This window comes from Athene cunicularia, assembly GCF_003259725.1.
Source record: "Athene cunicularia isolate RWA chromosome 1 unlocalized genomic scaffold, athCun1 chr1_part1, whole genome shotgun sequence".
NCBI lineage: Eukaryota > Metazoa > Chordata > Aves > Strigiformes > Strigidae > Athene > Athene cunicularia.
The window spans coordinates 62,457,317-62,517,380 of NW_020799091.1; the positions used below are offsets into that span (position 1 = coordinate 62,457,317).

At 36.8% G+C, this 60,064-nt stretch overlaps 1 protein-coding gene across 2 annotated transcripts; it reads right to left on the reverse strand.

Annotated features, from left to right (window-relative positions):
• Positions 1-3,704: 3,704 nt before the first annotated feature.
• Positions 3,705-35,260, reverse strand: ANKRD10 (ankyrin repeat domain 10). 2 transcript variants are annotated; one of them, XM_026848853.1, is made up of 6 exons: positions 35,106-35,212; positions 32,189-32,649; positions 26,724-26,815; positions 12,007-12,242; positions 8,260-8,355; positions 3,705-5,385 (listed from the first exon to the last, which is right to left on the reverse strand). In XM_026848853.1, the coding sequence occupies exons 3-6, from the start codon at positions 26,765-26,767 to the stop codon at positions 4,901-4,903; spliced, it is 861 nt and encodes a 286-aa protein (XP_026704654.1). In that variant the 5' UTR covers positions 26,768-26,815; positions 32,189-32,649; positions 35,106-35,212; the 3' UTR covers positions 3,705-4,900. The 2 variants fall into 2 exon arrangements, with proteins under 2 accessions (XP_026704654.1, XP_026704645.1); XM_026848844.1 differs by lacking the exon at positions 32,189-32,649 and having other exon boundaries at positions 35,106-35,260.
• Between the last annotated feature and the right edge of the window lie 24,804 nt (positions 35,261-60,064).

The following is a 60,064-nucleotide window of genomic DNA, read 5'->3' on the forward strand; positions in this document are numbered from 1 at the left end:
CCCCCCTTCTTGGTTTGTCTGAGTCTCAAAGATTTCCTGCCCTGTGGATCTGCATCCTCCAGACCAGTGACAGCAGCAAAGTGGGATGCTCCCAGGCTGCCATCTGCCCCATGACTCTCCTGCTGCAGCAAGATTGCTGCAGCTCTCAGCACTGCCCAGCGTGGGAAGCTTCCCCTGCCCTTCCTCTTTTTATCCCTGTAGGAAATCTGCAACACTGCTCCAGCCCTGGCTCACCTGTGCCCGAACCAAGGCATCCAGGGCTTCCTCCCTGGAGCATCAAGAAATTCATTAGCTTTAGCTTTACATGAAGCTGTACTTCAGACACAGAGAACAAGAAAATTAACTTCTTGGAATGCCAGAGGAGGTGACTCTTTTTGTCACAAAGACCCCTAGAAAGCACAATTGAGAAGAATTTCACCAGGGTAGTAACCACCCTGAAGAAAAAGTCTCAGGATTTGAAGGTGCCAGTGGAAAGGTGCAGTGTGTGTCACATGTAGTGGCACCAAGGGAGGAGCGTTCCAGCTGCCTTCCTCTCTGCTGCTAATGCCCCACACGCCCAGACAATCAAGGGGCGTACAGGACATGCTGCACTGGCCATGCCAGCATGGGTTGTCAAGGTGGGCAGTACTCTGCTGGTGAAAGAGTGCTTTTGTTTGGGTTTTTCTGTTGTGCTTTTCCCCCTCCCCAAAGTGTGTAGTCTTTCACTGACTGGAAGAAACTGGTTGGACACAAAATAAGAGGAGATGTGTGCAAGCTCATACTTCAGAACATGTGTGTTACTGGTGAAAGCTTGTACCATGGGTTGGCTCTAGCATATGGGACAGCAAGGGTTCCTTTTTCATCCTAGGTTTGTTTTGTCCTCAGGACTTACTTTGATGTTTTGTGAGGCAGCTCTTTTGGCTGCATTACATTTGTAATTGGCATGGCAAAAGCTCCTTAGTGATTTATAACTTGGCTATAAATATTAAGCTGGAGTTCAATTTCAGACTGTAGAAGGATGATAGTTTGTTAAAGAAGTTTTATTAAAACAGACTTACAGAGAGTCTTTTGCAAGATTATGGAATGTGAGTCTGAACAAGGATCAGGATTTGATCACAGTCAGGTGCAAGACCAATGTTCAGAAGAGTTCACTGGGTCTGAAAGCATTTGCAAGGGGTCTTGGAGCCGAGCAGCATCTCATCTTAATCTAATACCTCAAATGATAGTCTTCTTTCACAACTGTTAGAAGTTAAGACTAATATTTTTTCTGGAATCGGGGGATCAATTGTTAAAAATATGAAAGAAGTATGTATAAAGTTGTGTAACATTTCCCTTTTTTCCTCTTACAACATTGCCAAACTTCAATTACTTGGTCAGAAATATTTTGTATCAAAATACTGTCTGAATCTGTAATTATTTGTATTTCTGCCAAAACTTTGCAGATGGTTTTGAAAAACAAAATAGGAAGGAACCTACATTTGGGGGAATTTGGGCTAAGATATCTACATAAGCCAGCAAGAAATCAACTGAAATTTCACACAAAATTGAGTCTCAACCAAAGAGATAACCAGGAGGAAGATGAGAGTAACTGGTCAGTGCATTGCATATGAAATTAATGGTGGTGCTATTGAGTTAAATCTAGGCAGATGGAAATCGAACATTAGTTTGGGAGAACCATTTCCAGAACCAAGATAACGATAAAACAAAGTATCACCTAAAATACCATTCAGTTGATAAAAGCCTAGAAAATTCCAGACTTGGACAAAAGGCCAGAGTACGAACAGTCCTACAATACTACTGCCCTTGCTAAACAAAGAACCTGTGAGAATTTAACTCCAGGCAATTAAAACCCAACAATCTTTTCAGGAATTGCAGAGCACAGCATAATTAAAATGGCTCAGCACTGCTGCCTGTTAGCAGATTTGTCACTCAGGCCTGAAGAGGGTTTGTGAGCCTTACCAGGTTTCTTAAACTACGTCAGCTGGTCTAACACAGCAAAACCAGAAAGTCCTTTGTATTTTAACAGCAAGATATTTAAAAACAAGGCCTCTTTGTAGTTACATATGAAAAGACATGGCTATACCTGGTAGAACTCATTCCACACTTGACAATGTAAGTTCTTCACCTACTAACTCAACACCTTCCCTACCAGAGGTGCAGTTGGATCTCTTAAGTTAATTACTTTTATAGTTTTGTTGCTCACATGTATCTGAAATTACAAGCTGAAAAATGGGAAATTCCAAGTAAACATAAGAAAACTTTTTTTCTTGTGAGAGTGGTATGGGTTCATACCAGCACCATACACTTGGGTGTGTATCCACCAACTCAGCCATGCTGTGATTCTCTGACTGTTTCATGTTCTATAGAAATTAATGGAATAATTTGAAAACAAGACTTTAGATGGCTTTTGTTGTAAGTACATTTGTTGCCTCAAAAAGCTTCTGCAGAAAGGAGTCTCAGAATTCTTATAAAATAATTATTTGATACCTTAACTTCTATCTGTTGCAACAGTAGCTGTAAAGGAAACTACCCAGCAAATCCACATGGCCTGTCTACCTCATATGGCCTTCACTGGTCTTCTACATAGAATTAGAATTTAATAATTAGCTTTCATGGGGCCTGACAACGGATACAGACCTTGAAATCTGTCTCTCTGTTAACATGTGGCTGAACACACACACGTGGAAGTGCTTTTTAAAATAAAGCAGCAAGTTCTCTCTTTGTATTTGAAATAGTGTCTTTCAAGGTAATTTTAGGGGAAAAGATGTGAAAAGTAAGTGAATGAAAACCAGAGGCACACAATTTTTTTAAAAAAAATTATGAACACGGTATAAAGCTTGTCATGCTAAATTTATGCACCTAAAATTTTACCATCAGAACAGACACATGCAAATTTAGGCATTACCTGAAGAAAATGCTCTAGGAATCAGTTTATAGCCACATATGTAAGATGGCAGTGCTTATTATAACTATTGAGTTGCTTTGATTTATTTGAAGAAGCACAAGAAAGTGTATGCAGCAAGCTCGGCAGATACTAAAGATCCTCAAGCGAAATGCTACAACAAATTGAAGTTAATATCTCACGTTAGTATGACGGCAACAGCACATGTGCCTCTGGGCTATGCATCAGCAAATGAAATCATCTAAGAACAGGGCCCGGCTGCAGCTGTTCAAGCACAAGCAAGTGGTTACATGCGTGCCAGGAACAGCTTGTCTCAGGTGAGATTCAGCTTTCATTGGTGGTCTTGTTTGTCTCCAGAAGGCACGGAAGACTTTTGCCAGTCTGGCCAACTATTTGCAAAAGGACGGGTCAATTTTCCTATCAGTGCTACTCTCAGTTTGAATACACTGTGACAATCTTATATGTAGATAGTGAACATGCAGAGTGTAAAGTCTATTTGAAACACTGACTTCTGTGTAGTTCACCGCGTTTTGTTTAAAAATGTTCAAAGGACACTATAGTTTTTCATGAAAATCAGCCAGCCAGTACTTTAACCCATTTTTGGAGTTCAAGGCTGATACAACCTTCATACACATAATATTTCAGTACGTGCTTCTGTAACTCAATCAAGAACAACTTATTGCGCTGTTCCCATTTGCTTCCACGTACAGACAAACCCAAGAAATTCGTAGTTGTACTGAGAAAGATTATGGAGACATGTGATTTAAAAACTATTAAAGACTTGCACAAATTGCCAATAAAATAATAATGTCTAAACAAAATATTCAGATACAATGTAATATGTTTATTTTTTTAAAATCCAATTTGTAAAGGTCCCTTTTTAAACAAAACAAGAACCAAAAAATCAACACAATTCAGGTTTATCCCAGTTACCATATTCCTCCCCACTCTTCACTTATCGCAACACAAAGCAGCAACTTATATTATTAGTGCTCATATAGTGCACTTATATGAATTTTGATTTGTGTATTAAGCTTTAAATACAATGTATTTTCTGTGAGCATAGCCCAAAGAGTACACAACATTACATTTTCAAAGCATATGTTAAAAAAAAGGACAATAAATGTATATTCAAGACAGTCAAACTCAAATATTTTGACTTGGCAAATTCTATAACAAGTAACAGCAATTTTAAACCGCGTACAAAGCAGAACAGTGCCAACATGCCTCTGGTCTGTGAGCTATGGTAAAATATCAAGCGTACATATAAAGGAGAGAAGCCAAAGAAAACCGCCACAAATTCAGAGCTAACCTGAGGCACACCCAACTGCAACTGAACAAAGGCAGCCCACTTTCCCACTCTATAATGCAAAGAGCCCAGCAACAATGAAAAGCACTTCTATGCTACAGAAAGTGAAACAGTAACTTCTTCCAATTTTGTCTCTGCATTTTTAAACAACTTGTTCAAAAAATTTAAAGATGAACATCTAATTATACCAAAGAAATGTACAAACTAGAAAGTCAGAGAAGCTCCAGAAGATTGCCACTTTCAACCTTGCATAGTGATAGCTGGCATTGATATTGCTACCATAGCTTCAGCAGAAGATATGGAAAAGAAAAATCTTTACTTCTAAGTGATGCACATACGTTAACATTTTCTTCACAAAATTCATTTAAACATTGTTTTAATAAAAGGGAAAACAGCTCTAAAAAGGGAAAGATAGTGTTCACAAGCTTAGAAATAAAAAAATACAAAACCAGAACATTCCATAATAAAAAAAAGAAAATAATAAACATTCCATCATAACAGCACCTATTTTATCACTAAATAAGCCCCATACATGCAACAAACTACAACTATTGTATAAGGCTGTCAAATTAAAGGTTTACTTTTCATATAAACAAAGTGTAAAAATAGCAATAAGTCGCAATCTTCAAATTTAATGCTATGTGAGGATTTTGTCCCCCAGTTTCATTTGGTAGCAATTTCAATATGCGTTTGATATAAAGATCATTCATCTAGGAACCATGATACAAATACATTGTGCCTAGGACAGTATTGTCATATCTCTGTTCAACCTTGACAGAGTTGGAATGCTCAACAACACTACTAAGTTCGGGGATGCTTTCAGCAGTATCCCCAAAACCATGATAGTGTCCATAGTGCAAAGTATCCCCTGGGTCTTCCACCCATGAGGGCCGGTTAGAAACACAGCTACTTGGGCTTCCGTTCAGATGCAGAGATCCACACATATCAGTGGAATTATTCATGGCTTTTTCAGGTTCCTCGGCGCTGTTACTGGTATGAATTCGATGCCTACTGGGAGAAGTTATTCCAGGAATTATTCCATTAGGTGTTAATGTTAAACACTCCTCATGCCTGGTATCCATCCCACTGAGCTGTTGTGCGGCGGTGAAATCCAAATGTCCATTGATGGCACATCCATTTGTCAGTGCATTCAATATGGAGCTACTGCTATTCATATCTGCATTAAGAAATACACCTGTCACCAACAATTAAGAGTAAATCGAAATACATCAAAATGTCTCCACTATACTTCACTTATTTAAAAAATGCTTCCACACACAGCTTTGAAAATAAATCTACCCCTTCTTTATTTATAACAATATAGGTAGTTCAAAGTAATGAGAGCTGACTAGTAAGCTTGTAGCTTGGATTCTTATATTGAAAAGGCAACTGTCTATCTACATTCAATGTGTAAATATGCCCATATTAATCTTTGCAAGGACAATGTGTACATCTCAGAATTTTTTTTCATTTAACTGTAGGAAATAAGTGTGGCAGACAACATTCTGGGCAGTGTTTTGAAAGGTGGAATAAAAGGCATATTTCCACCTTAACTGCAAGTCCCTCTTGGGACAAAAGATTACATACATAAAAGAACTGAGTATCTGTGAGAGGGTGAAGGTTGTTTTTTTATTTTTCAGCTGTAATTTTTTTTTTTTTTTTTTTTTTTTGTCTTTTTAGTAAGACCTCTCACAGTACAGTATACACTGAAATAGGTCAAATAAAGAAATGTTATGTTGGGATGTTAATAGAAAATGTTTCAAAGTTCCTTTATTCAGAAAGTATTTCAATTTATCAGCTTGCTAGATAACATACTAGGCAGGTTTGTATTTAATGATATGTTTATAATAACATCTGTACAATCCACATGCAAAATGCCATACAATAGCAACAGCAGAGTGCACAGAAGACTAAAAAAATTAGTAGGAAACAAAACCTAAAAATGTGCATGCAAAACCCACTGACAACTGTTTTAAAGCAATTTCTCCTTTGAATTTAGTAATTAGTACAATAGTTTTTATTTCCATAAACAGATTTCATCAGTATGTCTGAAATGTATGTTTTTGCAGTGGTACTCAAAGTACTAGCACAAAAAATGGGTAATATATTCTACTTTAAAAATGCCTATCAATAAAGGACATCTAAAATGTACATCTATATTGGTAAAGATGAGCAAGGCAAACGCAGAAACTACAGACCTATATGGTGACATTTAGTTTTACATTCTGTTATTATCCTTGGATACATGCACATATGTTTACGTATACATGAATGCATAAACCTACGTGCAAAACAGGATTGTATTTACTGTGTATTACCAATTCGAAGTCAGTAAGTCTGTTGGTAACATCCCACATTTGTAAAACATGGGGTTCCTGTTGAAGTGATGCATAATGAGTACCACTGTTTGACAAGGAAGTATCTGAAGTTTTGGTTCTCTATTAGTCTTTCACATGAATATTATTTGAAATACGGTTGACGATACTGATACCTCACATACAGCAATACATAATGCCAAGAAACGAGTTCCATTTGTTACTCACTGGATGTACTAACTGGAGTTTCCTGTTTAGTCCCTACATAATCACACCAGCTGAGTTCACTACCCACAAATTCTTATGGAAACCCGAATAAAAAAAAACCCAAACCCATCAAGACATCAAAGCTAATACTTGAGTGATGAAAACGCACAGAAGGAATTTCATATAGTGTTTATTAACTGAAAAGTGCAAAATTTTAACTGTTTAAAAATAAATCCTTATAGGCTGACTTTGCCAAATCAAATTTAATATAAATGGCACTACTGTTAGTTAAATGAAAAAGTAGGTAATGAATAGTTCTAGTGATAATTATAGAATGTTTTTATTTGTTAAAAATTAGCACCTATAGTAATAGAGTATATTTATGAAAGACAATAATTTTTTCCTAAATAAGAACACTTGGTAATTATCACTGGAAAATATCAGTCTACTTTTAAAGTACTGATTATATATGTATTTATTCCTAATATATTAAATTATCTATTAATTATCATTCCCTTTGGTGAATCTGATCTGTGGTACAAAGCATAAATATATTTATCACAGAAGAAATGAAAGTAAGAAATTAATTTCTGAACGTCATAATGCACTATCATAGTAATTCCATGCCTGTACCTATGAACTGCATGGAAAAATCTGACTCAAGATTGAAACTCTATACACATCTTGGGGTCACCAAAAGCATCTTGATTAAGCAGCCCTTAAAAAACTTGAGCATTAATATTCATGAATACTAGTAACTTTTTGAGTGTTTTGTGAAGATCAGCACAAAACACAAAAAACTGTCTCCCAATGTATGTTAGCTCCAAATACTAGTTCAAGCTCTGAGATGTCCAGCCTTTCATTTACATAAAGAAAACCCCATAGCAGTATCCTGCACTTATACCACTGTGTCTGAACAACTTCTGAACACATGGTATGTGTCTAGACTATTCTTTATAGTATTTGTTGAACTATTTTGAATATAGTTTAATTGTAACGTATATTAATTTTCAAAGCTATATAAGCACTACAATATGTTTCCCTATCAGGTCTTCTTATTAGCAATTAAATCTATTTAATGGAAATGAAATTAATAATTTATTTCTGAATTTCCTTTACCTGAAATTATAGCAACTAAAAGCAAGGCACAGCGTAATACAAGCCTCAGGTTAAAAGTGAAACAGCCATTATGGATTTCTGTTTATCTGAAATAATAATAAACTACTAATAAATCTTCTCTTTCACCATTACAATATATTGCATGAAACAGCTAATTTTAGATACCTACTAAACCCCCAATATAATGGGTGTTACAGCAATACAATAGCTTTCAAGACTCTAGACAACAATGTGCAAAAATAAGGACTAAGTTTTATACTTAAATTAAAAATAAAATGCATATTGATTCTTGCAACGACAAGGAGTTTGCATTGCAGAAACAGTGTATATTTCAATTTCTTTTGGTCCAACAGAAGTACTCTCCTGTTGTTTGGTGTCTTCAACCATTTGAATGTTGTTGTAGTTAACAGGAAACTGTCCACTCCCACCTGATACAACAGCAAACTCTCTATCAACGTGCATATTGTCAGCATCGTCCTCAACTCCTCCATTCATCATTGGTATTAAGCCATCAAAGCTGTAAGCTGATAAAAAAAGAGTCACATTTAGTTACTGGTGCACGCTTGAAAACTCAGCCAACAAACAGGAGTACTTTGATTATTAAAGCAAAAGCTTTTTACAGTGAAATGTAATTTTTTCACATCTGCTTCTGACATGTTTGAGATTCCAAATGCAGAATAAGCTAATGCTAAGTACTTGCACATTCATTTTAATCCCTCAAAATGAAGAATTACCAGTGTATCTATCAGACTTTGCACCTACGTATCAAACTACTATTAGTCTGATGTACTAACAGATTGAATAAAGAGCAATTTAAGTTACTCATATTTAGGCTTTACAGCTAGTGTGCCCAACAGATAAAAAGACGGTCTCTACCTCACATTTGTCTACTGTCAGTCTGGACTGCTCCCTCTTTCACTCCCAAGGGCCAGTTTCCAGCAACCCACTCCCTATTCATACCACGCTGCTCGAGGGATCCGTTTAAGAGCTGAACAAATAGATCTGTCTTCTGAGAAAAGATGGCAAGTGGTTAGACTGCTGTGGGAAATGCTTTAGTAAGCAAGATGGGCTTGACTTCACTACCTCTTATACCTACCACCTCCTGCTCCAGTGTGTGCTGCTCCAATACTATCCCAGCAAACCCTGCACTGTTCTCACTAACACACCTTCCTCATATACATTGCTCACGCTTTTAATAATATAAAAGGCCACTTTAGTAGACTGCAAGTCAGCTCTCGTTACCTTGGGCACAACCAAAATTTTTGTAAACTACTTGTTTTTTAAAGAACTTTAAGCAATAGCTAAAGTGTTTCAGGGCCAAAAGAGATCATAGAGGGCTTAAAGGAGACCAGGGTCCTTGGATCAGCAGGTTTCAAACTATCCTAAACCAGGAAGGGAAAGGCATTTTTTCCAGTTACCTAGAGGAATATGGAAGTGCACTTTCATGCTGGCCAATTCGAGCGTACACCTGGCAACACCCTCCATTCCCACCTCACAATGAACATCTAAGAGCAGCTGTCCTGAGGCTTGTGATACTGATATAATCACCCACCAGTTGTATACAGCAAGGCAATACCATGTGTAGCCTGTACGGCACCGTGCAAAAGCCAAGCTGCCAAGGACCATGAACCAGAAGGGCTAGTATTCTGGCTGCTGCAAACCAACCCATGTGTCCAGTTGACGTGGTGTGCATCATCATCATTATATTTGACCCTGTGCACCACCCTCTACCAACCAACCTGGGAAGCAGGGTGAAATTTCTGGAATGGATTTCGAAAAATGGACATAAAGTTCAGCTCATGTTGCTAAGTCAAAAACTATTTGGTTTATATTCTGAAAGTGGCTGCTGATTTACTTTTGTTAAGTTCAGGTTAAGCCTTTGGAACACATTTTTGCATTGCATTTGAGGGCAATTAGTTTGTATCACAGTGTATGATATATCAGTTTTCCTTAATTTTGAGGCTGAAGGTTTAATACTATGCACCCCAAACCAGATACACATATGTGCATATAAACAAAATTAACTGTAACCCCCACCTACTGTCCTGTTTAATTATTCCAGGACAAAGGGCGAAGCATAGCTTAAGTATTTCTCTTCTTTCACTTCTACTGCTTACAGGTTCTTATAAGGGGCATATACTGTGCCTGATCACAAGAAGCAGGTTTTTTTAAAAGCAGTGATTGCTCTAATTTGAGGTATGGCCATCAAAACCTAACTCATCCCTGCAAATACAGGTTGCTGGCAGTCCCTGACATCTAGAATCTCCTGTACAAGCAGTCTTTAAAGGACAACAGACCAGTGTGGTTTTGGTAAGGGCAAAATTACCACAAAGTTGTGCTTGTTTTATAAAAAGGCTAGCTAAGCACAAAGGATGTACTGGAGACTTCTCATTACTCAGTTATGTTGCTTACAAAGTGCCTCAAGAACAGTGATTCATTCTCACTCCAACAGACTTTTTACAGATATGATAGATATTACTGATGCTGATGTCTTAGAGGGCAGACATGTCAGATCAGAAACTTCAACTTATGCAGCTGGGATGTATCTCTTAATTACTCTAAAAACCACCAAGCAAATGTAGCAAAGCTTTTGGCTTTGTTTGCAAAAGTCTTAAATCATACTGGTAAAAATTTCAAAATTACCTACTCTGCTTCTTCAACATCTCTTAACTGCTTAGATCTAACTTACCCACTAGACCAACTGTTTATGCTAAAATGTAATGCAGATACTGCTATTTCGTGACAACATATAGAATAAAAATAGCTAGCCCAGTGCCACTCCCACAGATTATGAGGAAATGCAACCTACTGACCTGATTGAACCATTTCCTGAAACTAAGAGATTGCTGGTTAAGAACGTTCAGAAGGAATAACTCACGAAAGACTTATCTTTCACTTCAAGCAGTGCCTTCTCGTAACAGAACATGAATGCACTGAAGACATCTTTCTGCAGCTTCTATGGGCATCTGCATACTGCCCAAGTCCTCTCATTCTCTGTAGCTACTTCAGGATGTTATTCCTGAAAAGCAGTCTTATATTTAATTGTATAGGCACTCTCCTCCATCATGAAATTATTTATAGTTTAGACCCACTACCTGAAGTAACATATCCTATTTATGACTGGCTATGGAGTAAACTCTTAAGGCCTCTGATCCTGGTATAGTTGAAATGGTGGCTGGATACCAAGTACTAAAGGAAATACTAGAGTGTCCATATTAATGTAATTTATGTTGTCCATGTCATATTTAGAAACTGTTTTGGCCTCACGGTTTGGTCTCTTATCTGGAATTAAACACTGCTTGACCCCATTTTATTTGGCTCACTGAAAGACATATCCGTTAGAATATTAACTTTAACTGAAGAAAGTCTTCAATGAAGACCTACAGAGTCCTTTGCCTGATACGAGACACCAGAAAAAGAAATGAGGTTTGAGTGCAGAATGCTGCATTCTTTTTAATAACAATTTAAATGGGATGACCAGCAGATAGGAAGAAGACATGCTCTATTGTGTTATTCAAGGTTTCTTCATAGAGTCACCAAAAAATATCTTCCAGGTTGTACTATCACATCACTGCTGGCAGACGAAGAAGCAGTAGCCTCAATGCACGAAGCTGAATAGGCATTCTTAAGGTTCATTCTAGACTTACATATTCCTGTAAGCTATCAGTTCTCCTTGGAACATGATCCTGGAAATTTAACATAATCCCTCTTGATTTGAGAAACCTTGTTTGCATTACATTTCTTTCAACCATCCTATCTAGCAAACAGTTTTTGAATTGTGAATTAATCCCGAAGTTGAAAATTACCATCTGAACATCTAAGCATCTTTGTGAATTAACGCAGCATTATTTGGCTCTCCTGAAGGAAAAGAAATTGAGAATGGAGTAGAAGCTAATTTCAGGTCCTACTCCTCCACATATTATTCTTGGCATCATGTAAGTTTAGCACTCTCTGGAAATAGAAATTTCTGAACACACCAAGATGACGACAGGGAGAACTGGGATCTTCTGGCATGGAATAACTGTATTCATCTGCTTCTTGTATTGATATGTAATTTAAATGTGTACGTGAGTTTGTCAATAATAGTCAACATCCACTCTAAAAGGCTTTAAAAATGTTTATTTTCCTTTCTCAGCAACAGTATCACCCCATCCCTTTTACCTCTGGGGTCTCACCTTCCGTTCTAGCCTTCTTTACTCCAGCAGACTCCATATCTTCAAAGGATCTCTTTCGACTTGTCCCACCACTGAATGGATTGGGACCTGCATTCTGATGAACCCCATTTAAGGTGCCATTGCTATAGAAACGATTCAGGTGACAGTTCTGGAGGTTCAAGAGAAACTGGGCACATTCTTGGAAGCCCTGGGTATGTGCAAGGTCTGCTGCTGTCAGGCCACTGGCATTTCTCAAGCTGTACAATACAAAGAAACTGAATTACCCTCATTCATCAAGCTAGCTTGCTGCTGCTGCTGCCCTTACTATCTATCTGTTGGTGATGAGAGAAAACATACACTTAGCAAATTTCCATTAAGAAATTAGTTATCAATCAGTTTTATAACTAACTTAACTTTTTGCACATATATCTGGCTTCTAAGCAAAATTTGGGAGACAATACACTTTTAAATAAAATCAATATACTATGTGCCTTAAAAAAACATCTTCCTATTTAAACTTCTCAAAATGCTTTATTCTAAAATAGTCTGAAGTATCTGATCTTTACATAAACTTCAGACTAATTTAAGCCTTGAATTTTACCATCTTCTGCAGTTTATTCTGCATTCTATTGCTTTAACTTGAGCAAAAGATCAAATACTCAAAACAAAACTTAACATGACTTGGCAATTGTCCATGGCATTCTGGTTTCTAAGGTAACAACAACATCACTATTCTTCCTAACAATAAAATATATACATATATAGGAAAAGATAAAGATGATATACTTAGTTATGCTTTGCTTATACTTTTTTTTTTCTGGTTTGTTTCTCATTTCAAAGTGTGTGACATCATAAGTGCTGGGAGTTGCTTTGTTATTTGAATCAAGACTTTTCCATGCATGAGAATGGCACTGGACTTTGAATATTCTGATGCATCAATGAGCTTATACATGAAATCAAGTAGGATATGTACAGATGTAATTTGAAAGAGTGCTTAGCACATGCATTTACACAAACATACAGCATGTCCATGCTTAGAAATATAGCCTAACTTTGTAAGAAAGTGCATAAAAGTGGAGACAAGAGGGCCGAAAATGGCAGAAGTAGATTGTGAAGCAAAAGATGCCAATAAATCTTAAGTTTTTTCTGCCTTTTCAGACAGATCTAACTAATGCAAAAATTGAATTTTTGTTTCTTGGCTTCAGTAGTTTAGACAAGTCCATTACTTAAAAATCCAGAAACAGACCAGCCAACAGAATAAGAATTCATAAGATCAACTGACCCGCCCCTGTTGAAACTCAAAGTAGAAAACAACTCACTCCAGGATCACGCAAAGAAAATAAAGAACAAAGCCCAGATTTGCTTCCTACATCACTAAAACAATTTATTTGCTGTAAAAATTAGACTAAAAAGTCTTTAGAAACTGACTTAGAAACAGCAAGACTAATTCCATAAATGGAGATTGCTGGATTACATAAAATTTGAAAGATTAAGTCAAAATACTACAAAACCAGAGAAACCATTAGGCTAGATCAGGGTAATTTCATTCCGTGTTACCATATTCTAAAACACCATTTACTCGGACTACTTGTGAAAATCCAGAGAACAGCAGCCAACAGTGGTCTAGAAAGTAAAACTTTAGAAGACCAACAAGCCTAGTTATTCAAAAGAAATGAAACCTCAGGGTAGAGGTATTAATTTTGAATACCTAAAAGATAGCTGCAAAGAGAATAATCCATTCTGTGCATCCAGGGCAGGCAGTATATGAATGGGATTAACGTGAACAAAGAATGTTTGAAGTTAGGCATTAGGAGAAAGATTCAGGGTATAAAGGTTGCTGAATCTCCAGAGGGTTCTCTTTTCCCCCTTGTTTTAAGAGCAGACTTTGATTTCAGAAATTCTGCAAAGTACAGTCAATTCTTTCCCATGCTAAACTAGATGGCCCGTTGACGCCCCTGCTAACCAGCATTCAATGTTCTTTTAATAGTTCTAATTTACTTGTGTAGTATACAGATGTAACACAAAGCAACTACAACTTAGGAAACAGAAATTTCCACATATCCGTTTTGGTCAGAAAGAATAGTTCAGTTCTCTGAAATTAATTTTAATTTTGCAAGCTCCAAAATGACAGTAAAGAAAATCTAAACAAGAGTAAATTAAAGTTATGCAAAGATAAAAATTACCAATGTTGACTGACCACCTAATTCTTTAAAGCTTCAAAAGCCAAGTAATTATATTACTTAGCAAATGTTATGGAACAGTAACTGCTTTGAAGAATGGACTGTAAGACAGACTACATTTAAGTCACCACTTCCCAAAAGAATGTCGATATAAACTGCCAGAGGCATCTGGAGATGTACAGACCAAGACGCAAGTCTGTAAGTTTACATGACCAAACTCTGAGAAAGAAAAGTTAGGTTTCCCCAAAACAAATGAACTTTAAGTTACTGTTTTGTCAGATTTTAAAATGTAATGACCTTCGTTATTTTTAGATCTGTCCCCACCTACTCCTGAACAGCTTACTTTTAACAGGCAAAGATGTACAGGAGTATTTTGGAAACACTGCATAGGTTTTCAAGGTACTGAAGCACACTGGATATAATAGTCTTCCAAGAGTTTAGAAACATCTCTCAAATATGTGCGTCTGAATTTAGCCTATCAATTTCAAGAATTTCCTGTGTTCAGAAGTTAATAATGAAAAAAAAAAAAAGAGAGGAAAAAAAAGTCAAAGGAGATTACAGGATCTAGATGACTCTAGAAACTGGTTAACCAACAGCTATGAAAGAGAACACAACTTAAATTCTCTCTGCTCTCTCTCAGTGGAAACACTAATTTGAGTATCTTTTTTATATACAGTTGTCAATTTCCATTAATATAACTGAAGGTTGATTATTCTGGGACTTTCAAATCCCATCAAATTTCAGTTGAACTATCTTGCATTCTGATATTAATGGGAATGAGAAAAAGAGAAGTTGACAAAACTGGCAGAACCTCTTAAGTCGCACTTTCTCAAAAACAGGCTAGAAAGATAAAAAAAAGACTTCTTTAGCTGATTTTTCTAGCTTTCTCTAGGAAGAAGAATCTGTCAGTGATAACACAAAAGGCAGCAAAAACTAGCTGTGCTATACTAGTTCATCCTAACAAAATGCAAGTAATCCAAGAAAAAATGGCTGACTCAATTTGCCACATGCACAAAAGTAGGAAAGAAAATTATCTTAACAGGTATCACAGTTTTACCAGATTAGAACAGTTTTGTTATTTCTACAACATGTAGAAATACTACCATCACTGTGAGGATTACAACTGAACTGACTATCGAGTGAAGAGGAGTAGTAGTAACTGAAGATTCATTTGCCTATTAAGTAGACTATAATATGCCATTAACTGCATGGTTAAAAATAAATAAATCAACAAGCAGGAAACTCAAAGAGGTAATCACTATAGTTAAGCAAATTTTTATCTACTTCAGTTATTAGACATGTCCCTTGAAAGGTACTTCATTTCTCACAGCTGCCTACAGAAGAAAAAGGATTTGACTAAGTAAAGGATATTCTAACTGAAAACAACTTCAAGACCCAGCCCGTGAAGAAAAAATATCAGTGAAAATTAAAAATATGTAAACCGTTGGACAACATGGATGTAAATACCTCAAAATTTCACCTCTTGAAAAAAATCTTCTTTTCCACTGATCCTCTGTATTTTGTAACTTAAAAATCCCTTCAGTACTAGGTTTTATCTTTTAACCTGAACACCTTGAACAGAGGAAACCGCAAAGCTCCGAACACACTGTTTGATATTAAATCTTCAGTCAAGCTGCCCTTTCGTTACTGCCAATCACACAGCAAATATGACAGCTTTATTTCCATAACTGCATTACTCAGAATTTAGAAACAAGGAAATTTCCTGCAGGCTTTTTGGGTGTTTTTTGTTTTGTTGAGGTGTTTTTGTGGGTTTTTTGTTTGTTTTGGGGCTTTTTTAGGGTGGTTTTTTTTTTTTTTTTTCTTTCCCCAGCAAAGATGGCAAACTTAAGGACAAGCTTATGTTTCTTTTCAGGGTTTTCCTCTAAGCTAGGCTACTTAGCTGCAACAAAAGTAGGCAAATAAGCTACATAGACTGGTATTTTTCAAAGATGACCTATGATGGAAGAAGCTACAAGTAAGGAAGGTGTGAGAGGATGGACGAAAGTCTTATTAAAGAAATCAGGCTAAGCCTTGAAAAGTTACATGTTTTTTTATGATTAGTCAGCCTTTTATTAAATAGTATTCATTGACTTGGTGCAGTATTTTATAAAGGTTGGCCTAGTTACTGTCAAAACAGACAGCTGAGCTCCAAAAACTTAATTCTCTCTCCAGTAAAAAAAAAGTAGTAAAAAACCAAAGACATCTTTGAAGGTCAGTCCAGCTACAGGAACAGGTGGAAAAACTGAAGAAAGGACACTGAAAACATAATTCCCTTTTTGGCACCTACTCCAGACAAGAACATACATGAAGGCTTGAACTGACAAACAGGAGAAAAATTCCTTACTTAACTTTACCCAGGACTGAATACAGTTTTGGTAAGTGGTCAGAAAGTCAATTCATTCTACACTTAGAAAACATACCTTGCATCATTTCCAAAGCAATTCAAGTGTGTAAAAAATTAATGAGTGCTGTTAAAATTTTTTTCACTTGGCAGTATTTTTTTTGCTTTATATTAATTATTTCCATCTAATTCTTATTATTAGAAAAATTAGAATCACAAAGCATGATATTATTTACCCTCAACCTTCTTGTAGGCTAAAATTCAGGACCTGGGAATGATAAGAGACATACTGTTTTCCTCAAAGTACAGAAGTATAAGATCCTAATTCCTAAGGAAAAGCAGACAAATATAATGGGAAAGATACATTTTTATATTATAAAGTTATTCTAAATAGAAAAACATCCATGAGAAAAGATGAAGAAAGTCTGGATATGGATGACTAGAAGTAGGGGATCCTGAAGTTCCTTGACAGATTGTATTTAACACTTGAAATGTTCTGTAGTGACAGGTGTTTTTATAAATAAACTCAAAACGTGCACCATTAGTTAAAGCTCTGACTTTAGTATATACATTTATTCACACACCTTCTACAGTGCTTAAAACAACACTCCCATAACACATTTTTCTTCTTCCATCAAGTGATGTCCACACGCAGTCTTCAAAACTGACTAATCTTGACATGGAGAGGACTTTTTTGGTTTAAATCTGTTTTTCTCCCTTCGGTTGACATCGTAACTCCCATTTTAAAGGCCCAGTTCATCTGAGAGTCCTGGTATCAAATTAAAGCAGCTATAAAGAGGACACTGGTGAAGCATGTTTAGATTTCCTTCTTCTGAAATGCTTTTTAAAATGCTGGCTGTGAGTGTAAGTAAATTGAGAGGTAAATATGTTATCTGACCAAACAGGATCAGTGTACAGAAACATGAAGTTAACTTTCAGTTTAGCTTTAGTTTAGTAGGATGTTTTTATTATTTCAGTCTAATCAGAATTTGTTTTGAGAAATTCACTAAAGGAAGGAATTTGAGGCAAGCTCTCAAAAAATATGCAAGACTATTCCACTGTAATTAAGCTATAGAAAGTAGAAACAACCAAAACAAATAAAACGAATCTTAGAATTGTTTAAATATAATTATCTTGGTGGAAGAAAGATTTACTTCAAGATAACTTACAAAATTTACTCTTAGAAGGATCTGTAGAAAGAAAAGATAAAGACTTGTGCTGCTCACATTGAATTATAAATTATACTGTATGTACTTAGAACCTTATTCTCAGTTATTTCAATTGTTCATACTTTTTATACTTATTGGAGGAAAAAAGCAAGTAAATTTCTATGTGTCTTTAACATAGAAATACGTTTGAAGTATACTACCTTCCACTTATAATGTCACATACCTTGAAAAACAAAACAAATGTCCGCTATAAAAAGTCAACATTAAATCTTTTTGAAAAAACATTCATATATGTAAAAAAATTTCCCTAAATCTTTAATTTTAAATAGTGATTACATCACCTACAGCTTACTGTGTTTTTGTTAATGCCATGCGACAATCTAAGAAAATAAACCACAGTTTTCGTATATCAATGTAATATCTGTTAAAAAATACTGATCTCAACTTATCTATTGTTAGTTTACAAATAAAAATGTAGATAACTGTAAATTAGGGTAAGCAAAGCATGCAAATCTATAGATTCTATATCTGAATTCCTAGATTAGCATTAAAACCAATCACCGCAACAAATACCTCAACAGTATGCCTTGTGTGCAGAAAGGAAGCGATACTGAACATTCAATGCCACAACTGTAAGGTTTTCGGAGAAGCACCTGTGGCAGTTTCAGCAGTTTCTATATGGAATGCTCCCCCTTTCTAGGATTACTTGAAAAAATCAAGTCAATTCGAATTACGTAGCTGTAAAACATTGACATGTGTAGTTTTTACAGTTTCAGAATCTTCTGTTTGATTTAAACGGGCAATGGTGCATAAACAGGAAACTTATATCATAAGGGATCACATATTTGCAGGCAACAATAAGATTAAAAGTTACATTAACATACATAAAGTGCTGTAGCACATTATTCAATATGTAAGCCATTATCATGTGACCACCTTAACAACAAGATACTAAGCCTTTTATGCCTTTAAAGCATTGTTACTTTCATCCTGAAACCAATTTGTCAGTTCTTCACTGAAATTTATACAGAATGGATTAAAATTACCGGTCAACTCATGGCTTCAATTACTTTAAATTTAGTAGGCTGTATCTCAAAAGAATTAGTAACTATTCCTATACAAAAATTAGCAGATACAAGGATTAAAACAAAACATAAGAGAGAGAAAAAAAGATCAGAACACTAAAACGCCCACAGTGAGAAAAAAACGTTTCCTATATAAACATCAGTATACTAGTCTAAAATTTCTAAAGCAAATTGGTTTTAAAATACTAAACTGTAAGTGTTTTAACCCTTTGGTGTCCAAATACAAAAGTTGTGAAATAGTTTCAAACGTTTTTTTTCAGATACCAAGAGAAAAATATTCTTAACTAAACAGACGTGTGTCACTGCTGGGGACAGCTATAAAAATTCATGCTAGAATTACATACTGGGCATTTACAAAAGCACAAGTTGGTGCCAAGTTTTTATTTCACAACAAAACATGTGGCAGCTGCAATTATTTTAGACTTAAAAACAATGATAGTTTCTCAGAACATCCTCCAAAGTCATAACAAGGTGAATATACTGGAAAAGAAGCTCTTGTTTGTGAATCTGCTTTTTTTTTTTCGTAAAAATCAAGGTTTGCTATGAAGTATGCAGCTATAATCAGTTCCTCAATACTTCAACTCACGACTGAGCAAATGCTAGCAGAACAAAGAATTCATTAACCATGGTAGGCAACATTAGAATTACTACAAGCATCACCATCAGGCAGTGATTTATTGCTGCATCTGTATACCAATTTATATGCTTTAAGAAAGACTTCAAATAGCGGACTTAGATTTTCAGTATCTCTCATAAAATGATTCACATTTCCAAGTAAACCTTTGGCTGAACAATACAGGCCTATCTGACTTTGACTCGTATGAGCAATTATCAATATGCTTAAGTTCATATCCAATTATGTAAGAAGTGATTCCTTAATTCACGAAAGGAGAGTATGAAAGGCTATGGTAACTCTTAAAACAGTCTGATTGAAATACAGCAAAACAGAAAAAAATCTTCCCTATTAAAGTGAACATAAATATTTCCTAGATCACTAGCAAAAATTAATTCCAAATAAGAATCTTTTTAGTACTGCAGCCACTTTAAGACCAAAGACAGTGGAAGAGTTACTCAGCCAGCCAACTTTATGAAAATGACAACTTTCATTGCTGCTGCTATCATGTTTCTAGAAACAGACCAGGAGTTGCTGACTAAGCTGCTTACAATGAGTAAAGCATTATGGAAGACTATTAAGGAAAGGTTCAGTGCAAACTCTGACTTGAAAAGATAAACCTCACAACACAGACTCTGTCAAGATGCCTCTAGCAGCAAATAAACTCATGTTATTTCTCCTCAACATGCACACTGAAAACCAAAGACAGCCTAGAATTAGAAAAATTAAGAAAGCAAGCTTCTATCAAGTATGCCAAACATGGAAAAAAGTTCAATACAAAAAGCATGGAGAGCAAGAGCTTGGGAAGAAAACTAAAGAGGTAAATTAATTTTAAAGTATTTTTGTGCTAAAAGGGGGAAAAAAACAAGAATGAAAGGACTAAAGGTCTTAGATGAATGCATTATTGTTCCATAACAGGCATGGAGAGGGAGACTATCAAACTACAAAAATTTTCATTTTTTGTGACAAAAATAACTTGATGGTCTTACTCAAGCAGACAGATCATCTTCTGGATTAAGAAACCATGGAAGTGCATAACACCACTTTAAATGAGCTTCATGAAAGAGTTTTTTTCAACTTAGATTTTCCTCCATATAAAAGAAAATTTATCTACCATGTATGGGCCACATCAAAACAGGAAGGAAACAGAAGCTGAAGCAGAAGAGTAACATTCTCCCTAAGTTATAGCTGCCAAAGCTCTTCCAGGGTTTGTTAAGTTTTCTTGCAGTAAGATACATCTTGTAACCTGTAGCTCATGCCACACATTAGAAAACTTTGCTGACCAACTCAAACATGTTCTGGGACATGCCACAACTACCTACTGCTTTTTGTCCAGGTTCAAAGGTACTAGTTGAACTATGATCAAACTTCACTGGAAAAACACAAACTAGAATAGCAAGTGAAATTCAAATCAACACAGCAGAAGCTAGAGCAAATGTGTTGCAAATAACAATTCTCTCATCACATATCCACTCAAAAAGCATCAACAGATCAAGCATAACACCCATACAGATCATCACCACCATCGATGTTTAGACTAACCATCAGAGCTAACGAGATTATTGTATTTCAGAATATACTGTACCATTGTTTCTTCCACTGTATCTAATCTGTGCTCCGGCCAAGTTCCACTTCGTAACATTCTGGTTTCCCCACCTGACTTAACCGCACCCAGGTTTCTGGTGTCAGAAATAGCTTATTTTACAGCTTAAAAAAAAAAAAAGTATCATTTGAAGGGAAAATGCACAATGAACATTAACACAGTATCATATGCAAAGGCAGATCACTCCCAACAATAAATCCAGAAGTTCCTGTCAGAAATCTGAGCTATCCTCATATTAAGGTCTTGTAACACTTTCATGTTCTTTATCCAGCTCTTCTGGACTAAAAAAAAGCTGAGACACCAATGCTATAAATCACAAAGGCTTGCCACTAATGAATAAACTCCCCTATCAAGGTTGACCCATATCCTGTGAACTTCCTTTAAGTTCCAGGAAGGTCATAAAATACCATTGCTTTAATGAAGGATTTAACTTTATTCATAAAAAGTACAACCTTGCACATTCTTACTCAACTTCCAAACTGATATTAGTAACTACTGTTGTTATTCCACCTCCACTAAGAATACTCCACTCTCAAACTGAACAGGAACTCAGCAGTAAGAGTTTGCCTCAGCTTTCTGCAATTACTCAGACCAGTCGTAACTGTGAAAACCACCCTTTTCCATCCTGGTTTACTGTGAGACCGAGCCTCTCTCCTCTACTTTTTGATTTATCAGTTATCCATGCATATATGTTCTGCTCCAGTGTTTCCAAATCCTTCCTTGAGACTAAATCCAAATTACTGCCTTACTTCATTGTCACAACCTCCTACAAACCATGTTAAGTTCTTCTACAACAATGGCAGTCAAGCATGAAACCAAACATGGAAGAAGTTACCAAGCTTTACTTGTAATTATTTTGCAGGAGAATTAAGAATTTCACCACTGAAATGTACAAACCACTTTGACTTTGCCTTTCCATAAGAATTTATATAATGCAGGAAAGGAAGAACAAATTCCAACACCTGTAGCCTCCACACTGCAGCATGGTCAACACAAGAATACTACAGCGATGGCCCTTAAAATGCTTGTTATATATAATTAAACAAGAACAGACATATTTTTTCTGCAACTATACTGCACTAATAATGCAACAACACTAATTAATCCAGCAGTTTAACTGCTATCTGGAGAGCAGGCAATTAGGTTTGCAAAAAGAATCGTGCATGAAGTGGTCTGAGTTTGTAAAGTACCAAAGAGATTATAATATATTCATATACTAATTAACAGATAAGAACCTTGAAAAAGCACCTAAATCCTTATCGTAGACAAATCATCAGTAAGAACCTGAAGCATTATTCTCAAGATAAGGTTAATGACCCTAAGAAAGTAGGGTGCTGATTCTTCTACATTGAATCAACGTAGCAGTAAAGCTTCTGAAGTGAAAAGATGATAGAGTAATGGGATTTCACAAGTGCATTAACACCAGAAATGGACTGTAGTTCAATATTAAAAGTTTGGTAGTTAAGTTGGCTAGGTAAGAAAAACAAGCAAACGTTAAAAACCGGTCAGTATACACTAATATTTTTAAGAAGTCAGGAAGAAATGTAGAAATTAATCAAGGAGATCTCTGAGCCCTAAGATCTTTCAAAAGAACAAGCCATGTAAGTTCCCCCTCCAGACTGAAGAGGAACTGAGGGTTTATGTCAAGAAGAAATGGCCGATTTCTGCATTGTCATAATGAAATCTACACATCACTCTTCTTCTGTCCCTTCACTAAAGGTGACAATTTCAGAAAGTCACGAAGTCTCAGAAGTACAAATGAGAAGAACAAAAGCTGAGATACCGCAGGAGTGATCATAATTAAAATGTGAAACAAACTTCACTTCAAACAGAAATGTATTACAAGAATTTCACAAAGGGCTAATCCAGCAGCACTGAAAAGTTCACACTGGACAGACTTCTCTTATGGAGGATGGAGAGCAGTTATGAAGAAGAAAAAAAAGAATTAATGTTGCTTTTTTTTAAACAACATGACACATGAATTTGCAAGGAAGAATTAAAATTAAAGCTATTATTAAAGAATGAGAATAAAGCTTTTGCTGAAAAACTGTAATACCAGAGATAGGACATTTCTGGCATTACACAAGAAGTCAATTTATACATTCAAATGAATGCAAGACAGCTTTAATGAGAACGTGGCTGAAGTGTCTGCCTAAACTAGCTCAACATCATGATATGAATCTGTCATCTAGTAGAAACAGATGTACTGCTGTATTTATCCCAGCATGTCAGTTATTCTCCTCAAACCTGGAGACCAGAGAAACTAGATAGAAACTAGAAAGGAAAGTATCTCTTTGGGGTCTTGCAGCATCCCATCATGGTATACAGACCGATTTTCCCCAGAACGTTAAGGGTAAAGTAAAAGCTTTCCTGTCAACAAAACTCTGAATCAAGCAAGTACTTGTGTTCAATTGGATGGGTGCACAACAGGCCACATGCCACAAGTTACACCTCTCTTTGTCCCAGGATAATAGTGTTTGAAACCTCTCTCCTAAATCAAGTCACTAAGGAAAACACAACTGTTCAAACGACAGTTGCAGAAGAATTTTTATTCACAAATAAGTGGACACAGTATTTATTCAGAATAAGTGAACTGCATGAAATCAGACATGAAATGGAAAAAATAACTTCAAATCAATATAATTAACAGCTGCTTCTGCTTATTATTTTTTGATTCAACAATGTCCTGTGTTTATAGCCGAATTTTACATTTATATATATGCTGTGATACAATATGTTAACTATGTTAATACCCAGCATTTAAAAAACAGTGTAAAAGAGCAAAACAAAACATGGCACCAAGAAGGCTTCTCCTCCATAAAGAGCTGTGGACACTTGTTTGTCACCATGATAAATAATATACCATTAACCATACATAAATTGCATAAATATGCTTTTTAGTGAAAATCCAGCAGTTATTATGGATACTTTAAAAGGTACTATCCACATTAAAAAGTCAGTTACACAGCAAACCTTTTCACTCATATGAGGACATTGTGACCACCTGCTTCCCCCTCTTCAAGGGTCCATGAATACCATAGTTAGTGGAGCAACCATTTTTATGGCTGTAGGACATACTGTGCACAGAATATGCTTCAGCTAAAATGAGAAGGTAAATACCACAAAAAAAATCAAAATATTTTCACTAGGGTACAATTATTATTTTTTAATATTATTAAAAATTTACACAGGAATAGAGACCCAAATTCTCTCTCATCAATTAGGAAAACAATGCAACAACTTCATTAAATTTAGAGACTGCAACATATTGTATTTCTCTGTAAAAACAACACACTAACAAGCCTGAAATAAAAGTAAACTACAACAATTCAAGTGAGGCAATTTTATTCAAACTGAAATTCTTACTTTTATCCTTACTGGACTATTGTCATTATTCTTTGGCTTCCAATATAACCAAAGGAGTGAATAAAGCAGTAGTCTGGTAAACACTGATATAAAAGTTTACACTAGTCCAAGTTCCTTCATTTTAACAGCAGTATGTCAATAATCAATAAAAAATACATTTTTTGCAATATTACACTACTGATTACTAGCGTTCGTGTAATAATGAAATCTTAACATCCCTGTTCTACTTTCTATAAAAAACTGGGGATGATGCAATACGTGACGTATACTATAAATATCAGGTATAAGCAGTATATTTGACTATTTGCAGTCACACAGGATATTCTCTGCATCTTCATGTAACTAGATATTGATACCATAACTGTATGAAGAAATAATAAAAAAAAGGACTAGAAAATCTAATCCCCATAAAAAGGCCATATTCACCATTAGTACAGATCAGCACTTCAGTTCTAGTTAGTGCTTAGTTCTGTATTTAACAAAATTCTTGCCTTGATCCTATATAGTCAATTATAATTTCAATTAACATATACAAATATATGGATAAAATCCCTCTCCTTTTCTTCTAATTGAAGCCATAAAATAAAGGGGTCAAAACTTTCAGAGCATCTACATTTTCAAGTTGTTACAAAAATCAGGAAATCAACATAACTATTAGAGATACAGGGCCAGTTTTCAAACCCAGCTAACCCAAAATTAATCAATATCAAAAGCATATACATGAATTTGGCCTTATTTATCATACTGAACCTGGAAACTAGATTCTATGAAAAAAAATTTCTCATCCCAATCAGTCAACAGCTAGTTCTCTCAGGTGATAGGGCCAAGTCCTGATCCTCTACATGATTAAGCACGGGTTGCTCCACCAGCCTATTGCATTTGCATCCCTGATTTTACCATTTCCTGGACACAATCTGGTATTTAATTACCTATAGAACTTGTGACATGTCTATCCTACTGAAACACAGATGGAATTCAAAGTTAGAAAACTGAGAATTCAAATTATTTCCGTTCACTAAAAGTGCTATAAACCTACGCTACTTCTGCTGCAAATAGCTTTGGTCAAAAGCAGATATCACTCTCCAAGTTTTACAGAAATATTTTGCCTATGGCTTGCAAATATGATGTTTAAAAGACAAAATTTTAATGTGGCAAGTTAAAGTTGCAGCCACATCTCCAACCTCTGTTACTCAGCTACTTGTTTGGAAAGTCCTGTGGATGTAACACATTCTCTTCTTCACATCAGTCCTAACTTACTCATTTCACATTGTTTATGCAGTTCCACAACTTCTCTTTTGATTGGACACTTAGTAAAAATCACAAGATCACATACTAATTGATGATGATAATTAAGGTTTGCTCGATTCCACAGTAAATTTAAATCCAAGTTTATCTTAAGATATCTGAAAGTGAGTGCAAAATGGGAATTTATAAATTTAAGACTGATTTCTGAACTTGTCAATGACTGAGACAGCTGCTTATAAGTTATTTCAGTGTTATTTTTCTGTGAAGCAATCTCTTCCTATAAAACAATTTATTCATTACTATTAACTTAAAAGGTACTGTATTTCCTGAATACTCTATGATACCATTGAAAAAGTTAAATTTTATGGTAGATTTATCAGGACAGCATTACAAAAACAGTAAGATGGAAACCAAAGGGTAAAACAAGAAATTAACTACATGATTCTTATTTCACTTACAACTTAAAAGTTTCATATTGCAGGTTAAAATACAGTAACTAGTTACAATTTAAGATAATAAGGCTAGTTCTAATTAAAACAAATTGCTAAAGTATTTACATTATTATAAGCCATAGAGCTTATACTCAACATTTCTAGGTGAAAACTGCATCCATTTTGTCCATGCTGTAAGTTGCAAAAGTTTGTGAGATTTTCTGAATGTTTTTGCAGTACATAAACCTTTAAAGAAAAAAGTTAACAGGGCAAATACACAATAAACTAACAAACAGTATCAAACTAACTGCAAAGAGTGTGTGAGATGCTATTTTGCACATAACATTGCTTTAGCATTGTTTTCTATATTTATTCACCAGTGCAAGGTGTAAATTTGTTGTAAAAAATAACTATACACTAGATAAAGTGTACAATGTGGGGTCATCTGACAGAAGTGTGATAAATATTTTAATATAACAGATATAAATGTAATACTAATGTAGCACACCGGTATCAAGTAAAATAAACTTTACTAGACATGCAAAACATCTTGGGCTTTGTTACAGTTGAACATGTCTAGCTGTCTTTTAATCAGGTGTCTGCTGTTTTGACTTTTCTTTTGGACATTAGTATCTATGTTTACTGGTCTAAGTTAGTTATCTAAACACACAACAATCAACAACAACAAAAAAATACCTCACTTACTCTATTTGCGCACCATGAGCCACAAGGGCACTTATGGAATCCATACTACCAGACCGTGCTGCTTTATGAATAGGAGTTTCACCAACATAATCCTGTAAAGACAAACTACATTTTGTCAAGCATAGCCTTTATAAAAATGAAAATCTTATTTTTATGTTACTCACTTTAATTAAGAAAGCAGATATATAAAAGCAGCATTTATTAGCTAGCAAATGCATCAGGTAATTTATTATTATCTTACAGTTTGCAGTAGGCTGTCATGTACATTAGATATTTAGCAAGAAATAATGTTGAGGGCATCTAACTCACAAGATACGCCTTATCCAATAACTAAGCAATCAGCAGAGTCATATTTAGCAAAACTTTTCAAAAATCCCCGCAAAATATACCATCATGACAAGTTACTCAAACACCTTTATTTACTAGCACTTGTTTCCAAATGTTGGACTGAGCAAGCCATCTTGAATTCAGAAGCAGTGTGGCCAAGTTTGTGGAACTATACTGCTTTCAGATCTTGCTGACACTTACACAATACTGTACTGCACTACAAATACTCACCAGGTAAAGACTATGTGTGCATAACTGTAACAGAAGTATTCCTGGAATTCACAGGACAATCCAGATCTCTCCCAAGACACACACACTGACTCATGGCCTATACTCTTCTATTTTCTGACTATCTTTATCCATTTATGTTCCATTATTTTTAACTAGCACATCCAATCACTTAATCTTTTTGTGTTATGTGTAAACATACTGGGAATAGCGTATTGCTTTTCAGGCAACTCCTTTCTACAAGGTATCTTCAGGTAACTGGGAAAATCTATGGCAATTTTACAAATGCAACTGGCAAGCAGCAGGTAAACTCCATGCATCATGATCTACAGACTGCAGATGAAATTCAGTACTTGCAATTAACCGTCAGTATTAAGAATCACAGAACAATCTAATGAAATAGGGTCTTGAAGTAGCAAGTAAATGTTCAGTTACTGGTCTGTTACATGATTTAATTATCAGTGTCCTGAACACTTCCAACTGATAGCAAGGTTGTTTTCTTTTTTCCCCTTTCCTCTCTACACTCTTTCCTTCTCCCTAAATTTTCAACATTTTACTCGTCTACTCTACTGATATTAAACCTGTCCTAACTGCATGTGCCTCATTTTTGCTTCCCCATTCCTTCTATTAAAACATCAATGCTAGCTGTTAAAGTAACATAGCATCTTTACTGACTCACCAGTCTTTACACATAAGTGTTCACAGCTAAATTTACAGTACCAGTTATACTTTAGCCCTATTTGAAAAGTGAATAAATTCAAAATATGATCATACTACTACCTTGATAAAAAGTGTTTTACACTGTCTGCCAAGTTTCTGAGGAATTAAATCACGTTTTAGACCATGTAAAAATAATTTGAAAATGAATTTTGAATTATGTATTATATACTCTCAGTCTTCTACTTGCCAATTTTATTTCACGGCAAAATATTTTTATAGTTAAGTTACAAATTCACTGAGTGTAAGCCAGTCCACCAGTACTTAAGACATATATTCAGCTAAACAGAGAACCGCCTAACAGCCCCAGCAGGGAACAATAACGGTACCATACAAATTTTACCTTCTTACAAACTAAGGAAAATTGCTCAGGCTGACAAAGTTTGGAGACAGAAAAGAGCAGAAAATTCCTTGGAGTTCTTAGTGATTAGAAAAGCCACACAGTCCTCCTTCCAAAATGGCTGTCCGTAGCTGATGAATAGAAGACTGCTTTCCAATGAAGTTTATATCATTTCTCCCATTTATAACATTTCTCAAAGTTACAGGAAGACACAGGTGTTTAACAGAGGACACAATTTTATTAACTATCATACATTGAAATTAATTTGGCAGTAATATATCCAGAAAGATTTTCTTTATAGTGTAATACATTTTGCCATCATGGAAGCAGTCTATGATTCATCATTTTGTTATGGTTTCCCTTCTCCCCCACCTTTTGTTAAAGAGGTAAAAGTGTAGAAAAGAAGTGATTTGCCTCTCTTGTTCAGCATTAGTATTTACAATCTCAACTCTAACTTAAAAAATAATCATTCAATATCAAGTTCAGTTTAGGGAAAGTTAGCTCAACTAGCCATGCGTATGACAAAGATGACAAAAATCTCTACTAGCCCCATAAACTTAGCTTGCCCACACTAAGATTTAGAGAACTGAATTATGAAGTATTGCTGTGAGGAAACACTAGAGGGATGAGGAAAGACCTTTGCAAAAGGACCCCTCACCACTGCATTACAAGAATAAGATAAGCTCATAGAAGCTAACAATCCTGTCACCAACAACCAGAAAAAGGTTAGCATCTCAGAAGAGAATATATGTCTTGAGAGGGGCTTCTTTCAATCACTGGCCCAGAAAGCACACCTCTTCTCTAAAGCTAAGGAATTAGGAAAATACTTAAGAACAACAGAATATGAGGATTTAGATTTTTATAGCTTTCGTTTAATTACAGCACCTAAATTTCAGTCATCACTAATGTTATCTTCTTTTGAAGTTCTCCTATGGGACCAAATCTACTTGCACTGAAATAGTTTCATAGTCTCCTGGCTCTATAAAGAAGAAATTCTCTGAGTTATGAGCTAGACTGAAAGGGAAAAACCCCCCAAGTATCTCCCACTGAAAAACAGCTTTAAAGCTTACTTATTTTTCAACACATCCAAAATTGTGCATACAGAGGAAGATAAAGTACTCTATGAGCCTCAGAAGAATTCTGTTTTGATTCACCAATTGTAATGGATGGCACCATCAGAAAAAGCAAGATAGCAAGGGTTTGTCCAAGAAGCTTCTGAAAGCAGTTCAAGGTCTAGATTACTAGCACATTTCCATGTGTAAGACACCTCTTCCCTAGTGCTTTTTTGGCTATGTGGAACAAACTAAGTTATTTTATTTTGAGGGGCCCTGCAAATTCCTAATTATACCTGATAATACCTCATAATCCTTCTACTTGTCCACAGTTCCCATATGTGCTTCAGTTTGATATAATCCCTTCTGTAATAATATTGCAGGAAGAGAAACATAAGTAATTTGTAGTGGCCTTTCATATCTAGATTAGAACTTTCCAGGGTTCCATTTACCCTTCTAATGCACCAACAGCCTAAACTGGTCTCCCAATCCAGAAGTCACATGTAAATAAATGAGCAGAGAGACCAATTCAATATTATTAATTTAGCACTCAAGATAACACGTTTATTTGCTTCTGTGGAGACTAAGTATTTTGTGTAGAGTGCTTCTGAAGAAATGATGAAAAGAGTCATGAGGCACGATAGGCACATTTATTTTTTGCAACTCACTGCCACTATCAAACACCCTTCTCCTTTTCCTTGGAGGAACATGACTATGCTTTTACAAAGACAAAAGCAGTTCTCTCTAGCTTGAGGTCACAACTAGACTACCTTTGACTTCTATTTTGTTTTGCTGAGTAAGTATCTAGCTTCCTTCCTTATTATCTTTTTATGTGGCTGAAGAGTCTTTTGCTTTTTTGGCTTAAATCGGTAAATCTATCTCAGCTTGATTAATCAGCTTGCATTTCATCACTACACTGCTTAACTTGAAAAGACTGATTAAATATTTTTTTTCCAACTCTGCTTATTTTCAGGCCTCTTCTAGATGTGATTATTATTTCAGTTCAGTCTAAAGCCATTTTTACTGTTTTCCCTCTTTCTGTCTCTTTGGGATCCAAATTTCTGTTGGCTTTAGAATCTTCTAGTTGAACTTAGAATAAATTGCCCATTTCTTTCTCCAAGTTTTAAGTCCCTGGATAGGATTCACTTAAATTTCACTCTGGTATCTTTACACCCCTCCCACCCCCCACTTTTTTTTTTTTTTTCTTTTTTTTTTTTTTTTTTCCCCAAAAAAGTTACTTACCTGTAAATATTTATTTAAAAAAACTAAAAGCCCTCATGCACTGAAAGCTTCCAGTTATGTGCACTGGTTTTGGCTGGGACAGAGTTAATTTTCTTCATAGTAGCTTTTGGATTTGGGACCAAAGTAGTGTTGATAATACACCAATGTTTTAGCTAGGCATGGGCTGGGGTGCACAAGCAGCTTAGAGGTGACACAGCAGGGACCACTGACCCAAACTGACCAGAAGAATATCCCATACCATATGACATCATGCTCAGTAAAAGCTCAGGGGCAGGGGGAATGGAGTTTGCCAGCTGTCATTGCTTGGGGACTGGCTGGGCATCAGTGAGCTAGTGGTAAGCAACTGTGTGATATTTTGGTTGTGGTTTATCATCACTTGACTGTTTTTCTTGGTTCCCTTTTTTACCTATTAAACTGTCTTTACCTCAACACATGAGTTTTCTCATGGGGGAATGAGCAAATGCCTGTGTGGTGCTTAGGTGCCTACCAAGATTAAAACACAACAGTCTGCAAGCACTTGTAAAATACTTCTAGTATAGGTATCTAAGACACAGAAGCACTATTTTACCTGACAAGTATAAACTCCTTTAACTCAACTGACTGAATTTCAAGTTCTATCAGCAAATCACATTTCCAAAAGCTGTTCAGATTTCCTATACCCAGCACCCTATCCTTTCTGAAGCCAAGAATTAGAAGCTGGAAAATACTATTTCCCTCCCCCATTCTTTGCTAAAAATGCTTGGAATTCAACATCATCATGGTTTCTCCTTCTGAATTTTGAGTACAGATGAAAACTGTTGGAATATTTTTATCTGGATTTAATCCAAATTGTTGTTTAAAATACAAAACTAACATACCAAAGAAATGAGTGTTCTCTTCCTCCCCACCAAGGATATCAATATGTTTACAGTTCTTGCTAGCATGGGTAGTCTAACCCTCCTAAATCTACCTGCCATCACTGCCACATGATGGCAACTGGCTGGATGAAAAGTTAACATCACCTGTAAGGATGCAGTATTCCTCATCCCTTCTCTTTAAGACAGGCCACACAAAACTTTTTTCTGGCCAGTCAACACAGGCAACATACAATAGAAATGTTTAATAGGCTGAGACTAGAGGGGAATTATATTTAAATGAAGTAACAGGCTTTTCAACCGAAAAGTACTCATGATGTTAATATGTACAACAGCGCAGAATCAATTTGCATTGTGACCAGGATAAAACATCAGGAAAAAAAAAAATCTCGGATAAAGGAGCAGTATAATTGCTTTGCACTGTTTCAGTGAACTAGAGCAGGCAGGTAGCCAAATGCAGTTCTTAAGACACATTATTAAGAACTATGAGCAGGCACTGCCCAGTGAAGAAAAAAAAGTAGGACTTTCTCTTGAGTTCACTGCTGTGTAGAAACACACAAATGCTTGCTTGGCATTTCAGCTTTCTCCTGTGAATTTTTATGGTGATCCTGGGGGGGAAGAACTGCTCACTGATCATAAAGATAGATAGTTCTAGCCAGCACATACAATTATATAAGAGGGCTGGGCATCACAGGATATACTCACAGAACTTATTTGGGGAGCAAGGTACAGTTGGGACAAGCAGTTTTCAGCATTTGTCCTTCACTGCTGCTGCCTGAGAAGTGTCCTGGGCAACTGTCACCAGCACTGATGGGCATTTCCTAAACTTCAGGGCAGGCAGCATGGGCTACAATACAATACCTCAGGGCAGATATGATAAAGCGTGCATGCAAATTCTACTGAGTACCGGAGGTTTACGTTAAGACTGAGAGACTTGAGTGGATTCCTTTTCAGAAGCTATCCTTTTCTTTTTCCAGAGATGATGGGTTAGTCTGTAGCCAATGACCAGGAGTCAGTTTGGAAGTAAAGTTTTACTAGTTTAAATATCAAGTATTCCCAGATCTTTCTCAGCATGTGTTTTGTATCCAGTGTCCATGGAACACTTGTCCTCACACAAGCATTAGCCAGTGACTATGTCTGTCTGAAGTACAGCATCAGTCAGCGAGCTGGAAGGAATAAACAAAATACACATCAGGAAATAGTGCTCCAAAAGCTCAAAAGTGTGGGTGGAAGCCCTAGATGATCACCTGAAACTGCTTGGAAGTTAAGAAAGGAACCAAGATCATTTATTAAGCAGTTCAAATCAAACAAGACTAGGAGAATTTGACTGCAATTCAGTAAACAGCTGGAAGGAACTGGGGAGAGCAAAGCATGCACTATGCTTTACATAGCCATGTATGAAACATTTCAAATATCTGTGGGATTAATTTGCTGCAATAGGTATCACCAAGGTGCACTGTCTAGCTTTCGGTGCTCATGCATATGAAACCAGTGTGACTGACCAGTTGCATCCTAACCAAAGAACTCAAGAGACTGTTTCTACTACCATTTTAATTGACCAGAGCTATCTTCTCATTTTATTGTTCAAGAAAATCTAAAGCACCTCTTCTTGTATGTTCAATTCAATTAATGTTTTGTGAAAGCAAAAAAAAGTAGTTTTATTCAAGTGTAAGTTCAGCCTACCATTAACAACATACAAGGCTTCCATCATGTCAGCTCTCAGTGTCATCTACATCAGCGTCCTTTGCCTGTCAATACTTAGATCTACCATTAGAAGTCTATAGGATACTATCACCACTATCTGTTTGAAAACTTGAGAAACACAGTTCTCTTCCTCCTGTGAAGGACCACAGACCTGTTACTTGGACTTCCTCTGGTGACAGATCATCAATTTATAAAGACTCCCGAGTCACTGGCTAGTCTTGGTGACTTCTTTAAGCTGGGATGAGGTTCCTGCCTACTTTTAACTGCATATTATAGCGCAATCTGCTTTCCTTTACAGTCCTGTTGCCCTCAGCCCATAGAGATATCTCTGCACTCTTCTCCTCTTCTTTTGGAGGCTAGCTGCTACTTTCTTCTTTGCTATAACCTCACTCACTAGATGTGATTTTTTTTTTTCCCCCATCACGTTCCAGGACAGCAAGCTTGTTCTTCAACTCCATTTCAACCTCACTGGTCAGTTCTTCTCTTTATCCTCATAGTTGGAAACTTTCATTCTTCTCATTCATTCATTTTCATTCATTCTTCTCTTCTTATTTAGCAGATATTTGTACATCTTTATTCTGTGCATGCCATGTTTCCTCTCTAATCACCATTTCTTTACATTCTTACCTGGTCTCCAGATGCATTTATAGTTCTTGTATTTTCTCCTCTGAAGATTCTACCACTATGCAGCAATAACTTATTGCGTAAGTTACTTTTGTCAGGTATCAAGGAGAAGATGCCATCTATAGCCTCTGCATCCAGTCACCTTCATTGTTTCTACAATTCTCCTGGTGTCTCAGCTGTTCTCAATGCACCAGCCTTCTTTTCTGAAAACTCAACACAAACTTCCCCATTTCTTATTTTTGCATAGCTTAAAAAAAAAGAACCAAACTCTAGAAATGCAAATGTTCTTCAGCAGACTTAGCTTAATTCTACTGCACATAAAACAGTCTGGCAATTAAATATTTTAAGAAAAGTATAATGAATGATTTAACAGACCAGACATTTTATGGATGCTGTGCTATACTACAGCTTTTATTAAATGCATGTGCTGTAGTATTAATTACTCTCATAGAATATTATAATAAATTTGAGCACTGTTATAAAGGCACACATTATGTATGCCCAGCATATGTAACAGATCCATTCAGTACTGCAAACATTTTCTCCAAAAGCATGATAGTTTTAAGCACTCGATTTTGTTACTGTACCAAAGCATAAGGTTTTTTTACAGGAATTTTGGTATATGAATGCACTCTCTGATGGATGATATAAGTCATCCATACTCACAGTAGAAGTAATGGAAAACTATTAAAAAAAAAATAAAATCACCCATTCATTCTTTGTTAGTAAAGTACGTGTTTCTAATCTGTCTGCAGGAAATTACTAGACAAGCTCTGGAAATAATCTAAACAGGAAAACAGCATGAAACTAGATGCACCTGAAAACAAACCATGGCCTTACTAGTCAGGTGTATGACTAAATCATAGAAGTACCACAAAGGTCTCATGGTTCTGTAGGTAATGGTGAATTTTTCAATTCTTAGCATATTTAACAAGTAAAGGGTTCCTCACTAGTCTTTTTTCTTTGCCCTAAAGAGGCATTACAGTATCAAGAGTATTTGCTAGTGCTGCTAATGCCAACACCAGAGCAACATACCATTTTGTTCAAGAAGTATTGAGACATCAATTCCTAAAACAAATGTCCCCCAAACCTTTAGTGGCTTAAAGGGCATTTATTAGTTCTATCTCTACTATAATGGGGAAGTCTATAACAGATAATTAAGTCATTTGACTTCAGCTGATGTTAAAAATAATGTATCTGTATGTCAATGTAAGGATCATACATGTAGTAAAAAGGAACCATGACACTTCTTCCAAAACTCTATGTTCGACACAAAATACACACAAATCCATACCTGTTTGTTTATGTTGGCCCCCACTTGAATCAACCAATTCAGGCACTGTGGATGTCCTCCAAAAGCAGCAATGTGGGCTGGTGTTTGAGCAAAACGTGTTGTACTGGCATTTACAGAAGCTCCAGCTCTTACTAACTGCATTAGGCACTCCAGCTTTAAAGACACGAGGGAATAAAACCAAAAATGTTACACAGATGTTCTATGACAATTATCACATACTAAACTAGTAAAAATTTCTAGAAGAGCTAAACTTACTAGTGAGACTACATGGATGCAAAACAAGAGAGAATATGAATGTTGGTATTTTTTCCCTCCCCCTTGTAATTCTCCCTCCTTTGGCAGTAGGGCATACCTGAAAAGTACTTAGTTCTCACTCCTGAAACTGAATTCCAACATTTATTTTCAGAATGAAGGAAAAGAGAGAATAAACACCTCAGATCCGACTACAAGAGCTATTTGGTTCCCTTTTGTTAAGGAGACAAAAAGTTCTGACCTAGCAAAGCTGAAAACCTGATGCTAAACAGACATTATCAGATAACATTTGCCAAAACAAGAGTGATGTTAGGAGATACACAGATACATTCTCAAGAGAGATTAGAGGAAGGTAAACCAGAAAAACAAGATAGATTTAAAATTTCTTTAATGTTTTCCTATAGCGACAGAGGCAGATCATTAATGAAAACTGTTAGTACTATGCTAGATCTATAAAAGGAATCAATTCTTTTCACCATTTTCCTTTTATTACAGCTGAAGAGCTGTTAAAAACAAAGTAGGTTGCATGCTTGTGGCAATACCAAAAAAGAAAAACTCCCTTTGTTGTAAAAAATTGAAGTATTTTGTCACACTATATTTTTTTCCCCACCATACTAACCAGAAGTGTCAGATATCCAGCTACTATTTTTAAATGTTCATAACATCACATTTGTAGAAGCCAGGCAAACCACAGCCACGATGACCTCAACTTTCAAAAATAGTCAGAAAAATGCTCCTTTCCTGTCACACAGTAACATTGTCTTTTTGTTGATAGGAAAAGGAATGCACTATGCTAAAATAAACAGTTTAGTCTAGTTTTCCATTTATTGTGGTTAGAAAGCAAACACCACTGTAAACCCATGTAACAGCAAAACAAAAAACCACCACACTGACTCAGGGCACTGGTCATATAACACAGAAAATATATGGCTTACAGTTGAAGAAAATGTTAGCCATACCACAGCCATGTAATAGTCTGTTAAAAAGCATCAGAAAGTCAGCCGGCAGCCTGATTTAGATAGAAGCACAAACAAAAAAATTTCAATGTTCTTCTCTACTGCTGCATGTCAGTTTCTACCTGTTTTTAACCTGTAAATTCCTGAACTTGGATGAATTACAATACACACAAAAAAGTACCAATCACTGTAGTGAGGTGTTTTATATTAGTTTTGCAAATATATTGCAAACTTCAACAGTTTCCTCCCCCTATACAGTTCAAACACACACCTATGAACCCTTTCCTTTAGGATATACTGTGTTTTTTTTGGACTGCAATGGACTCGACACTAGACATGGAGGTACCCATTAAGTCACTAATTACATTAAGTAAACGTGGAAGGCTAAAGGTAACTGAAATACTGCAGTATTAATGAATCTAGCTCCATAAACCTCAACAGTACCAAATATGAAGTACCTTTTCAAAAGTGAAAAAGTACTTTTACTACAAAAGAATTTACATTGAAAAATTGATGTAAGAAAACTTTATAATTCTAATGCTAGACTACCCAAATACATTTTTTATTTGCTGATCTTAAGACTTCCCTTGGTGCTCACAAGCTAGCATTCCTAATACTGCTGCTAATCCTTAATAATGGCAATACTGTAATTATTAAGTGATGTGATGGAAAAAAACTCCAGCTACACCAAGAAGTTCCTCTGCTATAACCGCAAACAGAAATAAAGTTCATCCAGTTTTAAAAACAACCAACTTAACAGAATTAATTTGAAAGTACTTTCAGACAATCATTACAATTTCAGGAAAGAATAGTATTTCCTGCACAGAAACTAGCTGAAAGAGTTCCCATAATTAGACAGGCATTATATCTCATCAACTGAAAGGGGAAACACACTGGACTGGTGCACCAGCGACATCTTGCACTGTTTAAATCCACTTTATAAGATGGCTACACGTCATGATAATCTATACATCTTCATGTATAAATGCTGCTTTTGCTTGTGTGCTCTGTCCCTCCGTCCGTCCCGTCCCCTGTCCCCCCCCCTCCTTCTCTCTTACAGGGTTTTAACAATGAAAATAACATTTCACCCTATTAAAAGCTGAAGTACAGGGCCTTCTGCAACATGGCTGTCAGAAAAATCTGCTATTTTCCAACATTATGGAAGAATGAGGTAAACTACTTCTGTAGGATCCTTTCTGATAGGAAAAGTCAACATAAAAAACAAGACCTCACTTGATTATTTATGATTGAAACAGGTCACACAGGTCTGCTTTCATTAAATAATTTTTTAGAACATATTTCCCACTCCACTGTTAAATCTAAAGCAGAGGTTAAACTGATTTAATGAAGACAGGCCTCCACACAGGCCACAACACCAGCAAAATACCAAGGAAGAGAGAGGCATTTTTTATCGGTACTACTTTTGTTCCAAAAGAAACAGAATGTACTTACTACTATTTTGCTTCCTAAAATGTAAACAGTCAAATGGCAAAACTAAAAGTAGAAGAGTACAAGCAGATAGATATGGCCAGGGAAGATAGAAATACATGTGCAAGTGGTTAAAAAGAACAATTAAGGTTAGCATAAAACAAATTGAATTAACAGTGACTTCATTTTTTACACAAGCCCTTCATTCCCTAACTCTCTGGTAGCTTTAGACTGTTAACAGTTTTACATTCTGACCCACCTTCTCAGGAATCTACAGAATGCCAGGGTAATTTAGGGCACTATATAATTAACTAATTGGAATACAGCAACTCTAATGGGAATTAATTTACATCTCCGGATACGAGCACTCCTCTGCAATCATGGAATGACCTGAAAATGTAAACTCCAACACAAATTCTCAACACAGCAAGTAAATTTTGGTTTGCTTCTATCTCTAAAAGAAGGCCTGTGATGTCATTGAAACTCCAGATACTTACAACCAGAAACACTGGTTGTAATACCTATTGCTTTCAATTGAATTTGCTGGCAGTTTATTTATTACTTGCAAGCTGTAGAAGTATGTTTCACACCAAGCTATTAAAAAATACTGTTTTCATTTTTAGCCTTAAGATACTCATACCAATAAAAATGGAGTTATTACATCAGTATTCCCAAAACAAGCTTTCCTCTTCCACATACTTATTTCTAACAGAACTTGGCTATCGCCGCTACTTCCTTACTGCAGCACACCTACAACTGCATGCAAGAATGCAGTCCTATACAGCTTTCTTCTAAAATTATTTTTATACTGTCCTTTGACACAATGAGGGCTTTCTTCTATGTTTAAATTGTGCAACAGGCAAAGGGAAAGAAACATCTCTATACTGTTAAAAGTTCACAAACCCTAGACTGATGCTGTGTGTGCATGCACACCTGTGTGCACATCTATGAATCAGTTTAGATTTCACTGCTTACAATGAGTTGTTCCACAAGAACTTCTGGAAATGTGAAGAAATGTCAACCTCATACAGAGCTGCAGCTTTAACATCATAGTCAACCAGACATTTATCAGTTCAATGGCCCTAAATCAGAAGGACAGCCATGAAGTTCTGTCACTATTTAATTTCTTTCGGGGGAAAAAAAAAAGCGCAATTGAAAAATCCAACAAATGTTAGAAAAACAAAGAAGTGAAGAGTAATTACTATCATTAGTAAGTACTAATGAACATAAATAATGTTTTATAACTCTGATACTTTGAGAAATAGAACTCTCCATCGGAGGTTTTGATGACTCTGAATTTGGAAAAAAGAAAAACAAAAACATAAGACATGCATATACTAAGAACAGCTGTTGTTTCACTGCTGGAAACATATTAACTGGTGAAAGTGTAAAAGTGTAACTATGCCACACAAACACAAAGTCAGTCAAGTTTGGGATCCACATACATTACTAACTTTTTCAAGTGTGTTGCATCGTCTCTGGCTCAGAGAAAGGAACACTACCTAACAAGACTATAAAACGTGCAGGTAACTTCCGTAAGTTGAAATTGCCTAGACCTTGTCACAAAGCTTTTAGGAAAATACAGATATGTAAAGTTGTATAAAACCCATTTGTAGCCTATGTCATCTTTGCAAGTCTCATTTCACTCGCCAGATTTTTCCCCCCTTATATGCAACAACAGCAAAAAAACATGTATCAAATTTTGCTGATACTTAAGAATGAACATGGGAAAGATAAACACAGTATCTTGCAGAATGACTTGTTCCCTTCCTTAGCTGTTTCTGCAAGAGTCTTTTCAACAAAAACTAGAACATACACAAAAAATAACATAACCTAGGTTAGTAGAAAGATAAAGATGCTTAAAGGAAAAGACAAAACACACACACTTCCAAGACAAAAGCAAAACTGCCACAAGCATGTACTGAAGAGGTATGAGACTGAAAAAGAGAAGACTATAACATCAAATTAGTTTCTTCACATTTTCTATGAGCATATTGATGATAAAATTTAAGGCACTCCATTTTTTTTTTTGAGTGTAGGAGTATAGAAGATGATTAGCTTCTTTCTGAACAGTTAAAAGGCTTCTTTAGGTTTTGTGGGTTTGGGGTTTTTTTGTTTGTTAAGACTGAAGGACTACTTCACTATGTTTCTAAAATGTCTCTCAAACAAGTACTGCAGATAAGATCACTGAACATACAGAAGACATCTCTTAAAGCACTTTTATAAGCCATGACAACTGCCTAAGTACATTCATTTTCCTTCTCCAGCACACAATCAATAACCAAATAGATATATATTGGAAATGGGAGGAGAACAAAAAAAAGCCTCTCAAAATCCAAACCCAGACAAGTCAATGAGGAAGAAAGGCAAAACCCAACCCTCTAGGGCTGGAATTCTGCACAGGCTGGAACACTCACCGCGTTAGAAACAGGAAAGGCCTACATAAAATCATTAAGATACCACTCGTCTTAGGACTTTAAATTAAGTGCTGCTACTCCTTGTTTTGATCTTTTCTGCATTGCAACGATATCAACGCAGTTAATTCCATAGTCGTATCAGCACGCGTATAAACCAGTTTTTCCTACTGAAGGCAACAGAGGAGTGCTTTACGAGCACTGGTATCTTCTTCCCAAACTCCTAACGAGTCGGTAGTCATAACAAAGGCACAACAAAACAGTCTCCAGGTGCGGAGCATGGGGACGATAAGGACCGTGACTAGGCTCCGCAGACAAAGCATGCAGCAGACGGAAGGAGGGGGTGGGGTGTCGGGGGTGTTTCACAAGGGTGGCCGCCTCGGCAGGCCCTCTCGCCCCGGGTGGCCGGAGGGGTCAGCGTGGGAGGAGCCCCCTGCCCCTCCTCCTCCCCATTGGCTCCCGCCGCCCTGTGCCGGTGGCCCGGGCGCCTTTTGAAAGCATAAGGAATTCACAGATGGTGTGTCTAATCACCCCAAATTTATCTAAACAGTAAAAATTAAGCTCCTGTCAATTTTAAGGCATGATGTTCAGAGGCAAAGAAGGTACAAAGTATTTTCTGTTAAAAGTACCAAGAAGACCAGGCAATTGAAAGACTTTTCTTTAGCATCAGGTTAAATTCATCATTAAGGTACTGGGAAGTACTTTTTCATTAATATAGGAGTTCTGATGTCTCAGACATTACATTTGTTTTTCTCTCTTATGGAAGCAAAATACAGTAATTACAAAAATAACATTTAATTTGACTGTGCATGAGAATGTGTATTTTGTGTTGTGGGTAGGAACTAGTATCTGAATTTATTTGGTTTAAATTGATCTTTAAATTACTGTTCTGATTGAGCTAGTAGTTAAATTTATAGAGATGATCAGGTTTTGGTTTTTTAAAACAGCTTTTTTTTTTTCTTGGGGGGGAGGAAACTCTGGACTCTTGGGCTAACGTATCAATGTTTTCACCTTTTGCTGAAACTGCCCTTGATCATGGTTTTATATACTACTCACAGAAAATATGTATTGTGGTTCCATAGGTATTCGTCACATTTATTTGACTTCTTGGGATTTTGGCATGGCTAAAGCTGTGTATGTACAATATCCAATCCTCAGAGGTAAGATTACAACACAAAGAAAAACACCTACCTGCAAGCAGAAAGAACAGCACCCTGGAATACATCATAAAACGCCCTCTTGACATACACTTGCCACAGCAAATAGTCTTTTTGTGAGTACATAAAGTCAGAAAAGGAATTAGAAATCTAGCATATGGGGTAATTTTTCAGTCTTCAGTGAGGTAATTAAGGAATTCATTCACTGTGGAAGGGCGCTGATACTGGGGGGGTGTGCTTGGTTGGATTGTACTGCTCTCATGTAGAGAAGGTGCTTTCCTGAACACTGTTGTAACAGCAAACAGGAGATTTGGCTTAAGATTTTCCTTAACTTATCACAGTGATCACCTGAGCTAGAAACAGTAGATTTAGACTATAAAAATTACAGCAAAACAAAACACCTTTATTGTGTTCTCAAAGTTTTGTTTTGATCTGGACAGACCAGTAAGAACATAGGCTCTCTGTACTTGGGACAAGCTGCACAAGTGTGGTGTTAAGAACCATTAGTACTTAACTATGCATTCATAAAAATTATTAACTTTACCTGTGCTTATATTTTTATAGCGGTATCAAGACAGAGAATATAAAGATAGAAAGCTTGCTTTCAGAAACCTTTGTTTTGGCCTGATCTGTCTTCTTCCTTGTGGCCTTATGTAAACTATGAAGGCTTATTTCATTAGGTTTTTTATCTGCAAAATGGGAATGATAAAATCATGTCCTGTGTAGTGGTAAGAAGCTCAACTAATCAAAGTGCTTTGAGGTAAAAATATAACACATATTTATATACATATGAGGAATTTCAACACTAGGAGTTACTGCAGCTAACATTTGTATCCTCTAGATATTATTTTAACTTCACCAAAATAAAATAATACTTAGGTTTCTACAAGGCTGCCAAGTTATAGATCTCAGAATAATGTGTAAAGGAGGATGAATTACAAATAAGCCCTTTTATAGATGATGACACTGAAGCACGGAAAAGATAAATGCTTTGGCCAGGGGAGGGAGTACTTCCAGCTACAGCAGCTTTCAGTTCAGTACCTTATCCTTTGGCTTACAAAAACGTTCATTTTACATTGGATCTGGCCTTTGTTTTCACAAGCTCTAAGAGTTTATCGTCCTATATGCACTTCTGTTTCTGGGTCATGTGGATTTTTTTTTTCCCCATGTATAGCGAGGCAGGTGCTAACACTTTACATCTGTATGCCTCATTTTCGCATGAAGGGCCTGTATGATAGAATAGTTAAAAAGAAAAACCCCACAACCAAACAACAAAAACCCAAACCCACAATTTGTTATAAAAACGGTCATCACCAGAGTGTCTGGTATTAAACAATACAGTTTCTTAGGTTGAAAACAGGCAAGCTGTTTCTTACGGTGTTGTAGGTAAGCACTGACATAGTTGCTCACATATTGTTTATAACTATCATAAAAATCAATGAATATTAAAAATGTGGGTTATATTGAAGATGAGCAAGAATTAAATATCCTTGAGCTTGAAAAGATTCATATTCAAGATTTGCATGTGTTTTTTATCTCTCATTGAGATACAGAAACTGCCATACCAAATAAAGGCAGTGGTCTATCTCATTTCCTTATAGACACTGTCTTTATTTACCTTCCAGCACTCCCTGCAAGATAGATAGGTGCTGTTATTCCTTTTAGAAAAGGGGGAGCAGAATGCAGAGAAGGGAAGAGACTTTAACAATGCTGTGCAGGAACTCTGCATGTGGAACTGAACCATGGTATCTTCAGTTTTGTGACTAGATTCCTTGTTACAAGGTCAACCTTTTTTATTTCCTTGCTACTGATCTACACCAAAAGTTCCAAAATAGACAAGCATGCTGCTTCCCATATGAGACTGATTCCTTAGTCTGTAGCTGGCATATGAGTTGGGGAGTCACATCTGTGTCTATTTTTAAAATTGTGAATCATTATTCAGATAAATATAAAAATATGTGTAATATTCTGCTTTTCCATTGACTTTCTTATTATCTTTTGGAAATGGGCTTTATAGATTAATTAATTTTCATAGAAATTAAGTTAAATTTTAATTTTGAAAGTTTAACTGCTGTCATATGTGAAACTGGGAACATGGGAATTTGGGTTTTACCTTTTAAGATTTCATTACAATTGTAATTTATTCTTTTGTACTTCTCTGTCATTCTTATGGTTAGCCTCTATACAGAACAAAACAAGTTTCAAAGATATTTTCGACAATCTTTCTGTTCAAAAGATCAAATACATATAATATAAATGTGTTATGTGTTTGAACTTATTTCCAGATGATTTGGCTTCCCTCACAAACATAGCTGCAGTGATGGTCTGTTTGAACATAGTCTAAGTCAGGAAACTGACAGTCATGGGTTAAACTGTAGTTTGCAACCTTTTATGAAAAAAAAAGCAGTAATAGATAACATCACAGGTTCTTTGCATTTTCTAGTTTGTATGAAGACAGATTTTAGCATTTAATGTGTTTTATAAACTGTTATTCTTTAATGGGATGCAATAAATAATATGCTTACAGTATTGTTGACACAAAAAATGTTCCTGATTTTTTATGACTCAGAAAAGTTCACCTACTAAATTTAGTAGCCCACATTTTTGTATATTTGAAAAAAAATAGTTATTTGCATTAATTTTGTCCACGGTTCTATTCCTGCTCTTTTAAGGGAAGTGAGAGGCTTCATTTCTGGTTCTCTTAGATCAAGGAGGTAGACTTCATCATGTTTTGTTGGGGCGTTTAACAGAACTAAATTTCCCTTAAAAAAGACCCAGAAAAAGACACAGAGGAGTTTATAGGCAAAGTGGGGTGGAAGAAGAGATTGTTTTTATTTTAGCTAAGTTTGCTTTTATGTTCTCTTTTGGCTAAGGGCTGAGAAAGAAAATGGTTGGTAAATGAGGACTTCTTGAATATTCAATAGAGTCTAACAAGTATAAATTTAGAAAGTAAATGCATTATTTTAAATCCATGTTTTGTCAAAAAGAACTTGCTGGCTTACATAACTGTAACGTAGTCAGCTGCTTCTCTGTGCCATTCTGACACAAATAAATTACATTTGCCGATTTTTCCTTTCAGACAGGTTGAATATGGAAAATTTTATAGTAACTTGTACAGAACAGAGTCAGGGTTGTTTGGGGTTTTTTTGTTCGTTTTTTTGTTGTTGTTTTGTTCTGTTTTTTAATGTTGTAGAATTTAATCGAATATGTAATTCATTCAAATCTTTCCATTCTTGCTGTAGCAAGCTTGCATTGGTTAACGCTTAGGGCTTTATTTAGTTGCCCATGCATACGTGTCTAGTGCCATTTGAGATGCCCAAGAGTATTCTTCTTCCCTGTTGCCAGCTGCTGCTGCAGAAAGGTATCAGTTTACACAGGTCCCCTGCCATGTCTGCACAGAGCTAACAGGTATCTTGGGAGTCCAAAGACTCCTTAGGCTGCATTGGGCATCCATGTTCTGACAAATGAATCCTACATGAATGTCATTTGCATAGATGTATCAAGCCACATAAGAATTTCATCACATTTTGTCTGGTCCTGAGTCCCTGAAAACCTCCTCTTTGGAGGAGGTTATCACAGAATTGCTGGCTGGCTCCTGTATTAGGCCTGAATCCAGTTCCAGATCTGTGGGGCATTATCTGAAACTCTTAGTGAACTGTGATGAAAACAGAAAATTTCTTTAGATGCTCTGAATTTATTTTAGCAATGATGGGAACTTTCCATCATTTTTCTAGTGTAAATAGAATCTGACTCTTCATTTTCAAGGACTAGTTCAAAGATTAGGTTTACTTCCTGTTGTTGGTTAAACTAAACCAGAGCTGAGCGGTGTACCACTTGAAGTATGCTGTTCCTATCTGGATTTTTTCCTATCTTCACCCTTCTTTAGCGAAGACCAAATGTTCTGTTGCAATCACTCCTAAACCAGAATAGGAAATAAACATTATTCTTTCAGATGGAAGTTATTGGCAGAAACAGCTGAAACATTTTGTAAAAATTAATTTAATAAACTTTAAAGCATTGCTGCTCAAGTGCTAAAACTAAGTTTGCATAATATGTGAGGCCTCTGAAGGCACAAAGATCAGAAAATTAATAGCAGCAGTAGCTGCTAACATGGAAAAAAAGCCATGAGTGGAAAAACAGTAAACTGAAAGTCCTTTATCCTCCTTTCCAGTCCTCAGTTCTCAGAGTTTTGTCTGGCAAGGAAAGCAAGGAATCTGTCTGACTTTCAAATAATTACTGATGTATTACTCCATTGCAGGCTAGTAGCAAAGAGCAGCTGCGCCCGGTAGCCAGAGCCAACTTCTCCCTTTCCCATCCCCCGTTTCTGACTGCCTTCCCTGGAGAAAGCTATCTCACTATTAAATAAACTAGGGTTGGGTTGCAAGACAAACCAAGATTTCATTAGAAAAATATTTACTCACGCACAAAGAAAGAAGCCCTTAAAAAAACCTTCACTACTTAGGAAATGATGCGATTTTGTGGGTAATAAATAAAAACAGATTCGTTACACTACAGTTGTAAAGCTGCCATCTTTTATGAGCCTGGGAAGAGTGACCTTATTCATCATAAGGCTTTGTCAATTCTGCCTCCATGCAACTATTCTTCTCTTGATACATGTGAGTCATCTGGGTGATTCTTAACCGAGAGGTCTAGTGCCTAAAAAGTAAGGAAGTTAATTATAGTTGTTGGCTTTTTTACAAGCTACCCATCTTTTTCCCACATTCCTTACCAGTTTCAACTGAAAATTAACATTTCTTTAGAGGCAAAATACCAGCAATGTGGTAAAAAGTAGTTCTGTAAGAAATCAATACCAAACCACTTCCATTTTCCATAGCAATAAAAAGGTCCTTCAATGTCCTCATCTTCAAATTGTGTTCTGATTGTAAAAGAAAAAGAAAAAGAAGTAGGAGTTCTTGGCAGAGTTGCAGGACTGCCAAAAGTTCATGGTATCTCCACTTAGCTTTACATTTAAGATGAATGTAAATCTGACTTATTGACTACTTGCATTCAGTAAATAACTTTTATCAGAAAAAACGCACGAACATGTGGAGGAGTCTTGCTCAAGTTCCTGTTTAAATATTTCACATGGTGACTCCTTGAATTCCTCCTGCTGTTTCATTAGAGGTGCTGTCTTCCTCCACTGTCATGCAGTGGTAAGTAGTTGCTGTGTTGTAGCCTGCTGTTCAGCGGTGGGGTAAGCAGCATGTTTATGTCATTTGTGTTGTGCTCTCAGTATTTTCAGATTAAGGAATGCAAAAGGTACCACGAAAATGTCAGCACTCTCACACCCAAGGCTACCATGGGGCACTGCGTGGCTGATGGTATGGAATCTATGCAATTGAGCATAACAAACCTTCTGCACCAAACCAGACTTCCCTAAGTTAAGAACCACATCATCCATAATTACTCTGTCTACTATTTTGTTTTGCACTTGGATGGAAGCTTGAAGCGGTACATTTATGTAATATTTATTCAAATTTAGTTAAATGAAACAACAACCAAATCCATAGCTTGATTGCATCTACATGGATATGAAGTTAATGTATCACATAATAATTTTTCAGTTCAATAATCTGGAAACCTTTCCATGGAAAAAAATATTTAATAAAGGGGAAAATGCCATATCCTCTTACAAAGAGAATAAACAAAAATCTTGAAAAAGGTGAAGAGCGTGAAATGTCTGTGTGTGAGCCTGGCAAGTGTTCTTGAAACCTGCACCCTGTTCAGTGAGATTAGATGCTTGTGTTATTATATTATTGTTTAGTTCTTATTCGTTTAAGAAACCATGCTCCTCCCCAAATCATGATTTAATAAAGAAATTTTAACACCATCTTTTTGTCAAAGAGGATGGTGCCTGGCGTTTCATTTGTTCATGAAAGGGAGTGAAAAGAGTAAGCAGCCTACATTATCAGCATAGGTTTCTATGTTAGCTAGCATAACATGAAAGGAGCCATCTTGTGGTTGTCTCTTTTGCAAATGAAATGTTGCTGTAATATTGCCTTGAAAAGCTGAAGTTAAAGATGCGTCTATACTTCTGTGATATTTTTTCTTCTGTTTGTTTAGAAACGTTACCTTTTGAGTAAAAATTGCCTTATACATACAGAGAATTTTTCAGTCATCAGATTTCTGATTCTTATCTTCAGAATTAAAACACCACATCTATCTATGCATACAAGATTAAATTTGATATGTTCAGTCTGTGTCTCCTACTAGTCAATCCACCGCAGTAGTTCCTAGTCTTCTGAGCTCTTCCTCCGAGCTCTAACCTGCACTCTAAATTTTGCTTTAAACTGCAATCAACAGCATAGCCTCTGAATTGTGACCCTTAAGTAGAACTGCTTTCTAAATGAATGCTAAGTTTTAAAAATTTTTTTAATGATCTTCATTAAAATGTGATCCCTGAGAACTCTGTGCATTCCAAGCACAAAACTGAAGCATCCCCGTCCTTTGTTCCTGGACTTCAAACTTGACTTGGAGAGACAACATTTAGATGATACATCGGTCTGATCTCTTCACCTCTTTGCTGATATACAACGGCACTTCCCAGTTTTAGAGTTTGATAAATCTACATAATCCAGAGTAGATGTCAGCAAATTTATTTTATATAGATTAGCTCACTGATGCTTGTGATTAAATATATTTGAAAAACAACAACCTTACTTAAACCAAAAGTTATGTATAAATGCAAGTCACAGTCATAACTCGTAAAGTTTTATTTATATCGTCATACTGAATAAAGTTATATATGATTCAACTTGGATAGCCATTGGATAGCCAGAAAGTCAGATGGCATCTCACTATTTGAGAAAATTACTTCATTGAATGAAACACCATGGTTGTAGGGAACATAAGCAGGAAAATCTAGGGTATCATACCATGTAGGATTTTGACATAATCTTTCCATAAAATTGTTTGAACTGATGTAAGCAACAATAATTCTCAGGCATAACCATAAGTTTTTGTTTTCTATTTTAATTACTGGTTTTTTTTAATGTCTATTTTAATTACTGTTCTCTATCTTGCATCTAGTAAAGGAAACACAGTCTCTGTAATGAAAGAAAGAGGAGAGGATTCTTGCCTAGGAAATCAGTTAAAAGCAAGTGAATGAAAATATCTTCCCTCAGAAAGTGATGCTGGTATGACAGTGATGGATATTCTGAGCACTGGAATAAGAGAGACAAAATATATATGGAATTATTTTTTACACAAATAATCTGCTGACAAAAAATATATATAGGAAATCAAGTCTTTAAATGTACAGGATTCTGAAAGATAATGGATGAAATATAACAATTAAAATAATAATTGCATAGTTAACCTGCCTTACTTACCTACCTGTTAGGATGCAAAAAGTCTCCTTTAAAAGATTTAATCTCCATGTATCTCTGAAGACAACTACCCCAGTTATCAAGAACCACAGTCTGACCTCTGCCTCTACATATTTGAGTGGGACTTAAAACAAAAGCTTTTTTTTTTTTTTTATATGTTTCTGCAAAATGGATTTACTTTACTGAAACTGAAACTGAAATAAGATATAGATCCCATACTGATGTAGTTGTGCAATTTGTTGATGTTAAGAAATGTAAAAGTCAAGAATTTTGGCAATTGTATATTCTGAGGAGAATAAATTTGCATTCTAAGAAATGTGGAATGAAATGAAGTTAAAAGAGGATCAAATATAAGAATGGACTACTTGGAAAAGAGTACATTTAAAAAATATTACATTCCCTCTAATGTCTAAATTCTTCAAAAACTGTTGAAAAGCATCAGTGTATCCTCAATTAACAGAACTGATCTGAGTTTATTAGAATTACCTGGATTCAGTTTCCAGAAATGTCTTGTTGCTAGGCGAATTTGTAGTCATAGATACGTGTTTTTTTTTTTTACCTAGGCCAGCACTTCCATATTAATAAACAAGAAGTAGGGTAAGATTTTCCCTAGGTATAAATCACTGCCATCCACTGTTTATGGAGGCTTATAGCAGATCAGCCTTAAAGGTACCTTTGTACTTTGTACAGATTTTCTTTGCTCCTGTTAACTAGAATTACATTGAGTTTGCAATCAGAAATTGTTTTATTCAAAACAGTAAAGAAAGCATTTTAAAAGTGTATTGTGAAATAGTTAATTGGCAGAATCTGGAAGAGGATGTTGTAATGCCATCATCTGGAAATTCATCCAAAGAAGAAGCTGCTTGTCCCCCTGCTTTTTTTTTTTTCTACTTTGGCTTATTGAATGATTGTCTGATTTACTTGACTGAAACCTTTTGCTTCAATAGTAAACTGCTGATTTGCTAAAAATAAAATCCTTTTGGTACAGAGAGACTCTTCATACATCTACGCAGGAATATGAGCTCTAGTTGTACCCTGAAAAGGTTTCAGATGTCATATGCATGCTACTGAATATACAGTGTGAGAGTCTGGTATAACCAGCCATATTTCCTGTGAATTCACTTCTAGATGAGGGTAATTTCTTTTTGTCTTTTACTTTGGAATTATAACAAGTGAATACTTGTTCCCTTATCTTTTTATAAAACTTTAAATTTAATCTTGAGAAGCATAGCATATTTTTTACCATGGCCAGTAGATGCTAGACATCATTTAAATGAGCTAAACACTGCTAAAAGCCTGTTGAACACTCTTGGTTCTTGTGGACACCAGCTTGTCCTACACCAGTGCCATCTCGTCTGCAATATACAAGTTCAGTTCGGGTCTATTTGGAATGAGGTGAATTTTCACTGACCTCACCAAAATAAACAGAACAGCTTTAAACTAAACCACTATCTTTGTTAATTAGATTGGTAATTTTACTAGATAAATCTGTGCCAGTGATAATTAGTTGGCTGTACTGAAGAAATGGTTAGAGCCCAAATTCAGCTATGTAGTTTGTTTCTGTGAAGACCTTGCCTTATGTATAATACTTCAGTACACTTTTCTCTGTCTATTAGGCATATTAGAATACTTCCTGAAATAACACAGTTCTGAGCAGAACGTACCAAGAATAAATGCTGGCCTGAAAGCAAAAGCTTTAGGCAGTGCAAACCAGCATATTAAACTGGAAGCATCTCCATGTAGTAGTTTTTACTCTAGCAGATGCTCTCATTCCAGCTGTAATAGTGACATTCTTGTATCAAATTCTAGTACCCTAACATGCACATACTCTTTTCATTGACCAGACTTTATCTGACAGATACACAGACATTTTAGGGAGAAAAGAAGATATGTTTTATTTAGTTCTGGAGCTGCCATTCTGAAGAAGTTTGTGAAATTAGACCTAGCAAGCTTTATGGAGCATCTTACAAGGAAGCTTAAACCACAGCCATTATTTATATCAACATAAAGTAATTGTGTAACCCCAAAGGAATGGCAATGTGTTATTTTAAGCAATCAGACAGGACATGAGAGACTGTCTGAGACCACATGTTGGCATGCAAGTTAAAGCTGAAATATTTAGCCATGCCAGTTTTTAAGATGATGGATAGTACCATGTCTAAAATGTGTTATCTTTTTTGAAACACACATAATTTTCTCCCTGTGTGGGGAATAACAGTCTGCTTGTCACAGCAATGAAATGGATAATGAAACTTGCAAATCAGCCTTGACTTTCAAGGATTTGAGAAGCTGAGGAATATCCAGGTAGTTAGGATACCAGCTTGCGTTATGTTAGAACAAGTTTGGTTCATCTACTCTTACAATTTCTCATGTTATCCTGGATAAGACATACTGGTCCAGATCCACAAAGGCTTCTTGATCCTATTGATAGCAGCTGAAACCCACTTCAATAGCAATCACTTTCTTAAAATAAATAAAGTCTAGGAGAACTGCTGGGTCTCCATTGTTACCCGGGGTTTGTGAAGGTAAATATAATATATGTGATGTGCTTAGATACTACAAAAGTCAGGAGCATAGAAATGCGTAAACAAAAGCTTACAAGTTTCTCCAATATATCAACCATGAAAAATCTTTGATACTAAAGCTCTAATATATTCATATCATAAGGCATATTACCACTGCAAAAAACTGAACAAACAAACAAAAGTACAAGCTGTAAATCTGTGGTATGTTTGGGAAATGCTTTGTTTTTTCCTCAATTAAATGCTAGGAAAATAAAGCCCTGTGTGTGGATAAGAGCCATTTGGCTCAAATAACCCCAAAATTTGGTGCTATAAGCAAATTAGTATTGAAGGAATTCCAAGCAGTTGTGATACATACAGTTGTACGAAACAATAGTTCTTTGCTTTCTGCAAGTGTAACATTATGGGAAATTTTGGCAATATGAAGTAACATTTATTAACGTGTTTTCATAGCTTAATGAAATTTATGATTTGTATTCAAGTTTCATAAATCATAACCTAAACAATTATTTGTTCACCTATATGTCAGATCAAGCAGGAATATTTTTCTTTTTAAAATCATATTTCTGATTCTTTTATTTATGTGTGACCTTGAACTTGTGGACTCCTGCTCTCTCAGTAGGTGATAGCTATTTTCCAAAGAGAAAACAGCATTGTTGCATTTTCTCCTCTTCTAGAAGTTATTTCTGCTGCCTTTTGAAGGGAACGGTGTAGGCGACTAATTACTAGTGCTCACCTCACTGGAGCTCAGATTAAGGCCCATCAGTTTCAGAGATACATATAGTGTAAGATGTATGTGATGCTCTTTCCCCCAGCGTCACTACTGGCTAGTTCAGGCAGTCCCAATTCAGCATATTGTCTGTTTTGAATTGCAGTCTAACCAGATTTACACTGTGGCACTCTTCTGGTCTACATCCAGCTTGCTCTTGTCCAGCTGCCACTACCATGGATCAAATGGATCCATATCTGCTCTTAGGGGAGGGCAAGGAGAAATCTGCTATTTTAAACTGCTCACCCTGTCTTGGGTTTCTCCTCTACTCCAAGCTACACTATATAGCAGACAAGGCATGTATTCGGGTTTAAAAACATCCCAGGTTAGATGTTGTATTGCCCCACCAGAATCAGTTTGTAGAGCTAGCGAATAAGGTTTTTGATGGTACCAGACTGAGGAAACAACGAAGACGGCAGCAGGAATACAGTGTTGAGACTTACTACCCTGCCAGTCTGTCTCAGCCTTGTCCAAAGACTAAAATCTTGACAGTTCATTGTCAGTGTCTGTTCAACCTTCAGTTTTCACTAAAAATGCTAGGAAAAAAAAAATGCATGCCACTGTTGATGTTTTTAAGGATTCTAGATTACATGTGTTGAGGTGTGTGACCTCAGAAGTTAGAGTTATGCGCATACCATGTGTATTTGGAACCTTTTCTGGGAATCTGTGTGCTTTCCAAAATGTATAGGGCTTGGGATGAAAAGAGAGTATATTTATACTTTTCAGTTTGGGAAGAAAGCTTAACTGAAACAGGAATATGGATTCAGAAATTCACTGGGGAATTGTAAGGATAATCAGGGATCAGGCAAATTTAGGAGCAGAGCTTCTGAAGGAAGATGTATCTAGCAGACAGTTTGGGAGTGGGTGCAGTGCTAAAGTCTCAAATGAATGGGATCTGTCCTGGAAATGAGAATCAGGAAGGAAAATGCTGATGATTGTTTGAGCCTAACTTTATGTTTCTCACCTCTAGCCACCTGTTTGGACTGTTCTGACCAAACGCTAAAGAGCTCTGCCAGGGCAGGTCTTGTGTAATAAGTTCCATTATTCATGTTTAGTTCAGCAATCTAGATTTGGGACATACTGAGCTATTTCCTAGAAGTGTTAGTTCAGTTTTATTCAGGATTTCCACGGTTTTACTGCCAGGCAGTTTAACTGAGAGTAACTGAGTTTTCTCCTGTGTCTTATATTATGGTAAAGAACCCTTAACTGTCAAGAGTTTGTATGATGCTTTATGATTTTTTCTTGCAATACTGATGTAATTCTTGCACAATATATGTGTTATAGTGTTACCTAGACTTTACAGTTACTATTATACAGATGACGTACTGCTGGAAATGTAAATGTGAAACCCTGTTGCTCAGAACTGCTTATTTATGAGTAGTATGTCAAGAATAGGAGCAGTGAGGGTGCTGACTCACAAGTGGTCACGCTCACCTAGTGATGGCTGTGATACTTCCTGCTCCCAGCTGTCCCTTCTATCCCATGACATGCAGTTTTCCACCCTCATGTAGCAGCTGCTGAATTTCTATAATTTGCAGCCAAGCATATTAAGGTAACCCCAAACAATTTTTGGCTTTCCTTAAAACATTGTTCTGCCAATTGTAGTACTTCAGCAGCGGTTCTCCAACTGAGATATGGCTGCAACAGAACCAAAACTATCTGGGGAAAGGGAAACAGGACTTTTATTAGTGGCCCAAAAGAGTCAAGATGTTGGATGGAAAAAAAGTTATATTGTATTCTGTGTTGAGAAGCTCAGGAGCTTTTCCAGGCTCTTTGGTGTGAGTACATGCCCTAGCCTTAATGCAGCTACAGATTCGGAGGAAACACACATCCAGGACAAGTTACCTCTGATCATGAATCAGAACTCTTAGAGCAGGAGTCAGCTCTAGATTCAGAGCTAAGTTTAGATGTCTACAGTGTAGATTTCTACACCTGAGGTATGTGCTTAATGTGCAAAAGATTCAGTGAATACAATCAATGGTGCTTTGAGACCAATTTTGTATCTTGTTGGATTATATCCTCTCCTTTCATTGACCGTTCCAGGAATAACAGTCAATGAATCATACTAGTCTCTTTATTTCTGTAAGTGCTAATGACTCCTTGATGATCTCTGCCTCTTTTCTTCCTTGGTCATTGCTTCTCTTTCGCATTTGTTGGTAACACTTCTCTAGTTTGTTTGGGACGTAGCTGTCTGAGACCATGTTCTCTTGCAGGAATCTCATGCATGTTAGTGGATTGAGTAGTTTTTGCTCTGCATTACAGACTCAACTTCTAGATGTGCTGGTTTGGCTCAGCCACACTAAGGCTATGAGCAGAAGACAGGCAACCTGCTTCATTTGGTGTCCCTCCTTCCCCACACAAACTGCCAAGTGTCTCACTGAATCAAAAAGATTATTTTAAGAGTACGTAATGGCTTGCTCTTTCTTCTATCTTTCATCCACGTGAAAAGGCATTATCTTATTAATCATTCAGTTGTGCCTTTCCCTCCAGTGTTCTCTTTAAGGTCACAGCTGTTGTATTAGGCTAAGTTATAGTGAGTCCTTTGTGGTTCGTTTTATCCCATGGTGACTTCATCTGCTATGAGATTGCCTGTATAGCCAGAGCACCTACAATTTTATTCCAATATCCTTATCATTTTAATAGTAAAAGTATTCTCTGTAGGTCTGTGAGATGTACCCCACGCTGACCATCATTACGTTTCCCTTCCCTCCCAATACTTTGCAGTGTTTTTCATTAGTTTGTCTTTTAAACGCTTTTCTTAACAAGTGTGGCTGAGATTAAACAGAAACATTGTTCAGAGAGAAAAGGGCTTCTGGTGAAACAGATGTCACTTGCAGGACTATATATCCCCTTCCCTTGGCAACTGACACACATTCTGGCTAACTTATCAAGTGGGCATCCTGCCCTCCCAACAGATGGTCAGAAGTGTGGAGAGCCAAAAGCCCATCTATGGACGTGGAGTATGTTGAAGAGTATACGTCTAGACACACATGTTGAACGAGCTTTTTAGGCTGAACTTCTGTACCCACAGTCAATTTAGAGGAAAGGACAGCTTTTTAATAAAGGAACATTCTGCATCAACATATGGCTGCTTCGGTGTTTAGAGTGGCTGATCGTTACAGGAGGGTTGGGGAGAGGGAGATCATGAAGTAATCAGCATATTAGAAGAGTCACTCCATTTTTGATTTCTTTCTATTGGAAATATCTAGTAAGAGACCAAAACACAGTTCTTCTGATTCAGCTGAGTTTCACAAAATACATTCAGGAAGTTGGACAAATCTGCCATACAATTGCTCTGATAAACTTATGTAGTCTTAGAACAGAATTTCACATGTGTTTTAGTAGAAAATTGTTTTCTGTTGGCTTTGTCATATTTGCCAAAATCAGAAATGTTTTTATTGTCACAAAACCATCTCACAAAATGCAGAAGTTATTGCATGAATGAGTGGGAACAGTTGGTGTGCCTTCTTACAGTCATGCTTAGGAACCTGACTAATTCTAAGTAGGTTTTTAAGGGAAAGGCAGTGACACTACACTACTGTAGCTGGGCAAGGAAATGTATATTGTAACAAGGATATGTATATAATTAGGTCAAGACTTTTGCCCTACATTTTTCTACAGCTAGAAATGCTCATTAATATACAGTCTGTACTTTACTCATGATCTGCCTTTGTTCAAATCTGTTGAACTCGTACCCATCTGAACTTAGGAATCAAGCAGGTTTACATCAGTTGCCTGGCATGTTAGATAAAGGTGTATTAAAGTGTCATAAACACAAGAAATTTACTGGATAATATTAAGGAATTGATGGAGATTTATATGAGTCAAGGCAACTCAGCTGCAGAATTTTGCATGAGTGTAAGGAAGAAGTTGACTTTAGCTTTGAAGGAAAATGGGCAGGGATTAATGAACTGGACCATGAGCCAGTACAAAACAGAGACAACAGACAGTCTTCACTCAGCATCATCAGTGCATTCAGACAGCTTCTGAAGATTGCTTTTTTGTGGCAAAAGGGAGAATTCATCTTTAGGTAGTTCATGCTCTGACAGAAATGATACCAAACAACAAGAATTCGGTAGTGTATGCACCTCCCCATGGAGGTTTGGCTATAGACTGTTGGGATGGTTCACTTACAAGTCATAATGAATAGCTATAAGGTAATAATTATTTTGACTTACTACCAAGATTATTTTGGTGACCAAGGGCTGAAAAGTTATATATCACATTGTCATTCACCTATAATTTTTGGATCCATCCTGCTTCACACCGATTCCTCCCTATACTTTTCACTATAATTCCCAAGTATTTTAAATCATGGCAATTTTTAGGGTAACTAAAATCATGTGCCCTGGGTTTTTTTGGAACTTGATTCTCTATGGATGTGTTATTTGACTGCATACATGTGTTTCTATAGTTGATTATTATAAGGTCAATCACTGAGTGAGCTCTCTGGCAGCGTGCATTCAGTAGCACTCCTCATTAGCTGGTTCATAAAAGCAGTTTTTTTGGTTCTTTGTACATTGTACTGGTGTGAAGTGCCCTGTGAACTCCATACTTACTTTCTGGTATTTACCAGCCTGTTTTCTGTTCTCTTTCAGCTCAGCTAAAAATTACTTTGACTAAATACTGGCTGATGCACAGCCTCATGAGCAATGTGAGCTTTGCTTATTAATAGTATTTTATTTAAATAATGAAAGTCACAATGGTGTTGAATTATGGTGCTTGCTTCAGAAGTGTGTTCAAGCTCCTTGTCTTTCTAATATTTAAAGCACATGCCGCGAGTGTAAGGAAGGGGAGGATATAGCCTAACTCGCTGGGTAGAAAAGTATGTCTTTGTGTTAGCACTGTGAAAAAGGCCTAATCAGGGACCTAATCAAGAGACTGCAGAAGCTAAAGGCTCTCAGAGATCGACAGCCTGGTATGGGGCTATTGTGTACTGTTTTAGAGCTGAGGCATTGTGTTTGCTGTTCTGATGAAGCCCTGCACAGGGTATGAATGGGAAAATGGAAGCCAGTGCCAGTTTCTGGGGGTTTTTTGTTTTTTTGTTTTTTTGTTTTTTTCTGTACAAGAGTCTGTTAGCAATTTGCCACGCACCCTGAAGTCCTACTATCATGTGGGCTTGTTTCCTGACCGTGTCTCTGCCACAATATTTTCACCATCTTTTGTTCATCATTCTCTCCCAGCCCCTCTGCTGCACCTGTGTGCTTTTGAACTGCTTTATGCATCTGGAACAGTTTGTCAGACTATGGGCAATAGTTTTTCTCCCTTGAGAAATCCGTGTTTCCCTACAGTATGAAGAAATCTGGCTGCATTCCAGCCTGCTTGAAAGTGTGGCTTTGCACAGTAAAGCATGTACACACAAATACCGAAGTGAGAGCTTAAGAAAATCTCCAGAACAAATCTATGGGAGTGTTACCTGGTTGAGAGCTGGGTGACATATTTTATGACTGGGGAGTCGTATTTCACAATTCAACAATTACCTACTACATATCTGAATCTATCTAGTTTATAAGGGGTTGCTGAATTTTTATTCTTTCATGTTATCCAAGAAAGGAAGAGTTTTCATCCTCATTTACTGACCTAAGTTAAATACTACTTTAATTAATAGAGAAACACATAGGTTTAAGTTACAGAAAAATTAATCTGATAGCCATTCATACTATTGCCAAGTCATTAGAAGGAAGCTTACTGCATTGATTTTTGGTAGTTAGAGCACACACATCACAAGCTGCAGATGCAGGTGCACACAGAGAAGTCAGATGTACATCTACAGCCCATAGTTTTAGCTACTGGGCTATGGGCCAAGTTGAGGGCAAAAGTATTCATCATTCTTGTTGAAGCTTAGCCACTGTATGACATGGAAAGCTTGAGGAGAATCTGCAGTGCTATACCCTCAGCTTGGGGACAGTAGGAAAAATGGCCATTTTTAAAATGTGTGGATTCAGATTTACGAGTTTTGCATAGAAAAGTAAACAGCCATCTTTGAGTCTGAACACCTAACAGCAGTGCTCACAGGATCCTTCCCGTTTTCCCCACTTAGAAGCTTCTAGCTTATCAGATTATCATATAGTCATTCAGTTAGCAAATGTGTCATGTCAGTGAACAAATACTAATTGAATATACTTATGCATGTTACCATGGTTAATTCTACATACTTATCACAGAACTGCTGAGAAAATTAGATTATTGGCATGGTTAATTTCTATTACACATCTAATGCATAATACAGAATTTTGCTTTCTTATTTGGAAGTGGAACAGTTGGGATTCAGTGTGGACTTGAGAGAGCCAACAGGCACTGCCATCTCATGTCAGTTTGGTCTCAAGTAAATGCTCAGGTTAGAAGATGCAGGGTTGCTAACCTTCATGATTCTTTTACAACATTTGGCATTTTCACAGAATTACAGAATTGTCTAGGTTGGAAAAGACCTTGAAGATCATCCAGTCCAACCATCAGCCCAACATTAACAGTTCCCAACTACACCATATCCCTCAACGCTATGTCAACCCGACTCTTAAAAACACCTCCAGGGATGGGGACTCACCACCTCCCTGGCAGCCCATTCCAACACCTCACAACCCGTTCTGTAAAGAAATGCTTCCTAATATCTAGTCTGAACTTTCCCTGGCGCAACTTGAGGCCATTGCCTCTTGTCCTATCACTTATTACTTGGTTAAAGAGACTCATCCCCAGCTCTCTGCAACCTCCTTTCAGGCAGCTGTAGAGGGCGATGAGGTCTCCCCTCAGCCTCCTCTTCTCCAGACTAAACACCCCCAGTTCCCTCAGCCGCTCCCCATACGACCTGTGCTCCAGACCCTGCACCAGCTTCGTTGCCCTTCTCTGGACACGCTCGAGTCATTCAATGTCCTTTTTGTAGTGAGGGGCCCAAAACTGAACACAGGAATCGAGGTTTGGCCTCACCAGTGCCGAGTCCAGGGGTCAGATCCCTTCCCTGTCCCTGCTGGCCACGCTATTGCTGACACAAGCCAGGATGACATTGGCCTTCTTGGCCCCCTGGGCACACTGCTAGCTCCTTTTCAGCCAGCTGTCAATCAACACACACACACACACACACACACACACCCCCGGTTCCTTTCTGACTTCAGCCTTTTGTTGGACTTCAGCAAAGTATTCAAAGCTGTTTCCCACAGCCTTCTCCTACACAAACTGGCAAGATACAGATTGGATGTGTGGTCTGCAAAATGGAAATTGGCTAACAGGTTGCACTCAGAGGGTGGTGATCAGTTTTTACTCAGGCTGGAAGCCTGTCACAAGTGGGATCCCCCAGGGATTGATACTGGGCCCTGTGCAGTTCAACATATTCATAAATGATGTGGATGATGGGATAGAAAGCACACTTACCAAATTTGCTGATGATACCAAACTGGGTGGTGAGGTGGACATGTCACAGGGAGAGCTCTCTTACACAGAAACCTGAACAGGCTGGAAGTGTGGGCAAGCAAGAACAGGATGAGGTTTAACAAAATGTGGCTGGGGAACAGCCTTGCTGAAAGGGACCTGGGGGTGCTGGTGGACAACATGCTGAACGTGAGTCAGCAGTGTGCTGCTGCAGCAAAGGTAAACTGGATCCCAGCTGTATCTGCAAGGACGTTACTAGCAGAGACAGAGACATGATCATCCCGTGCTACTCAGCACTTGTCTGGCTGCACCTGGAGTACTGTGTCCAGTTCTGGTCCCCACAATTCAAGAAGGATGCGGGCAGACTGGAGAGGGTCTGAAGGAGGACCGCAAAGATGATCCAAGGGTTGGAGAACCTGCCTGGAGGAGTTTGGTCTCTTCTCCCTGGAGGAGGCTCAGTGGGGAGCTCATCACAGCATTCCAGCCACCACCTAAAGGGTGGCTACGAAGAGGGCAGAGGCTCTCTCTTCACAAGTTGCCATGTGGAGAGGACAAGGGGCAACGGGTACAAGTTGCACAAGGAGAATTTTCATCTTGATATAAGAAAGAAATTTTTTTACAGTGAGAGCAATCATTCACTGGAACAACCTCCCCAGGGACATGGTACAGTCCCCATCACTGGAGGTTTTCAAATGAGATTGGACAGGGTGCTAGATAATCTCACTGAGGCTCCCTTTCCCCATGAAAGGTTGGGCCAGGTGATCTTTCGAGGTC

Coding starts and splice junctions, on each gene's coding strand:
- ANKRD10 (XM_026848844.1), bottom strand. CDS start 35,246: ATGCAGTTAGTAAGAGCTGGAGCTTCTGTAAATGCCAGTACAACACGT. Junction 26,816..35,105: donor GGGCCAACATAAACAAACAG/GTATGGATTTGT, acceptor TTGTCTTTACAG/GATTATGTTGGTGAAACTCC. Junction 5,386..8,259: donor AGAGTTTGCTGTTGTATCAG/GTGGGAGTGGAC, acceptor TGTTGGTGACAG/GTGTATTTCTTAATGCAGAT.